Source organism: Physeter macrocephalus, chromosome 18 (genome assembly GCF_002837175.3).
Source record: "Physeter macrocephalus isolate SW-GA chromosome 18, ASM283717v5, whole genome shotgun sequence".
Classification (NCBI taxonomy): Eukaryota; Metazoa; Chordata; class Mammalia; order Artiodactyla; family Physeteridae; genus Physeter; species Physeter macrocephalus.
The window spans coordinates 108,457,062-108,527,244 of NC_041231.1; the positions used below are offsets into that span (position 1 = coordinate 108,457,062).

Sequence of the window (70,183 nt, forward strand, 5' to 3'; positions counted from 1 at the left end):
GCAGGTTGCATATTTGTTACATAGAGATTCTTCATGCTCTTTGTGCACTGATGTCATCTCAGTTTCTCTTCACCCACAGTTTTCATTCAGTTTCAGTGTATGTATCACTGGAAAGCCTTTTTGTGCCTGGCCAGGTGATAAATATATAACAAAAATGTTTTCCAAACAGGAGCTGGGTCTGCAGGTGTGCCTGTTGGTGAAAGCCGGGCGTGCCCCTCGACCGGCTGGCCCTGGAGCTGGCCGCACTGTCCTCCTCATCTTGGAACCATGACTGTCCCGGCTTGTGACTGTGGCCACTGTTGACCGCTGTGCTGGTTTTCGTTGTTTCTGTCACATTTTTCTCGAATTTCCCTGCCCGCCCTCCCTGCCTACAAACCTCCAGCTGGGCACAAACAACCCCTGAGCACAGAGACCACTGCCGACTCTGATTGCCCGGGGAGGCCCGGGGACCTGAGTGGGGCCGAGCCACAGCGGTCACGGAGCGACAGCATCGTGGTGAGAGCAGAGGCCGTCGGCAGGCGGGGCGGGGGTCCGGGGATGAGTGGGGAGAGGGGGTGGCTGGGCTTGGCAGTTTCCTGATTTCCTGAGTGACCAGAGAGCGACAGGGAAGGAGTCGGAGGAACTGGAGACTTGGCACCGACTGGCCACCGGCCTCTGGGTCAGCCTGTAGGCCCCTCCTGGGCTCCGGGTGTCCGGTCAGTTCCGTCAGGTCGCTGCTCCTGGGCCCTCAGCCAGGGACGTGCTGAGAGCCTTTCCTGCTGCCCTTGCTGTGTTTTCTACGTAGTCTTCCCTCACCCCAGAGCCCCTCCACCCCAGCTCTGCGGAGGGCCTTGCAGACGTGCTCAGGTTTGCCTGGAGCAGGCTCAGCAGGCCGCCCAGCCTGTCCCCTCAGGTCCCCGCCTCGGCCCGCTGCTGGAGCAGCCACGGCTCCATCCCTCCTTGGTCTGGCAGCTCCCTGAGAAGGGTGGGCGGAGGTGAGTGTCTGAGACCTTGAGTAGCCGCGTGAGGATTCTGGCTTGGAGGCCGCCTTCTCGGCTCTCGAGCCTTTGCACCGTCGACCTCAGTGCCCGGCTCCGTCGCGCTCTGCTTGGGGGATCGTCTCCTTTTCCCAGTTCTCAGTTCCTGACGTTGCTCTGGGTTGTGATGCCTTTTGGTTCCTAGTGCTGAATCGAATGTCTTTAGATCCTGGGAAGTTGTCTTGAATCATTTCTTTGAATCTCCTCTGCCCCTGGTGTGTGTTGTGTTGTTTTGTTTTGTTTTTTTCTCTTTGTTTTTAGTATTAGGATCTCCTATCTTGGACCTTTTAAAATTTTTAAAAATTTTTTCCCCCTTGTTTTCTCTTTGCCTTTATCCTACTTTCTGGGAAACTTTTACATTTATTGTCCAGCCTTCCTGTTGGGTTTTTCATTTCTGCTATGTTGTTTTTAATGTATGAGTTTTTTGTCCCCTGAATATTCTTTTTTATAGAGTCCTGTTTATTTCTTATTTCTCTGGGAATAATAATACGCTTCTAGAAGTTTTTTTTTCTTTTTTCTTTTTTCATAATCCCCAGTTTGCTGTATTCTTCTGTCTTATGCATTAGAATAAACGTCATAAGCTTTCTTCATATTTCTAGTAAGCTTGGATATCTACTTATATTTAGCAGCAGAGCACTGTAAAGCTGAATTGGATTGTAAGCTCCCTGCGGTGGAAAGGGCTTATCAACTATGGGCTTCAATTAGGGTGGTCTGGATGGGCCTTTTCGTTGGGGAATCCCCAAAATTGATATATTTAGGTCACTTCTCTGGGGCTGATCAGATTTCCCAGAGGGGGTTCTTCTGATCTCATGCCAAGTGGGTATGAGGTGCCTTCAGCATCTGGAAGCAAGAGCAGGAAGAAGGCTGGGAGGTCACGTTTTCAGGGCAGTACCCCTGCTCTCACCTGGACCTGGTATTGCACAAGCTCCTGCATTTACCATCGCGGAGAAGGAAGCTCTGGCTCCGCTGAGGGGGGCAGGTGAGGAGCCCTGGGAACATCTGCCTCTTTCTTATCAGCCTTTGAGCTGACCATTCAGTTTTAGCCCAACTTTATCCCCACTTTCGGGAGTTCCCACACCACAAGTTCTTGAGCCTTTGGGGCCCAATGCTGCAGTGTAAACTAGGTTGCATCCCTGTTTTTCATGCTGCCAGTTTAGGATCTGACTTTTTTAGGTCAGCTACATCAGTTTCCACTCACGCATATCCTTGGCAGCTTTTAAACTCCTGTGGCTATTTTGTCTCCTGTTCTCTTTTTTCTTTGCACATATACATACATATTTATTTAATTGTGTTATCAACTATCTATCTCTGTATAACTACATCTGTACTGTTGTATGCAGTAGATGGACTGTGTGCATATACTGGGTATGGATGCTGTATGTACACACACACACACAAATGCACTGTCATTTTCTTAGGGTTTTGGTTAGAGCTAAGGTTAATGTGTGGTTTTAGTCTGCCATCTGTAACTGAAATTTCAGGTTAACTTTTTGGTTTTTTGTTTTGTTTGATCATAACACCAAACTCCTTACATGTGCATGGTCTTCAGGTTTGTTGCTCACAAGATATGATCATTTACTGCAACTTTCAAAAATTGAAAGGAGTGTTAGGGGAGAGGAGCCATGGCCTCCTGTTCTGATGACACCGCTCCCCATCCCCGGGAGCTGACAGTACCAAATCAGATTTAGTGTGCAGAAAACATCTTTTATCCCGTTATTAGAAATAAGTCTCACAATACAACGACGACGAAGTCTTACCAAAAAGTCAAAGTTGAACACCTAGATCTATCTACTTAATCCATAGGAAACACAGGGGATAGAAGAACATATCAATGGACAATCAGCAGAATCACTGCAGGCAGACCTCGGAGATGTTATGGGCTCAGTTTCAGACACTGCAATAAAAGGAAGAGTCATACAGATTGTTTGGTTTCCCATTGCATATAAAAGTTGTGTTTATACTGTAAGTGTGCAATAGCATTATACCTAAAAAAAAATGTACATACCTTAATTAAAAAATACTTTATTGCTAAAAAACACTAGCCATCATCTGAGCCTTCAGCGAGTCATAATCTTGCTGGTGGAGGGTCTTGCCTTGCTTGGTGGTGGCTGCTGGCTGATCAGGGTGGTGGTCTCTGAAGGCTGGGGTGGCTGCGGCCGTTTCTTAAAATAAGACAATCAAGTTTGCCACATGGACTGACTCTTCCTTTCACGGACGATTTCTCTGTAGCCTGCAACATTGTTTGATAGCATTTTACCTGCAGTAGAACTTCTTTCGAAATTGGAGTCAGTCCCCTCAAAATCTGCCACTGTTTTAGCAGCTAACTTTAGGCAGTATTCTAAATTCTTTGTTAGAATTTCAACGATCTTCACAGCATCTTTACCAGGAGTAAATTCTATCTGAAAAAACCACTTTCTTGCTCATCCAAAAGGAGCAACTCCTCATCTGTTCAGATTTTATCCTGAGATTACAGCAGTTCAGTCACATCTTAGACCCCACTTCTAATTCTAGTTCTCTTGCTGTTTCCACCACATCTGCAGTTCCTTCCTCCTCTGAAGTCTTGAGCCCCTCAAGGTCATCCATGAGGGTTGGAATCCACTTCTTCCAAACGCCTGTTAATGTTGACATTTTGACCTCTTCCCATGAATCATGAATCTCCTTAATGGCATCTAGATTGCTGAATCCTTTCCAGAATGTTTTCAGTTTCCTTTGCCCTGATCTATGAGAGGAATCACTATCTACTGCAGCTGTAGCCTTGCGAAATGTATTGCTTAAATGGTAAGACTTGAAAGTCAAGATGGCTCCTTGATCCATGGGCTGCTGGAGGGATGTGTTAGCAGACATGAAAACAACATGAACCTCATTGTCCATCAGAGCTCTTGGGTGATCAGGTACCTTGTCAATGAGCAGTAATATTTGGAAAGGAATCTTACTTTCTTAGTGGTAGGTCTCAACGGTGGGCTTAAAATAGTCAGTAAACTATGCGGTAAACAGATGTGCTGTCATCCAGGCCTTGTTGTTCCATTTATAGAGCACAGGCAGAGTAGATTTAACATAATTCTTAAGGGCCCTAGGATTTTCAGATGGTAAATGATCATTGGTTTCACTTAAAGTCACCAGCTGTAAGAGCCACTAACGAGAGTCAGCCTGTCCTTTGAAGTCAGGCATTGACTTCTCCTCTTAAGGTATGAAAGTCCTGGATGGCATCTTCTTCCAGTAGAAGGCTGTTTCTTCTGCGTTGAATATCTGTTGTTCAGTGGAGCCACCTTCATGAATTATCTTAGCTCGATCTTCTAGATAAATTGCTGCAGCTTCTCCATCAGCACTTGGTGCTTCACCTGGCACTTTTCTGTTATGGAGATGGCTTCTCTCCTTCAGCCTCGGAACCAGCCTCTGCTGGCTTCACGCTTTTCTTCTGCAGCTTCCTCACCTTTCTCGGCCTTCATAGAATTGAGGAGAGTTGGGGCCTTGCTCTGGATTAGACTTGGGCTTAAGGGAATGTTGTGGCCGGTTTGATCTTCTATCCAGACACTAAGACTTTCTCCGTATCAGCAGTAAGGCTGTCTCACTTTCTTATCATTCATGTGTTCACTGGAGGAGCACTTTTCATTTCCTTTAAGAACTTTTCCTTTGCCTTCACAACTTGGCTAACTGGCACAGGGGCCTTATCTCACCTTTCGACATGCCTTCCTCACTAAGCTTAATAATTTAAAGTGAGAGACATATATCATTCTCTTCACTTTGGATATATTTGAAATTTTCCGTAGAAAAAACTTTTAAAGAGGATGGACATAGAAAGATAGCCACTGAATAACCCAGCTCATTTTTTTTTTTTTTTTTTTGCGGTACGCGGGCCTCTCACTGTTATGGCCTCTCCCGTTGTGGAGCACAGGCTCCGGACGTGCAGGTTCAGCGGCCATGGCTCACGGGCCCAGCCGCTCCGTGGCATGTGGGATCTTCCTGGACCGGGGCACGAACCCGCGTCCCCTGCATCAGCAGGCGGACTCTCAACCACTGCGCCACCAGGAAAGCCCCCAGCTCATTTTATACTAAAGTGTAATCGACTGAACAAGTACAGGTAATTGATATCGAACCCTTTCATGATCGGAAAGAGATGACTGGAGAGTGAGTGGGCATCAGACACCTGCGAGGGGCCGAGAGGCGCTGTGAGGACCACTGTGTGCCTGCACGTCCTGCCGAACAAGAAGGCATGGGCGGAGCTCTTTGTTAAGGCAGGCTTTCATGGGTCACGTCATGAGGAATCAGCTGCAGTCTTGTCTTAGCATAAGTAGGGCGGTGATGGCTGCTGCTGTGGCAACAGGCATGGGTTCCAGCATATCGTTGTGGGTATATTTTGAAAGTAAGTCTCAGAAAAAAGATGATCTCTATAAAAGGAGGTAATTTTACGTAGAAAAATGAAAGTATTTCCCTTTCATTATGCACACTAGGAGTATTCGTATTTTAGGGGATAATGATTATAGTCAGAGTAAAGGTTAATGTTTCAAAAGGTACTGAGTTCTAATTCTCCTTGCTGGATAAAATCTATCAGATGATACTCTTGCAGATAACAACCATAAACTACAGCCATAATTCATAAAGCAACAACCTGAAGGCACTAAGGAGTGAACAGAGCACGCCGAATCCACACTCACATTATCAGAGGTACATGGAGTGATTTCCCATTTTTGTGGCTTTTAGCTGGGAACCAGGTGTAGTTGGCACACCCGGTGAGAAGAGGGTGACAAGGGCGCCGGTAGGAAAACTAATGTGTTTCTGCTCTTAGAAGGTTGTATCCAGAAAAGTACAGCTACTGGAGAGAGAGGGAGAATTTTAGAAAAGAAGGAACCGGAGAAGAGACCCCCAAATTCTGTTTGTCTCTCTGGCTGACACCCCTGAACAGCACCTGAATGAAGCAGAACAGTTCAGCTAAAGATGAAGACGCAGCCTGAGATGAAAGCTACCAGTCAAGAAACATGCAAAGACTGAGTTTGCAATTCAAGTCAAATAACTGCATTTTGTTGCTGATCCAGATTATTAGCAGCTTATCTCCTAATGTCTAGAATTAACACCCAAAATTACCTGACACATGAAGAACAAGGAAAATGGAGGACATTTTCAAGAGAACAGGAAAAATCAACTGAGACCAACCTCAGTAGATCAATGGGTGTCATCTAAAATGTAGAATAGAGAGAAGAATGTTTGGGATAAAGTGTTACATGTAACCAGATAGTGTGACATATGTGTAAATCAGAGTTCTAGAAGGAGAACAAATAAGAGAGGCAGAAAAGATAAAGAGCAACTCCGGTAGCGGCAGTAGAAAAACAAGCTGTCACAGGTGGGGCAGGTTTTGAATTCATTCTGACCTCACATCAGAAATTATGGGCCCAGGAGAGAGTGAAATAGCCACGTCTGAAGTGACAGAAGAAAGAAACCGTCAACCAGATTTCTATGTCGAGTGAAAATATTCTTCCAGAATGAAAGCAAAATAAAGACATTTTCAGATAAAACTAAAACGAGAACGTGTTGCCAGCAGATCTGCACCATAAAAAATGATAAAGGAAGTTGTTCAAACTGAGAGGAGGTGACATCTGATGGAGCCTCACATCCTCAAAAATCGACAGAGAGCATCTGAGATGGCAAATACACCTCAGTATTTGTACAGACACCTGTGTGCATTATATAAATACATCTCAGAGCTGAGGAAATACAAAACTTTCTTTGCTTTTTTCTTCTCTAAAGATTTTTATATGTGACATACTCATAATATGTCTGATGTGGGTTTATAGCACCTATAGGTGTAACGTGAGAGAAGGGGGTATGGACATCTGGTTGTAAGATTTCTACATGTTACATGAAATAATAACTGACTGCAAATGGACTGTGCAAAGGGGATAAATTATTATCCCACAACAATCAATAAGACAGTTACATAGAGAAGTATAGCTTAAAAAGCAAAAGGAAAATTGAAACGGAAAAATTCAGTTACAATTTGAAATATTTCATATTCAAGTAATATTTAAAAGGCATGAAAGGAAGAACAGAAAACAGAACAGTAGAAAACACAATAGGATGGTTTACCCAAACGAAACCATAGCAACAGTTTCATCAAACAGTAATGCACTAAACATTTCAATTAAAAGGCAAAGGATGTCAGAATGGATTGTAAACAGCATAAACCAACTATGCTATATACAAGAGATGCACTTTATATTTAAAGGCACAGTTAGGTTGAAAGTAACTGGATGGAAAAAGTACACCATGCACACAGGCATAAAGAAGGCTGGTGTGGCTATATTAATATGAGATAAAGTAGGTGTTTCAAGACGAAAAATGTCATAAGAGATGAAGAATTTTTCATAATTATAAAATGGTCAGAAAGACAATTCTACATGTGTCTGGCCTAATAACAGAGCATTAAAATACATGAAGCAAAAATTGACAGAATTAAAGGGAGAAATGTGCGATTCCGTTATTCTCCTATTTGGAGAGTTTTAAACTCCTAGGCAATTGATAACAGCTAGACAAAAAAAATCAGGCAAGACATAGGTTCTGAGTAATCCTACTAGCTACCTTGATCTGAGCGACGTTTATGAAACACTACACGGCAGCTGTAGGGTCACGCTCTTTCTTAAGTTCCATGGAACATTTGCTGGGATAGACCATACACGGGGCTGTAAGACAAATCTAAAAATAATAGCATATAATCATACAGAGAACTAAATTAAAAGTCAATAAAATATTTAGAAAAACTAAATATTTGGAAGTTAAACAACACACTTCTAATTAACCCGAGTCAAGGAGGAAATCACCAGAGAATTTGGAAAATGTTTTGAACTGAATGGAAAGTAAATGAACGGAATGAAACATAAAACATGAAAATTTGGGGGGTGCAGCTAAAGGAACGCTTACGGGAGAGTTACAGACTTTACGTGCTTGTGTTCGATAAGAAAACAGATGTGAATTGACGATCTAAGATCCCGTGGTAAGAAGGGAAAAGGAAGCCCCACGTGCTGGGATGAAGGACGGTAAGGATGTTAGGTGGTCGGGAGGGTTCTGAGCCGGCCGCTCCATCCAGCCTCCGGCTTCAGCTCTGCAGATGCTAGGAGAGCTCTTCACCTTTCGATGCATGAGTTTACTCCTCTGTGTAGCACGTGGTCGGGCTCAGATGACACAGCGCTCTAGATTTCTAGGTGCTTCCGGGGCTGAAAGGGAACAGAAGTGGGGTTTTAACCATAGGCGCGCGCACGCTGCTCGGTAAAGGGGCTGAACAAACGAAGCCTCAAAACGCGATCGCGTCTCCAAGCTATGAGATTGACTGGTTTGTGTTGACTGGTTTGTGTTCTCTCAGTACTCAGGAATGTATTCCAGGGACATAGGTGGGACACAAACAGTTGGTTCTGCCTCATGCACAAGACCGTTGACTAATCTGCTGGTGACTTTGTTCTCGCAGTCACTGCAAACCAGAGGTTGGAGGTCCATGCTGATTTCTGTTTGACTTGCTCCTGAGGCCCTTGGAAAATCATTGTTTTTGTTCTTTGGGTCTATTTCCCCTTATGAGTTGTCTGCATTATTTTTAAGATTTAATCACTCAGCAAAGTGAAATGTTTTCTGCCTCAAAATAAATTCTGGTAAGACAGAGGCACAAGGAGCATCTCTAATACGCCCCCGGCTCTCTTTAAATAAGGCTCTTTCTTAAAGTTACTGGCTTCCTAAAGCCACAATTTAGAATACGGCTCTGATGTCCAGGAGGAAGCACATCACTGAAATCTCAGACTGTAATAGATCGCCATCCTCCTGAGTAGTACTGGACCGTCTCAAGTTAAGTTCTCCAGACCGGCTCCCAAGAGGCCGCCCCGCCAGACACCCCAGGCAGCTGCGAGGGGCGGTTCTGGACCCGTGGGGTTCAGCAGGCTGCCTGGGCCTGGCTCCTCCTGTTGCCACTCAGGCGCTGTGGCCAAAACAGGACGTGATGAGCAGTGTCTGGAGGAGAACGCACATTGGAACAAAACACCTCCAGTTTGCCGACTGGCAGCATGAACATATTTTTTGGCAAAAATGCCAGAGAAGCAATGCTCATAACTTGAACTTAATCACAAGGAAACACGAAACAAGCACAACTAAGGGACATTCCACAAAATCCCAAACTAATCGTCTCCACAGGGTCGAGTCACAGAAGACGACCAGGCACTGTCCCAGGTTAGAGACCCGACAGTTACCTGTGATGCATGGTCCTGGATGGGATTCTGAACCGGGAAAAGGACATCAGCGGACACTTGGTGACGTTTGAATAAGATCTGCAGATGCATTAATAATTAATCCTATCAGTGTGAATTTCCTGGTTTGGGTCATTGTGCAGTGATTAATATTTGGAGAAGTTGGGTGAAGAGAAGGAATACGCAAATTCTTTATACTATTTTTGAAACTTTTTTGTAAGTCTTAAATTATTTAAAAAGGAAAAGTATTTTAATTTTTTTAAAACAAAAATACAGAAAACTTTCAAATCAGTGTATATTGGTGAGGAATTTTTAAAAAAAAGTAGAAACAATTAATTTGGGGGGAGGCGAAGCACAAAAAAGAGAAAATGGAAAATGTGTGAACACGAAGGTAAGTATATTTTTAAATGAATTGACACAATGTCACAAACTAATGTTTTCAGATAAAATAGAACCTCAGATTAGAACAACAACAACAATTCCGTCTGTATGGTATTTTAAAATGTATTATTTCTGGGTCCTAAATGATAAAGATTCATAAAGGTTGAAAGCAAAATAATGCCTGGCCACAAAAAAATGCCATGAAAATATTGATGAAAAAGAAAGCTAGTAGTGCTAATTTGTTATCAAATGACACTTTAAGGCAAAATGTGCTCAGGAATGAAAATAGCTACTACATAGTGATTAAAGTAATAATTTGCCAGGAAGGTAAAATAGTTCTAAATTTAGGTCCACTTAATAATATAACCTCAAGGTATATAATTTTAAAATGGCTGAAATCCACAATCAGATTGTTAGATTTTTAACACATTTTTTTCAGTATTAATGGATTAAGTAGGCAAAATAATTATAAAATTTAAAGAAAATTTGAAAAGCACAATTAGAAGACAATCTGGCAGAAATTTATAGAAGCTTACATTCATTAATTAGAGAATTGACCACATAGTAGCCACAAGTCTCAAGAAATAACAAAGAATCAGTATCAAGTTCCCTAACCAAAATAAAATTTTATTATTATAGAAATCGGTAATGAGAAGATAACTTTTAAAACCGCATACATGTGTGAGAATTCTAGAACAGATTTCTGAAGAACACATTGGTCAAAGAAGAAGCCATCACAAAAATTAGAAAAAAATCGAGAGCTGAAAACTAATGAAAAATTTTACACCAAAATGTGAGATGCAGCTGAAGAAAAACTTCAAGAGGAAGAGATATCGAACATGAGCTAAGCGTCAAACTCAGAAGGTAAAAGGAAAAAGTTAATGATCCCAAAGAAAATAGAAACAGAGATACAACAGGGACGGCCAGGTCCAAAGGCAGGACAGAGACAGGCCAGGTGGATGGCGTGAGAAGCAGAGACAGAGCCTGGAAAGGAGGGGGAAACAGGAAACAGAAACCGCTTTTTAAAACAAGATGATTCTGTGATCACACTGAGCCCCTGGCCCTGGATTTGATGGTCAGCGGGGAGGGCGGACATCCAAGCCAGCAAGATCCTCACGGCCCCTCCGCCCGGTCCTGTCACTTCACACAGAACCTCCATCCTCGTCAGAAGAGAGATCGTTGTGAGGAGAAGGCGGCTGGGGGGTCTTTGAGGCCCATCACCTCAGCGTCACAGCACCAGGGCACAGCAGGAAACCCTCCCCGGGGGGGAGGGAGTGCGTGGTGTGTTACCTACACTGACCGTGTGAATGACACTTGCAGGCTCCTCATCAGAACCTCTGAAAACTGCCTGTGTGTCTACGGACATATGGAGACACAGGTGAGGTGTGCTTCCCACACTGTCCTCGTCACCGGCTTCTCCAGCTCCCGCTGATTAAAAGGATGTGGGCACCAACGCCCAGCCACTCGCCTACCTTCTGACGTCAGTATGCGCGGCGTCCACGGGCCAGGGGCTCAGGCGCTGGGTGACCCTGGTCACAGGGTCTGAGCATCTGCCCTCCCAGACTCTGCGCCCTGACCTCGGGCACCTTGATCGCCTGGAGCGCTTCCCTTTTGTCAGTCTTGTTCTGAGTTTCCACGTATTAGCATTTATTCTCTTCTTCCTCAACTCCCTGATATTTGTTTGCGTTTGAAGAAATCATATGTACTACTCAGGACCCCCAGGGCTGTGAGCAAGAAAAGCCACGGAGGGATGGGATCACGTCAGACAGGAAGACGGGCAGGTCCAGGACAGGACTCCTGGGTCACGGGTTGGGGCAAGTGCAGGACACAGGGGACCCAGCAGGCGCAGGGGCTCCAGGGCCAAGGCGACAGGAAGGGGTTGCACCAAAGTATACTTTTTAGAAAACGTGTTCAAGCTTGGTCATTTAGCTGCTCCGTGTCCTAGAATTTCTGGGGTCCCTGACCCGACCCGAGCGTTGCTCTGAGCACCTGTGCTGTTTCCACACACTTACCCCCCGAACGGACTCCCCTCTACTTTGCCTCCCTCCCTGCAGGGATCTTGTTTCATTAAATCCACGTCCATGAGCCCCAACGGCTGCAGCCAGGCTTCCGGTGTATATTCCCGGATTCTGAGCCTCTCCTCCAACCTCAACCTGGTCGGGTGGGGCCCGGCCGGCCTTTGAGGCCGCTTCTCACCTGGACACACGATTCTGCCTGCGAGGCTGCGGCGTCCCCAGGAGCAGGGGGCCAAAGCCCTGGAATCAGCCTCGCCAGCCGGGCCCCTCCCCTCGTGTCCACTTGCGCGTTTTACAACAGGGGCTGGGGGAGGGGCTTGGCCGAGAGAAGACCCTGGTTTTCCCCTCCCCGCTTGCAAGGAGACCCTGGCGAAGAGCGGCGTCTGCGTGAGGCGGGGCGGGGGGCAGCCGGCTGAGCCGGGGTGAAGATCGCCCTTCAGCCCAGACCGTCTAACGGCCTCTGGTGTGCGGTTCCCTCCAGCTGAGCCCGAGGCGAGGGCTGAGGCCCCGCTCGTCCACCCGGGCCAGGCGGACCTCATTCCTTCATCTTGGGGAGCCTCGGTGTCACTTCACTTGTGAGAAGATCCCAACGCACCTTCATTCAGAAAAAAAGTTTCTTTACAAAAATAGATGATACGTTTGCTCCTTCACGTACAGGTGAGACTCAAGTGCTTCGGGATAATTTAAAAACATCAAGATGCAGCACTGTCGTTAGGCGGGAAGGTTCCCCTGGAAGTCGGGGGCTTCGGGAACCAGGAGTCAGGGGTCCGCGTCTGGGCCCGGAGCATCCCTGCCCTGGGCCTGGGCGGCAGCGGGTCCCGCACCCGCTCGGTCCTGCATCTCAGATGCCAAGACGCCTGGGAAGACCCGGTCCCATCAGCTCTGTTCTCTTCGATGTGAGTTTTCCCACCTGCGTCGGGAAATATTGAGAAGAACAGAAATGGGCTTGGAAATTTGGAGCGGCTGCCCTCCCTGGGCTGTGACCCCGCAGGAGCCCCGGCCTCCAGCTGCCCTTGCTGCCAGCAGAGGTGAGCCTGCCCCTTCAGTCATTTTTGCGCCTTTGGCCCGTCTCTCCCCAGCCCCGGGCGGGGAGGCGCCGTCCAGGGTGGAGGCCGCCGGCTCCTTCCCGGAGGGCCACATCAAGGGGGCTTGTTCTCGCTCCATCCCCGGGGCTTGTTCACGGGAGATGGGTGTGCGCGAGCTCCTCCGGCTGCCGGACCTGCATAGAAAGCGGTGTTTCTACAGGCCCGGGGCCTCGTTCTGCTCACTGATGACACGTGTGTAAGATCCTGACATCAGGGGAGCCGGGCGCCGGCTGTGGACCCCCCGTACTGTCTTCGCCATCTTCCTGAAGCCTCAAATTATTTCAAAAGAAATAGTTCGGGGGCAGTTTGAGGACCGTGTTCTCAACCTGCCAGAAGTTCAAGTCCCCCACCCACCCACCACCACCACCCACCCACCACCACCACCACCACCTAAAGGGGCTCAGAGGGTGCCCGGAGAGCAAAGGACGGGGTTGGGGAAGGTGGTGGAGCGCTGAGAGCTTCAGGAACAGGACGGCACCTGCCCGGCTCACCGCCCCACTACCCAGCCCCACTGCGGCTCCGGAGGTGGAGGGCGACCTTGCCCTTGGCCTGAGCCACGTTCCTCCAGCCTCGCTGCTGAGTCTGCTCGGGACCCTCCTCCTTCCAGGCTCCCACGGGGTGGGCTTGCTGCGCTCCGCACCCCCAGGAGCCCGCAGCCCTGTCTCCCCGAGGCCTCCGTGGTAGCCGTCACCCTGGAGTGCGCGGCATGTGGGCCCCGCCGGACGCCCAGCTGGTGCCCAGGCCGACCCCGAGTCCTGTCCTGCCCCGGACGCTGCCTCAGCCGTCACCTCGGCCCCAGGCCCCGCGTTCAGCCTTGTCTGTGCCGGGCAACCCTGCCTGCTCTGTGCTGGTCCTCAGGCGCGGCTTCCCCTCACCCTCTAAGCTCTAACTAGAAATGACCGTCATCCTCCCTGCCGGCCTCAGGTCCACCCGAACCTGGGCCCCGACCCCGGCCTCGCCTGCTCCCGGGGGCTTCCCACGGCGGCTGCCCGCTCCTGGCTCTCTGTCCGAGGGCGCTTGTCTCTGCATCCCAGGCCCCGGCCCAGCCCTGAATGCCGTCTCCGGGCGTCGCCCGCGCTGCTTGCCTGTGAAACCCCGTTGGGACTCACGCGTGCAGAGGTGCTCCTCCTAAGAGCGGACTCAGCCCTGAGGGCACAGCCGGGGAGCAGCGCCCTTCTGCTTCTAAACTCGGAAACACCGTCACAGGCGTCTGTCCCCGTGTCGAGGCTGCCCCACTGCCCAGACGTGTGAGCGGCTCTCGCCGCACGAGGGAGACGGCAGCGCCCCGCGATGTGGTCCAGGCCCGCTCCGCCGCCCTCACCCCACACGCGGGCCGTGTCGCAGCGTCCACGCCCAGGGGCCCCCGCCCCCCGCCCAGGCCCAGCGAGCTCCTGCTTCCTTCCCTCCCAGGCGCCTGTTCCTCACACTCTGTCCCTCCAGCTGGGTGTCCTTTCTCTGCGCCCCCCAATTCTCTGTGGAGGTTCACCTACCATGTTGCACTAGTTTTCTGTCTTTTCTAGACCTCGAGGTCCCAGAAAGCAAGAATTCTACTGTTTTCGTCTCTGACTCTAGTTTCTGTTACTCTCGTATCTGGCACATTGGCACTAAGTCTTTAATATACTGATGAATAATGTTTGTCTTCAAGTATGTGAAGGGCTATATCACGTAGAAGATGTATGGAACTTATTTTTAGCCTATACAGGTAGGTTTAATGAGCGGAAACTAGAGGAGGGCTGATTCTGCCAACGACAGTGGATAAACGTCGTTAGTACTGAAGCAAGTTGCCTATCCAGAATTTCGTACCAAATCAAAGTCTCCCTCCAGAATGAGGGGGTAAAATTAAAATATAGGTGTTTTCAGATAAACTGCAGCTGAGGCAATTCATTTTCAGCAAACAGAAGCTGAGAGAACTCACAGCAGACCTACATTACAAGAAATGCTAAAGGAAATTTTTCAATCAAAAGGAAGATGCTAGGTGGAAATTATCTACACACACACACACACACACACACACACACACACTCAAGAACCCTGCACATTTTCAAAATGAGAATATACATCAAAGACATTTTTCTTATTTTTGATTGTTTTAAAAGACTGTCTAAACCAAAAGTAGGAAAAGGTAATACGGGGTTTTGTAACATGTAGAAGAAGATTTATGACAGGAGCACCAGATGGGAAGGAGGAAACTGTAACGTACGTTCTCACACTGAGGGATGGCCGTGTGTCGTGACCCAGAATCCACGTCCGGGTGGGAGGGGCGCAGCGGGCGCTCAGCCCCTGAATCTCGGCCTCCGCTGCGTCCTGGCCACGGCCCGGCCCTGTGGCTCCCCTCGGCTTCGCCCAAGCCCCGGGCCCATCTGGGACCCTGGTGACCTCGTCCAAGCCGAGGACCTCAGGTCTCTGAGCTCCAGCCAAACTCTTGGCCTCGTTCTTGGCTGTTCTTTTCTCTCTTGCACCCACATCTGCTCTATTGGTAAATACCGTTAAGTCTACCTTTAAAATATGTCCAGAACTTGCCCCCGCTGGCACCCTCACTTCTCGCCTGGACCCTGCGGGGGCCTCCTGGCCGCTCCGTACAGTAGGGAGCCTGTCGGTTTGCTCAGTGGTTGTGGGTTCAGTCACCGAGATGTGGGGCCTCCCTCATTTTCCTTGTCTGTAAAGTGAGGGGGCTCGCTGACTTCCAAGCTTCCTTTTTTAAAAAAACAGTCTCTAGGAAGATGGCCTGGGTCTGCTAGGGCCGCTGCAAATAACTAAGTTCCACAGTTGGGGAGGCTTAAACACACAGGAAGTTTGTTTCCACTCAGTCCTGGAGGCTGGACGGCCGGGACCAAGGTGTCGGCCGGGTGGTCCCTCCCGAGGCCTCTCTCCTGGGCCTGTGGATGCCACCTCCTCCCCATGACTGTGGGTGATGTCATCCTGTGTGTGTCCTGTTGTCTGTGTCCTCATCGCCTCTTTGTCTGAGGACACCAGTCCTGTGGGATTAGGGCCTCACCCTAGTGACCCCATCTTCCCTAATCACCTCCTTACAGGGCCCGTCTCCAAACACAGCACCTCCTGAGGTACCGCAGCGTACGAATCTTGGGGGGACAAGTTCAGCCCCTGACGGGTGATATCGGTGCAGCCTGGGGTGCAGCCGTGTGACCGCCGGACCACCAGAGGTGGCCAAGGAGAGGGGCAATTTTGAAAACAACATTTCAACGATGAGAAGGTGGTTTCGAGATTGCTGTGCCGTGCTTCTGACTCTGTTTATTAGAAGATTTTCCAGTAAACCTCCTTGTGAAAATGTGGGGATTTTTTCCTCCCATTGTTTTGCTGCCAGATCACAACCCGAACAGGTGAGTGGAGCGTGGGCGTCGCCCAGATGGCGTGGCTGGCAGGCGTCGCTGTCCCCCGAGGTGGCTGTTTTTAGTGAACTCTTTCATCTGGTTTATTTTCTTTCACTCCGGTTTAAATATAGACACGAACCCGAGATGTCACTTCAAAGGCAGCTTAGTCTTTGGGGCTGCTCGGACTGGGAGATTCCAGTGGAGTCTGCCTTCCAGGGAGAGGAGGCCGGCCTCCAGCCCCCGGTCCCCAGCCCCCCGGCTCCCAGACACCCCCCCACCAGCCCCCGGCCCCCCAGCCCGGGCCTGTGTCTGGGCCTCCGCTGGCACTGCCTTCTGGGAATGTGGCCCGGCTTCCCCAGGGATGCAGAAACCATCCACCCGTCTCTGGGACAGTCACTCTCCTCGCTTCAACCCTTATCAATGCAGTCCTGTCCCCGCAGAGTGGGAACTGTGACCTCTGGACCGTGGATCTGGTTTCTGGGGAAACGGCCGACCTCAGCAAGAGTCCCCAGGACACGGGGGTCACTGCGCCCCACACGCCTGCTGCATGCTGACCCGTCTTCCAAGGCGCCCCTGGCCGCACGCCATCCCCGGGCGCCTGCTGTTTGCACGGCCCAGCCAGAGAAGGCGGCCCAGGTTTCCACCCTGAAATGGGGCCCCTGCCCGCGGGCGCCCTCGGGTTTCCCCAGCGTCTCCCGGGCTGCACAGCCCCCCGCCAGTGTTCCACTAGGGGCTTCTTATTTCTTGTAAAAGACGAGATTAGAGTAACCACGAGGCCTATTCCCACCTCGTCTCATAAACACAACAGGGAAATGCCAGTGACACACAAGCCGTCCTGAAACCACTTGTTTTGAGCTGAGTGGAAACACTACTTCCTTCCCCTGAGTCAGGCCGGGCGCTCGAACCCGCTGCCGAGTGCGGCCAGACGCGGCTCCATCACTGTTTCCACTGAGCCGCTCGCCTTCCCAGGGCCATCAGGAGGCGGGGTTGGTGTGTGTGTGTCTGTCCTGTGCCTTTGTGAAGACCGCGTCAGTCGCAAAGTAGCCTGGAAGAGGGGAGCTCCACCTCTTCACCCCCCCCCGCCCCGTCCACATTCCCAGCGCGGTAGAGCCCCGGCCCCGGCGCCGCCGCCCAGCACAGGCCGGGGGTGACGCCTGTGTCCACGCCAGCACAAGCCACGGAAGGCCAGGGACCCGGGCAGGCGGCCGCCAGGGGCCACAAGTGGAGCCTTCCTCTTGTTGTCACTCAAATCTGCGTGCCCTCACGCCACATTGCTAACTTGTATCTGCTCTAGAATTTTCTAGGTGCCGCAGCTAAAACCACCCCTCCCCTGCCTGTGCCCCTCCCCCAGCCCCACGAGGGCATCCCGCTCTCCGTCCTGCTGAGTGGCGTATGGGGGCTGGGCTGGGGGAGGGGCTGCAGCTCTGGCGGGCAGGCAGGCGCCAGGTCCTGGGAATCAGATGGAGAGGGATCGGAAGCCGGGCCCAGGGCCGGAACGGGCAGGCCCACACGAGCTCGGAACCTGGGGCAGGAGTTAAGGGACAGGTTCCAAGTATTTCCGTCGAAAGTGTGACTTGGCGCTGAGCCCGTGGAGACCTCGGGACGCCCACGTGCCCCCGCTGTCCACGGCCCCCGCCCGCTGTCCCCTCCTTGAGGGCTAGACCTGCTGTGGCCCACCACCCCAGCTTCCTGATGCACGGGACCCCCGTGGGGGCCCGTCTGCTCCCAGAGGATCAGCGCGTCTCCATTCCCGGCTCCCTGAGGGGCCCACGGCCCCTGTGGCTTCCCAGCTGGAATCTCTCATTTTAATACAAGATGCACTTTATCGAGGAAAGGTGCGTTTGTCTTTGCCAATCCACTTTTTGCCATTTTCTCTGATCAGTTCCCATGACGGCTTCCGGAAAGGCCCAGACCTGGGCTCCTGGGTGCAGCTCTCCACCCTCACCCGTGTTTGTTCCAGACTCTGTGTCGTAACAACGGCGCTGAGACCACGGAAACCAGTGGCCGCCAGCAGGTCGTGAAGATGCGCCCAGGCCGTTTATTTACCGTGATTCTTATGAATCCCGTAAGGGATCACTTCAAAGTCTGAAAAAGAAGAAAACAATCACCGCCGTCATCTGAAAAGGAAAAACCAAAGCCTCACACAGTCTGGGCTTCTGAGGCCCCCCCGGCCCCGCCCTACGCCCCACCCTCCAGCCCGGCTTTTCCATCCTTTCTGAGCTGCGTACGCAGCCTCACTCTCTCTAGAACCATCCTCATTTCCTCTCATGGGCTGTGGTTTCGTCTTTGATTTCAAGTTCATTCAACACTCATTCAGCACAGCACTGTCACACGGGTTCCCCACGTACCTGCTTCTGTGCCGCAGCAGGCTGCCGCCTTCCCACGCTGTCCCCCAGGCCGCCCCTCCAGGCTGCCCCCTCCCCGCGCCCTTCTACCCCCAGGCTGTGCCTCCCCAGGCTCCCCGCTGCCGACTGTCCCCCTCAGGATCCTCCCAGCAGGCAGGGCCAAGAGGGCAGGCTGGCGGTGGGCCCAGCTGTGTCCCAGCGAGTGTCTAGTGGTGGGAGAGGCCGGGGTCACGCTGTCAGGCCGATTAGTGGACAGCAGAGCCCCCGCAGGGTCGCCCCAGCGGGCCAGCAGCAGAGCTCGGACGACACAAAGGCACACAGGCCTGACCACGAAGCCGGGGCCACCCCGAAAAGCCAAATAAGTGCCCTGGGGGGATTCCGGTGCAGGAGCAGAACTGGGCCTTGGTTTCTAAGGGAGAAGCATCAGGTCAGCTCAGCTCAGGTTAGACGGGGGGCCGAGTAACTGGGGAGCCTTTCACGGCGGAGGGAGGATCAAGTCCAGCGCGAGGGGCTGACGGTGGAGGGAAAAGACAGCGTCGGCTGAAGGAAGGGAAACCACCTGAGTCAGGACTGTGCGTGGCGGGGTCCCCAGCGGAGGGCGTTCTGAGTTCCGGGAGAGGGTCCGGGCCCCCCCGCCTCTTTCCCCACAGCTCCTGCCCCACAAGGGTCCTGAGCCGGGCCCTCCCACCCACCGGCGCCCGCCGCCCCTCGGCTCGCGCGTCCGTGCTACTGCTCGCGGGCTCGGTTCCTCGTCTGACCCCGTCCTGTCTGTGGGGTGGTTCTTCAACATCTTCTTTGGAAACCATTTAGACCTACACGTGAGTTGCTACCATAGTATAAAGAATTCCCATGTTCCCCCCACCCAGTTTCTGAGTTGGTGTTTTATACTTGCTTCTCGTTACCTCTCCCCACCCATCTCTTTCTCTGCACGTTTTTCCCCGGAACCATTTGGGGGCTCAGACATCATACTCCTTCACCACTAAATTCTTGCGCGTTCCCTAGAATTAAAGACAAAGGCATCCTGCACAGCCCGGCACCGTTCCTTACCCACGTCGAGAACCATCACCTCGGTCCTGCAACCTGCTCTCCAGGCAGTATTCTGACTTCACCAATCATCTCACTGACGTTCTCGATAGAAAAGAAGACCACGGTTGTTTCTGGTCCAGGGTGGGATGAAGGGCCTCTCAGGGCGTCGAGGGGTCGCCTCTTCAGCCCCCAGGAAGCCCTGTCATTTCACGTGCAAACGTTTCTCTCAGTGACTCGTCCTTTTTTCCGTGACCCCCATCTGTGCGCCCTTCCTGACCACGGCTGTGTCCCCCGGGCTCGCTCGCCTCCAGGCCTGGAGACCCCAGGGGTGCCCTCGTGCCCTCCGGCTCCGAGGAGGCCCCGCTGGTCTCCGCTGAGCCTGGGGATGAATCGAAGAGCAGCGTTTCCTGGCCCGTTTCCCACCGTGTCCCACCTTGGGCCCAAGTAGGCCATCAGGGACCCTGCGAGAGCCCGTGGCCGAGGGGAGCAGGGCTGCTGTGTCAGCCCGCCGGGGACAGGGCTGGCCGAGCGTTGCATCCGCATCCTCGGGGCCAGTTCGCCTATGGAGGGAATGTGTGGGCTCTGGGGCCACCACGCAGCTCACGGAGGAGGCCAGGGTCTCTGGGCTCCGCCAGATGCGGGCACGGTTCTGGGTCTCAGAGACGAGCAGCCAGAGCTCCAGCAGCTGTGGCCCCCGGGCAGGAGCGCGGGAACTCGCTTAAAATCCACGCCCTGGGGAAGGACGGCGGGAAACGTGGGCTTCAGGGCGTCGCCAGGAGCTGGTCAGAGAACACGGGGCCGGCGGGGACAAGGCGCGGCCCGCGCGGCCTCCGCCGCAGCCGTGCTGCATCCTTCGGTCTGTACCACGTGTGCCCGTCACCTTGATGATTATTTTTAAAGACCGACCCGCGAACTAAGAATCAGAGGAACCAGACTCTCGGTTCGCCAGTCAGCAGCAGGCGGTATCGCCCGGGCGATGGCTTCCTGGTTGACCAGTCCTGCCTCCCCTCCCTCCCGGGGTCCTTCAGAGGCTCAGAGAGCAGAGCGTGCTTTGGTGCTTTATGAGCTGCGTGTTTCCAGCACCAAGAGCAGGAGGAGGACAAAGGTGAACAACAGTCCCCACATAAAAATACACAAAAAGGAAGACGTCTGAGAGCCATTTAAAAGGCGGGAGAAGGTTGATGAGGGGTGAGGAGACGCCTGCCCTGCAGAGCCCCGGCCTCCTGGGAATCGTTCACGCCACGGCGACACGAGACCGTCTGGGAATAACCGCGGACATACAGGAACGCGGGTGACGCAGGAACCTGCGTGCTAACGGCAGAGAACTAACGCCACACATTACGAGTTCTCTGCAGCGACACGGAAAACGCTGATTGTATTACGAGTCACTTGTACCGCGATTTATTCTACAGTGACCGCCACGCGGACAGACGTGACTATGGAAAAACACTGGAGAGGAATGAGGAAAAGCAAAAGGGTGTGCTGTGCCCCCTTCAACAGTGCCGGGGCCCGACGTTCCAGGTGGGACCGAAGCACCAGCCCCGCCGCGGCCGTCGGGAGGCGTGGCTGGAAGCAGGAAGCGTGCCATGACAGAGGGGCGCTTGTGCGAGGGACGCCTCTGCCGTGGGACGAATGTGTCCCCCCAGAACCGTATGCTGAAGCCTGACCCCAAGGTGTACAGCTAGGAGGGGCCTTTGGGGGTGATCAGGCCACGTGGTGGGGCCCCCGTGAGGGGATTAGTGTCCTATGAGAAGCCATTCTGAGGGGCCCTGTGAGGGCGCAGCGAGAGGATGCCACCTACAAGCAGGACCAGCGACGGCACACCAGCCCGGGCGGCACCCTGCCCGGGCTCAGCCTCCAGAAACGTGGGAGAGAAACGCCTGCCGTTCAAGCCGCCCCGTCCGTGGCGCTCTGCGGCAGCGGCCCGATGGACCGAGCCGGTCTGTGGCCAGGAAACGTGAAGACGCAGAAGGGCGTCCCCTCCAGGAGGGAGCCCGGGGCGGGGCGGCGGACGAAGGGGCGGGGGCCGGGCTGAGGAAGGCGTGCTTCACAGGCCGCTGGGAGCCTCACGGGCCTGGGAGTTGGGCGACACGAGCACACAGACGGGTCCCCAGGGCTCTAACTGCTCGGACCAGTGACGGGCCCCCATGATCACTGCGGCAGGGTCTGTGGGGTCCGAGGGGGAGCGGGCGCCTGCACCGAGCCAGGAGCGGGGGAGGGCGCAGAGCCTGGGGTCCCTGCAGGTGGGCGCGGCCGGGGGCGGGACGGGACGGGACGGGGCGGCGCAGGCGGCGCTTCTCAGCCCCGGGAGCGGCCCGACCTTGGCCGCGAGGCGTCCAGTGGGAGGTGCGCGCCGCAGGCGGGACCCCTGCTCACGGGAGGCGTCCCGCTGCTGGCCCGGCGGGGAACAGAGCCTCCCGGGAGGCTCTGCTACCCGCTTCCGTGCCTTGACCTCCTCGTGAGGTGGGCACCCACCCCCCGTGAGGTGCCAGGCGAGCTCCAGCCGCCCCCGCTCCTCCATCGGTCCCGAACCCACCTGCGCCCCAAACGTCCACAGGCAGGACTGACGACGGGCCGGTCTCGCCACGGGGCCAGCCTGCGTCCCGCGGGCCCCGCGGGCTCGGGCCGGGGGCCGGTTGGTCACCCTGCCCGTTCGTGGGGTGTCCGGTGCGGGCACGGTACAGACCGACGGCGAGAGGGCCCACCCCGCCCCGGCGCAGAGGTGGGACTGGGAGTTTTGAGAAACGTTCCCCCCCACCAAAGGCAGCACTCCCCCGACCGTCCACCCGCGAGAAAGCTCTAGAACAGGGTCATCCGGCCCGGAGCTTCCCTGGTCGCGTGCTGCAGGCAGGCACTTAGCCGCCTTCTTCCCGTTTTCTGGGCACACGGTGTGGGAGCAGGCGGGAGGGGGCGACTTGCAGCCCGCACTGCCCCCCGCTTACCCTCAGGGCCGCTGTGGCCGGGGGACTCCAGGGACCAGGGCCGTCGCGCGCATCCTCGGGCTCCGGGACGCACAGAGGAGTCTGGATCTTCACGGCCGGGGGGTCTCAGCGCCGCGCTTCCTGAGGCACAGGCACCGCGGCTCACCGTGCACGTGGCTCTTCATTCTGAGGAAGAAAACCAAGGAAACGGCATATTGTAGGAGGAGGAAAAGAATATGCCTGGGTTGAAAAGTGTTACCCCTCCCCTCTGAGAGGGTTAACTCTGCCCGGGGGGAGGGGCCGGTGCAGGGAAGGGTCCCCAGACACGTGGCGGTGACCAACTTGTCCGGACGGGCCCAGGACCGTCCCCTTCTTAAGACAGGAATTCCTGGGCCCGGGAACAGCCCCGGTACGCCCGGGGCAGCGGGCGGGCTGTCGCCGCACGTCTGCAGGTGGCCCGGTGGCCGCGTGCCCTGGCGCGGAGGACGCAGCCCCACGGCGCCCCACTGCTAAAGCACCCCTTCAAGCTCGACCTTCGTCCGCAGGTGGCGAAGCGCGTCTGGAGCGGGAGCCCGAGGCCGCTGCAGCCTCCGGCGGAGGAGGCCCCGGCCTGACCGGGACGTGGCGCAGAGCGAGGGCCAGCTCTTCGGGCGGCCACTGCGGGGGACGCGTGGCGCCTCCTCGCACGTCTCACCCGTTGCAAGGACGCGGCCGTGCTTACCTGCGAGGAAGGTGAGGAGCCCTGAAGAGTCCGCGACGGTGACTCGGTTTTGCCTGTGACGCTGGGACAGGCTCGCAGGTGAAGGCGCAGCCTCAACCACAGGCAACGGGGTGTCCGAGGCCCCGACTGGCCGGTGTGGAGGGACCGGAACCTGCCCCCCATCCCCCGGGCGGGCGGGGACACTGCCGGCTGGTCCTCTCCAGGACACGTGGCCGCCGTGCCCCAGCGCCGTCCCCCGAGGTCGGAGGCCTCTTTCTGGCCAGGCTGTCGAGGACAAATGTAGTTCAGCAGAAAGATGTGACCAGAAGGGCCCTTCCCAGCGGAGGGAGAGGCTGTGTCCAGATGCGGAGGTTTACAGGGACAGGCTGTGATCCAAGCTCTCCTGATTCTGAACAAGGTTCCTAGAGGCACAAGTGAAATGACGTGGGAGAGAACGTGCCTTGCTGGCTGAAAAGTGCTGGAGGAACGTTAGCTATTTCATTGTGACCCAGGGCACAGGTCACAGGTCACAGACTGCTGATTCTTAGGGACGATTTTGGTCCGAGCTGCACGCGTGTCAGCCCATCTTTCTCAGAGGAGCGGCTGCAAACATCCTGTCCTTGGGATTCCTCTGGATCGCACACCAGCTCCGGCAGGGGTGGCTTTGTTATACCCCCGCTCGCAGGTCAGCAGGGCTCTCCGGGGAAATCAAACCTTCCTGTATTTTCTAATATTGCGTGATGTTCTCTTTGGCCTTGGCTTTTTTTTTTTGGAAATGAATGTGCCCTGGAATCTGATTTCAGTTCAACTAGATTAGTGAGATGTCTTTGGTGCATTTATATCAGGAAAGAGTGAGCGTTTTTCTGGTAAACTCAGATGAATCTAAAGCAATACAAATTCATGGACATTTAATATAACCCTTAATTGATTTGCTTGATATATTTATGTTAAATAAAAAGTTTTCTAAGGCATATGTGTTTTTAAAACCAATTTATTTCTTGGTGTGATGCCTGGGATTTATTTCACAGTAATCCTGGCGGAGGGGGTAGCAGGAGGGTCACAGATGGAGCAAAAGCCCCCCCACCCCCAGGAACTGTTGGAGCTGTCCTGAGCACATGCCCCAGGCTGTGTGCTTGGCATGTGGTATAGATGGTTTAGAAGTCACTTTATTTACACTTTGGGCCGACAAGGTCATTTAAGGCAACCAGAGCAACTCCTGGTGCTGCTGTAGATAATGGAAATTGTTCAGTGAGGTCGAATACGGTGGAACTAAGAAGCGGGACTGGACCCATGGACTGTGGTTTGCAGACCCTGCTATGGTATCAGGTAGCGACGCGTCTAAGACAAAAATGAAGTACAAGTCCCCTCGGCCCCCGTTCTGGGGGCCCAAGCTCATCAGGCATGAAATGTCAGTTTCCATAAAAACTGACTTGAATTGGAGCCACGGTCACGGGATTCTCGGCTGTGTCGTCTGATGCCGTCTCGACCCAGTGGGTCTCATTGAGTAGCTGCCACGGAGACGGACTGAACACTCTCGGCTTTTCCTTTTGGCCTGTAGAGCCAAAAATATTTACACTTGACAGCCCCCGTGCTATGTATCTTGTTTGTTTGTTCGTTCATTTCTGTCTCCCCACCTGCATCGCCCTCACCTCGAGGGCAGGCGTCTGGGTTTTCAAGGCGCTTTTTTCTGCAGAGAAGACAGAACAGCGCACAGAGGCCTGGGCTCTGGAGCCAGACAGCCCGGAGTTGAATCCGAGCTCCTCCCCGTAAGCCACGTGACCTTGGGTGACCCACTTCACCTCTGTAAAGTGGCGGCTTATAGTTCCTCCTTCATGGAGCTGTGTTAGGGAGTCAGTAAGTTAACACCTGTGAATCATGGCTATTTGCATGTTTACCGTGATCATCACCCTCGAAGCGTCTGAATTCACGTCGGCAGGTCCCTGCAGTTGATTCTCCTAGATCTACCCTCCTTGCCAAAAAAACCCCCAAATCCGAAAACCCAATCTGTCCCCCAGGGCGCTGAGCCCCCAGCTCTCGCCAGGTTCCAGCTGCCGCACTTCACCCCCTGGGCTTTCCCCGCAGTCCACACGGAGGACGTGGCAACGGCCCTGCACCATCGGGGACTCTGAACGGGCGCTGCGCGGCACGTCTGTGTGCCTCCCGGCCTCCCGACAAAGTGCCTTCCTTCCAAACTCCACCGAGGACACACCTTTTGAAGAGGCCCCTGAAAATGCCGGATGGCTGGTGGTGGGCTGATCCGGGGTTCCTGCCGCCCCCCAGTTACCCACCAACTCCATTCGCTCACAACTGCGCCTGTCTCCTTAGAGAAAATTCAGTCCTGGGGTGCTGGGGTCTGAATGCCTGTGTTCCCCTGAGTGCATATGCTGAAATCCTAACCCCAAAGTAATGGAGTTGGGGTCAGGGTTAGGGTCAGGGTCAGGGCTAGGGCTAGGGTTAGGGTTAGGGTTAGGGCTAGGGTCAGGGTCAGGGCTAGGGCTAGGGTTAGGGTTAGGGTCAATGACAGGGTCAGGGCTAGGGCTAGGGTTAGGGTTAGGGTCAATGTCAGGGGCAGGGCTAGGGCTAGGGTCAGGGTCAGGGCTAGGGCTAGGGTTAGGGTCAGGGTCAATGTCAGGGGCAGGGCTAGGGCTAGGGTCAGGGTCAGGGTCAGGGCTAGGGCTAGGGCTAGGGTCAGGGTCAGGGCTAGGGCTAGGGCTAGGGGCAGGGGCAGGATTAGGCTTAGGGAATGAGGGGCTTTAGGAGGTGACCGGGTCTTTGGGAGGTGACCGGGTCCTGAGGCTTCACCTCCTGGGATTAGTGGCCTTGTAAAAGAGACCCCAGGAAGCTCCCTTGCCCTTTCCATCCATCATGTGAGGACACGGCCAGAAGATGACTGTCTATGAACCCGGAAGGGTCCTCCCCAGGCACCAAGCCTGCCCACATCACCCTTTGGTCTTCAGCCTCCAGAACAGTGAGAAGTAAATCCTTCTTGTTTATAAACACCCAGTAGTTGGTTGCAGCAGCCCACACTGACCAAGGCAGGATGGGAGTGAGACACGGGGCAGCCACTGTGGAAAACCAGTATGGAGGCTCCTCAAAAAATCAAACACGGAACTACCACGTGGTCCAGCAATTCCACATCTGGGTGTGTACCCCAAAGACATGAAAGCAGGGTCTCAAAGAGATAGTCGTACCCCCATATTCACAGCAGCATTGTTCACAATAGCTAGGAGGTGGAAGCAACCCCAGTGTTCATCCGCAGAAGGATGATGGATAAACACAATGTGGTCCATCCAAACAATGGAATATTATTCGGCCTTAGAAAGGAAGGAAATCCTGACACCTGGTGCAACATGGATGAAATTTGAGAACGTGATGCCTAGTGGAATAAACCAGTCACAAAAAGACAAGTACCGTGTGATTCTACTCACGTGAGGTCCCTGGAGGAATCAGATTCACCGAGACAGACAGCAGGAGGGTGGGTGCCAGGGGCTGGAGGAGGGGGTGGGGAGTCAGTGTTTAATGGGGACGGAGGTTCAGTTTCAGAGAAGAAGAGAGTTCGGCAGTGATGGGTGCACTACAGTGTGAATGTACTTAAGGCCACTGAGCTCTCCGTTAAAAGTGGTCAAGAGGGTCAATTTTATGTTCTGTGCATAAAAACCTCGCAGTCACAGCCAGTGTCCTCCTTCTGGACCTCTTTCCAGAGCAGAACATAATGCATTCTTCTGAGTATTCACAATAGTTGCCGGTGAGACCGATTTGGGGAAACAGCCAAATATTACTCAGGGTCCCGTCAACGGACAGTGTTGAGCTCTGAGGCCCACGCGTGAGACCATCACAGAGTGTCTCAAGACCTGGAGCCTGGGCCAGGCCACAGGGCCCAGAGGCTGGGAGGCCAAGGGCTCCTCCCTGCCGGGCTGGCAGGTGCCCGTCCCTCGGGGCAACGGCTCCAAGGTTTCTCCTGCAGCCTGTGGAGCAGGAGAGCCTCTAGAGGGCCAGAACTCCTGCCTCTGCAGATCCCAAGCTCAAACTCCGGCCCTAAGACCTCAGAAAGACTTGTTTCTTTTCCCTTTCTAACGCAAAGTTCATCTTAATCAGAAACAAATGAGGCCAGCCTGCAGGCAGACCTCCTCTTGCACTTCAGGCCGTGCCAGCGACTAAGGCCAAGGATTTGGGGAACCACATGGCAATTCTAATAACTGAAGAACTGAGTTTGACCTGGGCGTTTTCCCTGTGAAAGCGAACGTTGATCAGTCCTGCAGAGAGTGAGATGAGTCACTGCTCTGACCGCTCGTCTTGGCCGCCTCTCTTCCTTGCTGCGTCTTTGCTGCCCCGCACGACCAGCGGTCTCATAGGCAAGGCCCCCGGCATAGAGAACAGACAGCACATCACACAGGAGGCCCTGTGTGTTCTAGCTGGGCCGAAGGGAACTGAACGCACTCTCTTTAGAAATCACTTGGCTGGTTCTGCAATTAAGGTAATTCTCATTTCAATTATGAAATATTCATTCTGAGTGTGTGTGGTCTGAGGTGCTCTGCAAATAACCCATCGATGATTAGTTAGCTCTCCGCCAGAAGATCTGCTCTTTTGTCTCAGGAGTTTCCCTGTTCCTGGGAGAGGCAGAGCCAGAGGCAGAAGTCCGAGCCCAGGTGCCCTGCTCTTTCTTTTTTTCTGCACATTTTCACAAATCAGTGATACCCGGAACGATCTGTCGGCCTCCAGGGATGGTGGGATGCGCGAGACACAGCCCACAGCGTTAGCAGCCCCGGGACTCTAGTGAAGGGAGACTGCCGACCGCGCACGGACCCCACCGCGTCTTCCAACCGCGGCTCCCAGAGTCCTGGGGGAGCCAGCAGGAGGGCAGGCCCAGAAAGGAGTGACCACGGGGCTTTGACTTTGCTATGCTCGGGGGACCTGGCTGGGGCTGCTGAAGAGTTCTTGGATCCTGGCATTTTGAAACTTTGTCCAGCAAGAGAGAAATGCCAAGGGAAGGGAACGGGCCATGGGAGTTTGGTGAGAGACACAGGAGCACCAGGTTCACACCTCGGTGCACCTGCCCCGCTGGCCACTCTCCCCGCTCCGTCCTCAGCCCACGCCACCACAGCCCACACTGAGCACACAGGGCCTCAGCTTCCACACCGATGGAGAAACAAACTGCGATCTCAGAAATGCCTTCTGACTTAACCTTCTGTGGCTTTCAGGCGCTCGCCGTGGCCTTCTGGAGGCTGGCCTCTCTTTTCCAACCGATTCTTGACCCTCCGTGTTGGGACCCACAGAAGGGGTCAGTGATGCCAGCTTCTTTCCTTTGTTTTTCTTTCTGAAATTTAAGTCGGCACTTCGAGGAATGTTACCTGTTAGAAAAATAGAATTCTATGACATTCAGAAGGGAAAATGATTTTCCTGAGATCTGAAGCCACGGGGTAAACCTGCTTTAGATGCAGATTTTTTTTTTTCCTTAATGTACACGCAGTAAAATTCACGCTTTTTGATGTGCGGTTCTCGAGTTCTGACAAAAGCACAGAGTTGGGTGACCACCGCCAGTCAGCCTTCCCCGAACTCCCACATCTGCACGCCTGGTGTCCACCGACCTTTTCTCTGTCCTGGTCGTTTCTTGACTTTTCCAGAATGTCATATAAGTGGACTCAGACAGTAGGTAGCTTCTGAGTCTGGCTCCTTTCACTTAAAAAAATGCATTTAAGAAATAATTTATGTGAACATAAGTTTTCATTTTTCTTGGTTAAATACTTGGTAGTGGGATATTTTGGTCATCTGGTAAGTGTATGTTTAACTCTAAGAATCCTTCACACCTGTTTGCACATTTGCCTTTTTACCAACAACCTATGAGAGTTTTGGTTGCCCTGCATCCTTGTCAACCCTTGCTCTTGTCAGGTTTTTTCTTTCCTATTTTAGCCATTCCAAGAGGCATATAGAACTTGTTATAGTTTAAATCTGAATTTCTTTAATGCCTAATGATACTGAACATCTATCTACGTGCTTACTTGCCATCCGTATAGCTTCTTTGGTGGAGGTTTATTTGTTAATGAAATATTTCAAACACGAAGCTACTAATATAACAGACACCCATCTGCCTACCCCCCACTAATGTCTAAAGATTTAGTCGCTGTCCTGAAGTTGATGAGTATAATTTCTATGACTGTTTTTGTTCATTCACTACTTACATGTAAATATCCACAGACAATATAGCTGGAGAGTTAGAGTGAAAATGGAATATTTCTGGAGAGACACAATGGACGTGGAGAGTGCCACCAATTTTAAAGACCTACCTCTTCGAGCCCACGTCTCCCCAGCCTCCGTGGTGAGGACGGCTCGTGTGTTCTGTGCTCCGGCCGCTCTGGCCTTTCTCCTGCAGCCTCTCCCTCGACAGGGCGGCTGGGATGTGAGACCGGCGTGGGTGGATGGGACCCCACCACGCTGCTTCTGCGCAGGGCTCTGCCCGGCCGCGGCTGCCCCGCTCCCACGTGGGCTGGATCCCACGCCGGCTGGCTGCCCTGCAGGACACCATGCGGGGGCTCCAGGGCTGCCTCTGCCCCCGCCGGGCGTGAGCTCACTCGGACACGGACACGGGGCGGCTCTCCGTGGAGCCAGGCTGGTTTAGCGTATTTGTCTTGTGAACGAGGGCAGGAAGGCTCAAGCCACGACCTGGAAACCAGTGGGCGCCAACCGGGGCTCAGCCGTCTCCAAATATGTTTCCGTGGGCATCTGGGCAGAGGCGAGGGCAGGAGCCAGGGCTCCCCCACCGGGAGACAGTTCCGCTCACGCCCTGCGCTGCGGTCACGGCCTCAGCCCTGCGGGGCGGAGTGAGCTTCCAGGCTGCTTTGGGGGCTGTGACACCCGGAGTGAAGAGGACAGCCCCTTCCTGGTGTTAAGTGTCGTCCAGGAGAGGCGTGAGGCCATCGGTGTCTCGTGTTTGCGTGGCCTCGAGGTTCGCGCAGCCCCTCGCCCTTGGAGCCAGGCCGGGAGCCCGTCGGCAGGCCCTCTGCTCGCCCGAACAGGGACCGCAGAGGCGAGGGTTCAGTCCGTTCACCGGCCCCACTTCCTTTCTCGCCGCTGACATGTCTTCCTGGCCGTGCCGTTCTCTTCATCCTCTGTCTTCCCGTGGTTTTGTTTTCCGCTCGTTATTGGACTTGGCTCATCCTGCCTTTCCGCCAAGTAACTAATTTGTGTGTCTGCTTCCCCTGTGGACCGACGGAGAAGCAGGGCCCCCGCGCACTGTCGTGCAGGTCTTACACTGCACGGCCCTCAGTCTTGTGTCCGTATTTATAAACATAGACATATACAACATTTATATATTTACCAGCACAACTCCCTGGTTGCTGGCAATAAAATGCCTTAAGAAAGAGGTGCCCTGTCTAATTTGCACAAAGGTCCCAGCAGGCTAAGCACGGCGCTGACTGTAATCACCTAGACGGCAGTGCTACCGTCTTCTTGTTAATCCACAGGCTTTATCTTTTAGAACAGGTTTAGGTTTTACAGGAAAGGTAGGCAGGGAGTCCAGCATTCCCACCCCATGCCCCCACAGGAACCGCATCTTTGTAAACATCAAGCCCCGCATCCAAGCCCGTCTGGAACAAAACAGAAAGACAACCCACAGAAAGGGAGAATATACTTGCAAACGAAGCAACCGGCAAGGGATTAATCTCCAAAATATACAAACGGCTCATGCAGCTCTATGTCAAAGAAACAAACAACCCAATCAAAAAATGGGCAGAAGATCTAAAGAGACATTTCTCCCAAGAAGACATACAGATGGCCGAGAAGCACACGAAAAGATGCTCAACATCACTAATTATCAGAGAAGTGGAACATGGGAGCTTTCCGATACACATTTTTAACAACTCGAACTACCTGACTGGTCCTCCGAGGAAGGGGCGTCCTTCCCAGAGCCCTGGAGGGAGGTCACCCTGTGAGGACCCGGCCCAGGGAGAGTGTGGCTACGGCAGCAGAGGGGGCCAGGCCGTCCTCGCCCTGCACCTGGGGAGACCTGAGCCCGAGGACGTCAGAAGACTGTCAAGGTTACCCCTGCAGAAGCGGCGCTGGGGCTCGAGACCCCACGTCCAGGGGTCTCCATCTTCACAGCCTCCCCGCCCTGCACCTCCGTCTCCGGGTCCAGAAGAGGGGAAGGACGTCCACCGCGAGTTTGCACGTAAAAGCCAAAGGGACATATTGCTTCTCGGCCCCCTAAACGCACTCACCTGCCCTGGTGGGTCGTGGTCGAGGACTTTCTTGAGACGTAGAGGGTTGTCACAGGTGCTGTTCCTTGAACCACGAAGGGCGCACGGCCATGCGACCTGTTCACTTGGACGACACCTGTGGGCAAAGGGGCCTTCAGATGCAAGAAAGCCAACGAGCTTTGGTTCTCAACGACTCATACACGTTCTTTCTTTCTCGTCGTTTATTTATCTCATCAACAGAGGACCTTGATGTAATCATTTCCCTGTAATTTGGAGATAACATCTCCTTCACTAAAAATAGAACACTGCCTCTGTCAATGCATTTTACAGGCAAGCCCTATCTTGCATGCAAATTAAACAAGAAGTTGGGATTACTAATAATGACATAATGGCGGTATGCGTATGCAGCTGAATTTAAGGTGTCCAAATTAGGAGAATAACATCATTGGAATAAAGATGTAGAAAACAGACCCCAGACGCACACCCTCTGAAAGGGGTCCCTCTGTCTACACGACAGTTCGAACATTGTTTCAGCCACTTGGTAGAAACCTGGCCTGTAGAAACAGCAACGCGATATTCTCCCCTTGTTCCATGGGGCCCTGTTTGCATCTGGAGAATCAGCCTTGACCTTCAGTGTTTCAGGAACAGGATACGGCAGACAGAACAGACCGCAGGTCTCCCATGAGGCGCACACAACCCACTCAAAGGTGTGAAGCCTGTCTCGGGGTCAAGGGCTGGGGTCTGAGGCAGTCCTTACCCCAGAAAGCCACGCCGCTCACCTGGGCGCCTCATCGCCACGTGCCTTCCTGGCCTGGGTGACAAGCATGGGACAGAACCAATGGTGCCGTGGAAACAGCTGGGAGATGGGCTGAGCCTGCCATTTGGGCCACTTCCCCTTGTATATTTTTGCCCTCTTGTATATCTCTCTTCCCACCCCTGCTGAGTTAGACTGTTAGGTCTGGGAAGAGCAGGGTATGACCTGCTCTGTCGGGCCCAAGGGACTCCCCTCTAACCAGGCCATCGTGGTGCATCCCTCCTGCTGACTGACCCCACCTGGGGCCCTGGACCTTTCCGAGAGAGTCCACAGGTGGAGGATAGCCTCTCGGGGGGACTGCTGGGCCTGTGTCCTGGAGGGCCCGCCCTGGTGACTCCTCCCACCACAAGGGGCTGCGAAGGCGACAGCCCTCTCACCAGGCCTCCCTGCGGGGGCCCCTCCTCTTAGGTGGCGGGTTTGCTGTGCTGCAGGCAGTGATGAGCCTGGAGGAGTGGGTGGTCCCTGCTGAACCCTCCCCCGCAACACACGCACACAAACGCAAGGGGACAGAGCTCCTCAGCGTGTGTGCCCGCTGGGGCACTGCACAAATGTGGCCATGGCCCTGCCCTTGGAGGTCCCTTTTCTGATGGCAAATACGGCTACGATGAAGGCGCACTCATCGCGTGCCGGCCACGGGCAGAGGCTTCGCGCTCGCTCTCCAGGATGAGCCGCGAGCAAGCCCGCACCGGGCACGCTAGCTGCCCCACCCCACGGAGAAGCGACGCTCAGGGTCCCTGCAAGCCCGTCCTCCCCGGAAGCACACGCGTTTCACCCCATCTCTCCCGAGCTCGCCTCTTACTTGTGGGGCGCCGGGCTGCTGAAGCAGCCAGTGACCAGAAAGAAATCGGGAAGGGATCTGGGGGTTACCCTGCCCAGGTGCCTACCGCCTCTCCTGCCTCATAGAGGGTTAGGGTGAGAGACTGCACGGCAGGCCACGCCTGTGTGTCCCCTGCCCCGGGGCGGGGGGTGTGGGCTGCCTCTCCTGTGCCCTGGCCCAGGGAGGGGCTCGAGGAACACACTGCCGGGGGGACTGGAGAGTCCGCACCGGGGAGAGGTCCGTGGCGCGTTTCCGTGGCCAAGAGAAGGGGACCGGGGACCGCAGAGAGAGGGCCGGCGAGCCACAGTGCGGGGCGGCCGCCGTGGGCGTGGAAGAGCAGGCCCCGCAGAAGTGGCCGGCGGCGTTGAGGAGGGCCAGCCTGAGGTCTGGAAGCAGCACGCGTTCCCCCGTTCTCCCCTCGCCCCTATAAACCTGCCCTGGGCCCGCTCGGGAGGCCCTGGGTCCTCCCCACCTGCACCTTCCTCTCCGCGGGCCCGGCTGGAGGAGGTGCCACGGGCCCCGAGTGCCGTGGGGCGAACGCTCCCACGGTGGTCACGAGGGGCAGTCGGGAGACCCGGGCGGCGGCTCAGGGCCGTGTAGCGTTTCCGCAGCACGGACACGGTTACGCACGTCGAGTCCCCAGAGCAGAGACGACAGTAAAGGGCAGCCAAAGAATTTGGAAATACTGAGGCTTTGGAGGACCTGCTGTCTTTCTTTTAATATGGTGCATTACACGCTTATATAACTTAATTTTCCGCAGTGGCTCTGTGGAGCGGCCACTGGATCCAGCAGGCCCGGCGCCGGGGGGCAGGAGGCAGAGGCTGGGCCAGCGATGCCGGCGCGGCCTCCCCGAGGGGGTCGCCGCGGCCTTCCCCCTGCTGTGCCCTCGCGCCCCCCACCCAGAGCAGCGAGCACACCAGCTTCTGACTCACAGGAAACCCCGCGTGGCACTCATTTTCCCCTCCCGGCGAGGAGGCGGCAGCGACCCCAGGAGACATGCAAAGAGGCACCTGAGAAGGCAGCGGCGGAGTTTCCGGCTTTCTGCCCGGCGCACACGCGCAGCCAGCGCCCTACGCGCGGCTCCCGCGGGCCCGGCCGCCGGCCCGGCCGCCGGCCCCTCTTTCCGGCCTCAGGCTCCGCCCCTCCGCGGCCCCGCCGGCCCCGCCGGCCCTCCCGCGCCGACGCAGCCCCGCTGACGCCCCAGCCCCGCAGCGCGAGGGCGGTCGCTCCCAGCCGAGCCGCACGGGGGGCCTCGCAGCTTGAGGAAGCCTGCGGGCGCCCTGGGCCGAGGGGACCGCGGGGCTGGCGGACACCCTGGAGGAGACCCAGGCGGGAGGCCGCAGGGGAAAGGCAGAACCCGCGCACGGGGGAGGGTGGCTCCGCCCCAGGCCCCCAGGGACGCAGAGCCCCGAGGGGGCCCACGCTGCTGGCACCGGGGTGGGGGGGGCCGAGGCCTGGGCTGTCGGATGAGCAGAGGTCCGTTTTTCCCCCGACCTGAGGTTTTGCTTTCGTTGCTGGTGCTGCTTTCTAATTGCGAAGCAGTCATTCATCGCCCCGGGCTGCAGGGGGCTTTTGCTGGGCTTCCAGGAACAGGCTGGCCGGGGGTTCTCGCTCGCGCTCCGGCCTCGGCAGGCGGGGCTGAGGGAACCTCCAGGAGCCCGGGAAGGGTGAGCGACCGGCGGGCGCCTGGACGCCGACCGCGCCCCGCCCTGTGCTCCCGCGGGTCCCCGGTGGGCGCCCGCGGGGGCGGGGCGGGGGGAGGAGCCTGCCAGGGCCTTAGCCCCACCCTCTCCTACTCCCTGTCAGCGGAAGAGGCCGAAAGTTCCTTGGAGCTCACTGGGCAACGTCCTGGGAAGGACCGGGTTTGCTCCCCCAGCCTCGCCCCCGACGCCCCCCTCTGAACCCCTCTCTCCTCCCCTTTGGCCCGTCCTTCAAGGGGCCATATTCCTCCCCAACGTCCCCAGAAGGAAGCTTTGACCAGGATGCTCGGGGTCCACCCAATTCTCACTCAAATATTCTGGTCCCACAAATCTCGCTATTGTCCAGATAGCTGTGTTAAATAGCTGGGTTTTTTGCGGGCATCTCCAGTGGGACTTCTGAGGGCCCTCCTGCCTTCAGAGTCGTCGGGGCAGAAGAAGGCATATCCGGGACGCGTGGAAGCGGGCAGACCCCTGCCTCCCACCCCTCCCCCACCCCGCCTCCTAGACCCTCCAGTGGGAGAGCGCCCTCCGCAGAACCTTCTCTTCTGTAACCCTTCCCGGTCCCCATGGTGATGCGAGCCCTGGCTCCAGCTGCAAGGCGCACAGAGACCCCCAGGGCCGCCCGCGGTCACAGATGAGGGAGGAGGAAAGTGGCCTGAGGGGCGGGCACTTCTCACGGACGGAGAATTAACTGCCCGTCGCCACCCCTCACACTTGCTTCTAAAGTAGAAGAGGAAAAGATACTTTTATCCAAACTTAAGCGGTTCTCTTTTTTTCCTTCAAAGTTTAATGTCGCACACGGTGACTGGGGCCCTAAGTGTCAGAAGACCTTGAATTTGCTGCAGCTGTTTGTTGCCATGGAGAGCAGCCGCTGAGCTGCATCCCGGGAGCCGTCCAGGCCCCGGGCAGCAGGGATGTGAGACCAGAATCACAGAGAGAGTCCGCGGGTGAGAGTGCGTGCGCGGGGTGAGGTCGCTCCTGGTAGGTGGGGGGGGGGGGTCAGAGGGAGCCTGCCCCTCCCAGCCTGTCCCACGTGAGCGCTGGAGACCCCCCCCAACGGGCCCTCGAGAGGCCAGTGGGCAGACGGTGTGTGGTCCCCGGGGGAGGTGTGTCTTTAGGAGCTGCCATGTCCCATTTCTGCAAACTGAACCCTTGAACCTTCTTTAAAAAAAAGAAACAAGTGTATTACAGCATTTTCATTAAGAGGAGATGTCACTGCTTATAAAGTGACCAGGTTAGGGATGGAATGTATTTCCCATGAAGTCAATAGTCAATCAAGACATTAATTCTTTCTAATTGATTAAATACGCCATTCGTTTGATAAACACTGTGACACAAAGACCATGCTGGGTGCTGTGGGAAGATGGGGGCCTGAGGAGTTTGGTGTCTCCCCGGGAGGGGTGTTTCAGATGGCTCAGGGGTGGACCTTTTTATTTCAGTCGTTATTATTTATTTTAAATGGATATTGGAAAATAGATATATAACAAGCACATCCACTTTGTGTATTTAGAAGTTTTCATTGCTTACGATGATGCTAAAACAGACGTTTAAACTTGAAAAGTGAGTGAACCTAAAGAGTTTTAAAAAATAACAGGACTTTTAAATGTATTTTGAGAAGTCACATTTTACATAGATAATAGCGTATTGAATAAATAATATTTGTCATCATAAATGTTAATTCGATAATATTTACATAATTATAAACAAAATTTTGAAGGCAGAATATATGTGACTAAAATTTAGGAAACACTGAAATAAGATACCTTCCCTCCCCTCAAAGGAGCTCATGATAAATACCAAGCTTAACCTAACAACCGCCAACATCTCCACGTCACTAACTCTCAGCATCTAACGCAGTGATGCTGACAACAACCTCATGAAGTGCAAGCCCCATTTTTTAGAAGAAACTCAAAAAAACCAGGACTTCCCTGGTGGCGCAGTGGTTGAGAATCCGCCTGCCAATGCAGGGGACACGGGTTCGAGCCCTGGTCCGGGAAGATCCCACATGCCGCGGAGTAACTAAGCCTGTGCACCACAACTACTGAGCCCACGTGCTGCAACTACTGAAGCCCGCGTGCCTAGAGCCCGAGCTCCGCAACAAGAGAAGCCACCACCGCAATGAGAAGCCCGCGCACCGTAATGAAGAGCAGCCCCCGCTCGCGGCAACTAGAGAAAGCCTGCGCGCAGCAACGAAGATCCAACGCAGCCAAAAAATAAAAACAAAATTAAATTTAAAAAAAAGAAAGAAACTCAAAAACAGAGCGTTTCACAGCAGGAAGCTGGGGCCCTGGTTCAGGAAGAGCTGGGGTCAGGTCCCTTCCCGGGGACTTGCCACACAACTGTAACAGGGTACCTACTTTCACGGCTCTCAGTTTCCCCAACAACAGGCGAGAAATACAATATTTGTCCGCTAGGATTCCGTCAAGGATCACAGGAGCTTAGCACCCGGGAAACAGTAAAGAGATCCCGAGAGAGGGTTACCGTAGCTCAGCATGTGCTTCCGCATCCTTGGTTCTTCTCCCTTTAGGGACGTCTCTGCTTCTGGTCGCTTTCCCATCTACAGGGATGGGCCCCCACCTGTAGGTCTTGTCTTGGTGAAAAAGGCCAAACGTCTCAGAAAGTCTGGGTTTGATGGCTGAGGATGGGCCCTCTCAGCCTCTCTGCCCCTCGACTACAGCTTGAAGTTAGAAAGATCTACATTAGAGTCCTGGCTTTGCCTCTTAGTAGTTGTTCAACATTGGGTAGTAACTTTAGGATTTCTGAGCCTCAGTTTCTTCAGCTTAAAAATGAAGGATGAAAATGCATCCTTCTTGAAAGCCACGCTGCCGCCCAGCCAGTGGAGACGCCTGCCCACAGCACCTGTTCAGTCCGTGCCCCTCCTTTGACAGCCTGGATGTTGCCCTGTGGAGTCTGTGCAGGCCAGCAGAGGGCCAGGAACACAGTGGATCTTCAGGAGGTGTTTGTTAATGAATAGAGTTTTTTAAAAAAATGTTCCTCAGAAAATAACAAGTGTTGGCAGGGATGTGGAAAAACTGGAACACTCGTGCAGTGGTGGTGGGAGTGTGAACTGGTGCAGCTGCCGTGGAAAACGGTATGGAGGATCCTGAAATTAAAAATGAATTACCAGACAATCTGGCAATTCCACATACATCCCAAAGAATTAGAAGAAGGGTCCCGAACAGATATTGTACCCCCACATTGACAGCAGCATTAGTCACAGTAGCTAAAAGGTGAAGGAAACCCAAATGTCCATCCGTAGAAGGATGAATGGATAATCGACATGTGGTCCATGCACACAATGGAACATTATTCAGCCTCAAAAAGGAAGGAAATCCTGGCACAGGCTACAACACGGACGGGCCTTGAGGACATATGTTCATGAAATCAACCAGTCACAAAGAACAAGTACTGAATGACTTTACTTACATGAGGCCCCTAGAGTCTGATTCATAGACAGAAAGTAGATGGTGGTTTCCAGGGGCTGAGGGAGAGGGAGGGGGAGTTAGTGTCACTGGGGACAGAGTTTCAGTTTGAGAGATGAAAAGAGTTCTGGGGGTGATGGTGGTGAAGGTTGCACAGCATTAAGTGAACGTACATAACGCCACTGAGCTGTGGGCTTAAAGATCATACATTTTACCACAATTAAAAATACACATCAAGGCTTTTTTCTTTCCTGTTTTCAAGCAACCCTACCTTTTGCCATTCACACGAAGTAAATAGTGGGGCCCGAGACAAAAAGTGAGTCTGCAGGAGCAAATGGGGTTGGTGGGGGAGGGAGGGAGGGAGGGAGGTCCCCCAGGGATCGTGGAGGTGATGGAGGATTAGGGAGGGCCTCAGACACGGAGGGGCCAGAGAGGGCCTCAAGCATAATATGGAGCGTCCATGGTGGAGAACAGATGGTTCTGAGGAGCTGGTCTTCCCAGGGGAAATAGCAGGAAGAGAAGGGCCCAAGGAGGGTGGGAGACTGGGAGCCCCTGGGGCCAGGGCGGGCCGAGCACCAAGGTCCCTTGCTTCCTGGCAGGAAGGCCACCCTGTGCTCTGTGTCGCCTGGAAACGGGACCACTGGGGACCCCATATAGCAACTTAAGAAAGAAACTCCCCCCCCACACACACACATTGAAAAGGATATACCAACCTAGAAGGACTACACTTTGTGCTTTTTTTCCCCCTTCTGGTACTAAATATATGGTCATAGGAGAAACTTTGGAAAATACAGAAAAGTGGACAAGAAAAATAAAAATCTCCATCACTCCAACACTCAGAGTTACAATTTACACTTTTGACTATTTTAAAAAATTTCACACATGGATTTCATAAAAATTTTCAACATTTATCACATTGTTTTAAAACCTGCTTTCTTTTCACCTAACCACGTAACAAACATTTCTCCACTGCACATGTTGAAATGGGACATGGTGTCCCATTCTATACGTGGCCTTCGTTTAGCTCACAAGCCCTGGACACTGCTGGATGTAGTGGACAGATCCTTCCGAGTCACGTGTGTGGTGCCCTGCAGGTACCAGGTACAGTAAGTCCCCTATATATGAACGAGTTCCATTCCAAGAGCGCGTTTGTAAGTCTAATTTGTTTGTAGGTCCAACAAAGTCAGCCTAGGTACCCAACTAACACAATTGGCTATATAGTACTGTACTGTAATAGGTTTATAATACTTTTCACACAGATAATACATAAAAAAATTTGCTTACAAATACAAACACAAAAATAAAGAAGACATTTTTAATCTTACAGTACAGGACTTTGGAAAGTATAGTAGTACCAGCTACAGCTTTTACACTTGCTTCTGGACATCCTGGGCTTGAAATAAAGATATTGTGCTACTGTACTCTGTACAGTAAAGTACACAAAAGTACAACCACTTGTAGAGGATGCAGGCACGTGACAATGTATGCCAGACACGTGAACTAACTTACGTGATTGGGCATGTGAACGCACGTTCACATCTTTGAAAGTTTGCAACTTGAAGGTTCGTATGTAGGGGATTTACCGTACATGGTGAGGCCCAACGCCCGTCTTCAAGCAGTTTACTTAGGGAAGAAAATTAATGGATAGACGACTACAACAAAGAATGGCCAGTGTCATACTACAGACGCAGCAGGTACAAATCGAAGCCTTGGCTAATGTTGTCAAGCAATATAATTCATGTTTTCTTTAATAGTGTAATTTTCATTTTAGCTCTTACTCCCCCAGGGAAATTCCATCTCAGTTCACTTTGGATCACTCCCCTTTCCTTGAGTTGGCACTAAATTTGGTGCTGCCTCTGTGGTGCCAGGTGGTTGGGCAGGGGAGAAAGTGTGGGGCTCTGGTCCTCAGCTTGATCTCCACTCAGACACACCCAAGTGTCCACCGCTCAGCCCGCACAGGGTGCGTGGAGCTCTCCTCCCGTCCAGCCCCCCACCCTCTGAACCTGCATGAACTGCTCCTCCAACAAGCTATTTTCAGGTTCACCCCCTGGAGTCTCCTTCCAGGAGACAGAGGACAGCTCTCCTTCACCTGGGATGGTGAGAAATGAAGACAGAGGTGTTGGATGACCTGCCGATTCTCCTCCAGAGGAAGGTTGCTGAGGAAACCTGACCCAGAAGGAGAGGACAAAAGAGGCAAAGATGTTTTGTTTGCTGGGATGATTCTCTAGGAAGCCACGGTCATGCCCGCCAGATGGGAAAGGGGGGAAACTGAGAATGGTAATTTCTAAAGAAGCAAAGTAACAGCTTTCAAGGATCATAAAGTGGCCACAGATTCCAAACTTCTGACCATTCGCTCAAGGACTGGGATAAAATGAACTTTATGATATATTGTGCCAGATGCCTGCTGACAGCACCAAGGCCTCTGCCCTCCAGGAAGTCTCCAAGGACAGCCATGGGACACACACTGTCCCCTGGGGGACAGGGGTCACTGAAAGAGCTCCCAGTTCTCCAGGTGCCTGTAACAGTCTTGAATTCATAACGCTCCTCTCATTCAGAAGATGTTGATCCATCTGCCAGGGTTAATGTAGGTACAGCTTCTCCTAGAAGAAAATGACCTAGTATGACCCCTGGAGCTTCTTTCCAGAGAGATGATGTGAAAGGTGTTGATTTTTTCTGGCAGAGGCATGCTTTGCTCATGCACTTCACATAAAAGGGTTTACTTGTCAAGGAAACTGAATCCAATGCAGCCAAACGTGCCCTGTGTGTGAAAAAAAGCTTACAAATGTGGTACTTGACAGAGGTGTGGAATTACTTGAGAACAAGTTCAAGGGCACAGAATGCCTTTAAACCCTCTTTCAGATGTAATGAGTTGATAGATCATGTGAATAAAGCTTTGCTATGACACTGACTCACATCCTTCCACACTTTCTGAGCAGACAGAGCCCCCCAAAGCAGTGTCATAGTTTATTTTCCCATTATTTCTGTTTGGTTACCACTTAGCACATCCAAAACTATTCTTATCTAACATTCTGGGCTCCTGGATGCAAAGTACAGTCACTGCTGACACCTCCACAGGGTCTTCGGCTGCAAGGATTTTAACACCGCGACGGCGAACAGGAGCTGGCGGGCTGCAGGGCGGGTCACAGCGGCAGGAGCCGGGGAAGGAGGGCGCACGGCCTCACCTGTGCTCCCCACGCACGGGTTTATGTCATTTTCCACGTTCAGGATGCTGGTGAAGCTACAGCCCCTGCCCTTTAGCAACAGCGACAGAATCGAAGGAAATGCTGACACAGTGCCCTCGGCTCTGCGCGAACTTGTGAGACGCAGCCGGGGCGGGGCTGGGGGTGGGGGCGAGGGTCGTTCCTGCCCCGCTTAGCGGGCGTCGGAGGGTGGGCACGTGGGGCAGGTGTTTTTGAACAAGCTGCGCGCTCTGAGATCTGATTTTAAGGAGGCTCACAGGAACCAGGAAGGAAACAGGCTGCCGGACGCAGCAGCAGGGGGAAGTATTAAAAAGCTCTCCAGATAAGGGCTGAATAACACGCGCACACGGGCCCGTAACAGATCACTTTTTAAAAAGTCTTTATTTATCAAGTATCTAAAACACCACATTATCACAAATACCAGTGTGCTTTGAAAAGCGATTTACAGCGGAATTCATGCCACGATGCTGGACGCTTGTCCAAGGAACGTCCAGCCAGGCGCCCGGGAGGCTGCACCGCACGGCTCGGGGTGGGGGAGCCACCCGGCCCCTCCGCCTGCAGAGCGGGACACAGGGAGCACCCACGACCCGTCAGGCCCCTCCCGTCTCCAAGGGCTCAGGCAAGATGCGAGCTGAGCCTGGAGGAGGTTGGCCGTCTCTCCTGCCCTTCAGCCACGCTCCACACGCGTGCCCTCCTGAAAGGCGGGAGGAGAAATACCGCGAGAGCCGAGCTTCGCTGCACTCACGTGACGGCTCTCCCACCGCAGTAAGCAGAGGTGGGTGAGACCCCTGCACGCTGACGGGGGTCCAGCTCTGAGACGGGCCGTGGCAAAGGCAAGCTGCACAACGATGCCTGTGGCAGGGCGGCCCGAAAGCGGCACTGAGATCGGCGCCAGCCAGCTGCAAGCCGTTCAGGGGGCCGCGTGTTAAAACACAGAGCTCAGGGAAGCGCGCCACCGTCAGAGAGGCATTCGCCCGCCGAGAAAGGGGAGAAACGTGACGAAAGAGGAATGGAAGGGGCTTTGAACTGTGTCTGGATTTTTACTAAAAAAAATGACTCACGCAAAAAAAAAAAAAAAAAAAAAAAAACCACCTTCCCTGGTGCAGCCTTCCCTGTGGATGCAACCGCATGGCCAGCCTCGCGGACACCGGCCCACGGCAGACCTGCAGGGCTTGCACGCAGCGACACAGGAAGAAGATCTTGTTCACACCTGAGCCCCAAGGATGCCGCTCTGCTCCCGGCCAGCGTAGGTGATTCCCACACTGTGGTGGGCTCTCTCCCAGGGGAGCAGCCTCAAACAGGGCCGTCTTTCTGGGTGCTCTGTTCGGTGACCGGGGGGCTTCCAAAGCCTGGGTTTCAACGAGCTCTCCGTAGCGTTCCGGAAGACACCGGTTACTGCCCATGGCGTTCCTAAATCTCAAGAACAAGAAATAAGGCAGGAACGTCCCTGCGGCCTACACTTTCTCCTCCTGCGAACCTAAAAGCTCCTTCGAATAACAAGTGCCTAAACTCTGCAGTATCTTCCACCGCGAACAAACTAAACTCTGGTTTGCCGAGGCCACTGTCAGGGAAGGAGGCCCCTTCTCAAGGTCCTGAGACAGCTGTCAGGATCCTTCATCGGGACCGTTTCATAGTTAGTCCATATTTACCCCTCACGCTCTGGATCCCTCAGAACTAAAGAACGCCAACGCACCTGAGTGTGGAGGCGGGAAGGGGGCCTGGCCCAGGCCAACAGCGTTTTCCAGAAAATGTAACTCCAGAGTCAAAGCAGCTTAATGTTTGAAAAGGGAGAAACAGGAAAGGGTCCACAACAGCAACTGAAACTGAGCGTCTCCTTGAAGAGGCGGGAGGGCGGACAGCCGGGACACACCGACCGCTCTGGGCGCTAGCGGCTCATCTGTCTCCCCCTTGGGGTAATATACCCCCAATACTCGCATCTACAAGATGCATAAGGCACTGCAGACCACAGAATACAATCTACTGTCCAAATGTGTTTGTTCCGAGTGGCTAATGCACCACCTTAAACTGTGCTGACAACCACGAGGTGGATACGCTGAAGCTCCACCTCTGACAAGAAAGAGGTGACGCTGTGTCGTGGGATTAACAGAATGCTGCATTCAAGTGAGTGCACGGACGGCCCCCGAGGTCTTTTAAGTTTATGGGTATTCATAGAAAAGTAAAACGTGTTGGAAGAATCAGACTCTTCTTGTGGGCAGCTCTAGGGAGGAGGATTTGGGCTGGAAAACAGGAAGGTTCACTTAGTTTTTGCCCTTTTATACAGTTTATATTTTCTGTGCTTGATATGTATTATTTTATCCCTAAAAACTTCTTCAAAAGAAAAAAGAGGAAGAAACGACATTCTCAGGCTTCATGGCTTACTAAGCTGGATAAAAGCTACAATCTGTCTAATGCAAGTTTGTTGAATGAATTAAAAATATAGACTAGAATAAGAGAACTACCAAGTGCTGTGCTGAGCCCCAAAGTGACAAAAATACAGCTGCTACATCACAGTCTAAACATCTCGACTTTTCCAGAAGGAACAACAAATAAGTGATCAGCTTTAAGTAAGCAAGTGGAGATCTGAGTAATTCTATGAAAAGCTGTATTTGGAAAAAGCCCAGCATTTTTAAGGCCGTGTCAAACCGTCACTGGCATGAGGAAGCATATAATATACCAAATAAGCAAAAACAGCTCACTGAGCCTGCAGTTACTCAATCTGTGAAGCCCTGTCCTCCCTTCCCTACAGGACTCACCACCGGGACTAGTAGGGGCTCCTCCCCTTAGTGTTGCCATGGTAACCGGTCGCCTAACAAACAAGCAGGACAAGAGAGGAAATGTCGACCAAGTTTCAAAAATACATCTTTAGTACTTGGATTGTTGATCTGTCTTTTTCTGTTGTTGTCTTTAAGAAAAAAAAGTTTTAGCAATAATTTCTATAGGATGAGAGACAAAAAGACAGACAACTATCTTAACCAGTCATTAGTACACAAAATGCTCTATTCAGGGCGGCCCTAATGCTTTTTGGCTCAAGAAAACATAGCGGAGTCTCGCCTACTGGCCTCTGGGGCCATAGGGAGCGTGGATGGCAGGTGGGCGGGGGCCACCCTGGGGAGGGGCCCCCAGGGCTGAGGCTGTGTCCTTCTATCAGCAAGCGTTTCCTACAGAGCTGCCGTCCACAGGTGTCGGTGCATTTCTCCTGTGGGCAGAGCAGACTCAAACTTAGGTTTTTCTTCCCTGAGAAACAGAATGGCACTTGGGCGCCTTCATGCCGTCCTTAGTGGCCAGCACTGAAACACAGGTTTCTCTGTCTTCACGCAAGAAAGAGTCCACATCAAACCGGACATGGCATTTCAGAAAATGTAAACACACTTTAGTGAGTTTTCACATTATCGTCAGGGTCTACAGAAGACCCTGAACCATTCTTCCTTTTGGAAAAAGCTCATCTGTCAATTAAATGGAGCTCATTTTCTACAAATGTTTTCCTCACGTGTGGGACTGAAGCCCCAATTTCCACATTCCTCAAAAGAAAAAGTAGGGGCTCAGTCAGCTGTTCTCTTCATTTACAATGAAGCAACGTCTCTGGTCTTGGCGTTCTCACTCTTGGATGGAGGAGTGGCGGATGGGCCTGTGGAAATCCTCGGGGCTGCTGACGTGCTCGGGTAAGTCGTAGCCTCTCAGGAAATGTCCACTGTTTTGCTGAGCAAAATAATACAGCTGTCTGGCTAGCAGAGGTTCGACCTTTAGTGAAAGATTGAAAAAAGATGTTACTGATCTCTCTTTTCTAACATCCTGCAGTAACCCTCCATATCTAAGTATACAGTCAAGTCTAAAGTTAGGTGCTATGACTCATCAAAACATGTCATACTGGGAGCCTCCTGGAGAACGGATTTTTGGTGAGTCCCTACATACACCAACCGATAAACGGAATATACTTAATTCTTCTGGGTTTCAGCTGAAGGGAAAGGTAAAGATGGTACTTGTAAACCAACTGCCGCTTGAAATTTACGTTAAACTAGGACTGAATGAAGCAAATCGGATAAAACGACCAAGGTAAAGGTAAATTTAAGGTAATCGGGTAATTTAGGCCAATGGATTTATTTTTCCACACCTGCAGTTTGACAGGGATGAGGGGCTCAGTGATTTACAATTCACGGATGGCCTGGTAATCTGTGTATTTCTAAACCAAAGATAAAAGAAAGAAAAAAGAAGCAAAACCAAACAACAGCAGAACTGCTACTGTGGAAAAAGAGAAGTTAACTGACCCAAGATTCCTCTAGTTTGGTTATCAGTGTGGACCACATTCACCAGAAAGTATCCAACATTCAGCTCTTCCTGAATTTGCAGCATCTAAGAGATCCGAATGCTTTCAGCCAATCGACTGTGCTCTTAACGTGAGCCTTTATGTTATTTGACATAAAATGACTCAAGCGTAACTCATTTGAGATAACTGAAGTAAATTAAATCCATAATAAAAGGAGCAGGACTCCGGCGTGCACACGCGTCCGTCCTCCATCAGCTCGGGCACATGGTCCCAGCTGGGGCTACGTCCTCACCGACCCAGGCCGGTGCGTCCAAGCCCTGAGACTCAGGCGCAGGGGCTCACCACTGCCTTCAGAGATGTTACTCACCAGGACGGAGACTACTTAGTCCTTTGACAGTTGTTAACAAGAATCAGTTATTATATCAATAAATCTATCGATTACTGGAGAGAACCCATGAGAAAACTCTAAAGTTCATGGGCACTATATTTCTGTTTATTGGTTGGTTGTTTTTTGATTTTATAATCAAGAAGCGGGGGGGGGGTGTGTTTAAGATTAGATAGTGTTTTATTTCAGATTTCAATAAGGAACATTATTAGATGTACCACAATGTTCACTGCAGCTCCATTTACAATAGCCAGGACATGGAAGCAACCTAAGGGTCCATCACCAGATGAATGGATAAGGAAGATGTGGCACATATATACAATGGAATATTAGCCATAAAAAGAAATGAAATTGAGTTATTTGTAGTGAGGTGGATGGACCTAGAGTCTGTCATACAGAGGGAAGTATGTCAGAAAGAGAAAAACAAATACCGTATGCTAACACATACATATGGAATCGAAAATAAAAATGGCGCTGATGCACCTAGGGGCAGGACAGGAATAAAGTTACAGACGTAGAGAATGGGCTTGAGGACACGGGGAGGGGGCAGGGTAAGCTGGGACGAAGTGAGAGAGCGGCATGGACGTATATACACTACCGAACGTAAAACAGACAGCTAGTGGGAAGCAGCCGCGTAGCACAGGGAGATCAGCTGCGTGCTCTGCGACCACCTAGAGGGGTGCGATAGGGAGGGTGGGAGGGAGGGAGACGCAAGAGGGAAATGATATGGGAACATATGTATGTGTATAGCTGATTCACTTTGTTATACAGCAGAAGCTAACACACCACTGTAAAGCAATTATACTCCAATAAAGGTGTTTTAAAAAAATAACAATAAAATGTGACTTGAATTCTGTTATTATTTGATGTTAACTTTTTACCTGTTCCTGCTCATTACCTGGGCCCGTTAATAACCCTTGCAGGTAGGTAGCAATACAGAGTCTTCAAATTTCAAATTCAAAAATCTTAAGTATTCAAAACTCTGTTTTCTGTGGCAAATTAATGCTATATGTTATCTATCTAACCCTTTTTTCTTTCTTTTTCTGTGAAAGATGTTTACTGCGCGCAGGCGAATGCATCTTAAGCTCTGCTGGAGAACAGGACCGTGGCCTGGGCTACTTGAAGTCCTTGAGAGATTTCACGCCTCCAAATAGCACGTGGCCCTTGGTTTCCCCAAATTAAATAGTTTCTAAAAATCCAGAGATAAACGAGGATTTGGGGGACATCTGGAGGGAGCCTACGAAATACTCAAGTCAGTGGACAGCCTCCCACTTGGGAAAAGCTTCCGCTTCAAGTGAAGATCAGCTGGCTGGCATTTTAAAAGCAATACTAAACGTGAAGAATTTTAAAGGGCAACTTTTAGCATCATCCTTTCAAAACCCTATAAAATGGGACTATGACAATGTCCTTGAAAAAGAAAAAAGATGGGACGGGTGCTGCCCAGGGCTGGAGGTCACCCCAGCGACGACGAGCAGATGTCCAGGGCTGGGAGGCGCGTGGTCCTTGCGCTGCACCCCTGCACCACTCGCTGGACACCTTCCCTCCCTCCTTCCCCTCTGCCCAGGTCCCTGGACACTTACTTCTCATCTGAACTTCTCTAAATGGGGCCCCGACCCTGACGAAGGTCAGGGAAACTCAAAACACCCGAAGGTGACCGGACACTCACGTGAGCAGTAATGAGCTTCCGTTGCCTCTGGGGATCTGGAAACTCTTCCCCGAAGCACAGCGTCACCTGGAACCTTGGCAGAGGCCGGCCGTGGTGAGCAAAGGCTTGCAGCTCTGCAGAGACCGCGAGAGAAACCGCTCAGAAAGCCGAGCGCCGGACGCAGGCTGGGGAGGGAGCCCACGCTGACGTGGAGGCCAGAGCAGGGCTGCGCACGCGTGTTCACGCGGCTCTCTCCCGAGGCCCCGCCTTCACTGCACGGGGGCCGCGCCCTAAGGGGGGGACCTGGCTCCGCAGCCGTGGGCCCAGAGGAGGCGAAGGCAGCAGGAAGGGGTGAAGGAGGAAGAAAAGGAAATGGAGCCCAAAGAATCACTCACACACGGAGAAATCTGCTTTTAAAATCAGACTTCCCTGACTCGATCCAGGATGACTTACAAACCTCATCTCAGAGCTGCTGAGCCCTCAAGCCCGCGGTCCACGTGACTCGGGCACCGCAGAATCTGGGAGACTGAGCCCATCAGGGGCAGCCGTGGGTTTGAGACGGGAGGGGGGCGCTGGGTGGAGCGCCGGGCCCACCTCTGTGGATGCGTGTCCCGAAGGCGCCTGCGTTCACCCTGACGGATGCTGTCCCCGCCCACCCTCAGGCCTCCGGCTGTCCTGCTCGTCCTCTGGGGTCAGACGTCAGGTCCCCAGAAGCAGCGTGCTCGCGCAGGCGCCAGCCCGTCTGCAGAGCTGCGGCTGCCGCTTTATCAGACGAGAGCCGCTGCACGGCGGGGCTGTCCCCAGCAGTGCGGGTCCTGAATGGGTGGATGTCAAAAGATTTCCACTGTTCTCTTCAACCGAAGAAAAGTTTCTAGCTCACTCACTGGACCACTTGACTTCCTGCTTTTTTTTCTTCCAGAATTCAAATCAAACCTAACCGACTTCGGCAGAACGTGTGCAAAGCTTCCACAGTGCGAGGTGGGAGGTGACACCCACGCCTGCCGCGTTGGCACAGTTCTCTGAAAAAGTCGGCCGAGATGCCTGGTAGCTCGAGAATGTTCGCGGGAATCCGCGACTGTGGGGCTGGTCTGCACAGCTGCAGCTTTTTAGTTCACAGTTTCCTCCTTGAACCTCAGTAAACACTTCAAGATAAGAGGTTGCCCTGGGCACACAGCACAGCCCTGGGCCACAGAGGAAGGAGGCAAACCAAAGCGGCTCTTGGTCGCAGACAAACAGGAGCGAGCGCACCGCCCCAGGAGGCCGACCGCTGGCGGGCCCCTGCCCTGGATGAAGGCCCCGGCCCAGCATGTCTTCTGCTTCCAAGACCCACGGCCTCGGAGGAGATCCAAAGCCAGGGCTCTTTCAGACCCCAGAGGGGCGGCCCTCGGCCCCTCCTCGGAGCCCCCCTCGGTCCACGCGCTGGGGCCCAGGATGGACAGGACGGCCCGCAGGGAGGCAGCTCGCAGCCTGGGTCGGGAGGGGCTGCCTGGAGACCAGAGCCTCAGCTGTCCCTCTTCCTCCCGTTTTGCCTCTGGGGGAGGGTGAGTCATCCAGGGGCACGTTTGTTTGAGGCAGCAAAAGAGAGTTTGGAGGAGCCTAAGCAAATGTGGGCCACTTGAGCCCCAAAGGCAGAGCGAGTGTCTTTGGTGGTGGAGCACACAGGCGCTTTGTGCTTCATGTGAACTGAATCACGAAGCAGCTTCAGGGAAGGGAGAGGCCCGTGACAGCCCAAAGACACGGGGCGTTTCGGAGGACGCGCCTGTCCGAGAAGAGTTAAGAAAGAGGTCGAGGAAGGACGGGGCAGTAGCCAGCAGGGAGAGCCGCTTCTCCGTCCAGAAGCAGCACTGGGAATGGGGCAGCTAAGTGGCCACTCGGGACCACCTTCCACCAGAAGGTGGCTGAGGGCCTCGCAGGAGCCGGCCCAGGGCTGATTGAATTGTCATGAAATCCAAACTAGGAAAACAAAACCTACTGGTTCTGGAAAATGTGATTTGAAACCTAGAAACAACTCAAAGCCGTCTCATAATTTCCCCTCTGCAAAATCAGTTCAACACACTCGCCCGTGGTCCCAGCTGCTGGAAAGCATCTGCTCAGGGTTGATACATCTCAGAACCACGGACACTCACAATATACTTCTAACCTTACGATTTTTCTAGGAACCTTAAAAGAGCTGAAACACCGACAGATATGCTTGCTGAGAACACACTTGCCAGTAAAATATGAACCTTATTAGGTGGTGAGTATTGGATGAATCCCAGCATTTCAAGGCCTCAGCCTGAACCACAGCCCCCGACAACCTCCCCTTCTCCACAACCCTCTGCTGATGGGGTGGCAGGTGGACCAACAGGAGACCCACTCTGGGATCGTGCCCAGTGGGCTCAGGGGTTCGCAGAAGGAAGACCTGCTGGGAGTGGCCTGCGGCCTTTGCCCCCCGTGGCAGGCGCGCCGTCACCAGCTCCATCCTCCCCAAGCCTCACAGGTAGGGCCCATTCCGGCAGACACGCGCCACCTCACCTGATAAGAACTGCTGCGTGTCAAAGAGCTTGCAGGCCTGGTCTCTCTCCAGCTTGTTTGGCCGGTCGCTGCACAGTGCCAGGGGCCCGTCCCAGTACACCCTGCTCTGGCACAGCCTCTTGGCGTAAAGCCCGTCGGGGGCCATCCAGAGGACCACGCCCCTTTCCAGGTGGCTCAGCAGCTTCTCGATGTTCTTCCTCTGGCCGTTGTCCTCCGGGTAGGGAAAGAGGACCTGGTCCAGGCTGCTGGCGTCATAGGTGTGGGCGTGGGAGAGCCGGCAGCCTTCGGGGCTGGATGTGGTCAGCTCTTTCACCAGGACTTCCCGGTAGTACAGGCAGATGTGGAGCCGGCAGTCTGCAAACACAGACCCGTCGGGGTCAGTGCTAAGGAGCCAAGGTGCTGGTGCCCACCAGGATGCCAAATGACTGCCCAGAGCAAAGTGTCCTTGGTGGGACGCTCGTAAGAAGGGGCCTGGGGGACAGACGTTGCAAGGCCTTATGTCCCTCCTGGAGACTCACCCCACGGTGGAGAAGTTCTGTACGAGTCTGTGTAATGTCCTCTAGCCCAGCATTTTCCAAATGTATGGGACATGGATTTTGCGGGGGCGGGGGAGAGCACAGGGGTGGTGATGACAACACTTAGGTCTGATACAGTGAGTCATGTGCCACCGGACAAAAGTTCATTTTAAGCACAGCCATCAGTTTTGATTTTGGAAGAAGTAAACCCTAAGTTTAAACAATCTCTACTAGCAAAAAGAGTACAATGGCGTTGCAGAAAAAAAAGCAAATATGTCCACATATCCAAAACTACCCTAAAATATCAATATGATACCAGTTACGTAAAAAAAGTTATACACATCCAAGTACGCATTGAAGTTTTGGGAAGGATAAGCCCGGACAGGGTGACCTCTGGGTGGCGGGACTATGAGGTTTCTATTTTCCATTTTCTGATTTGTAAATTGTTTTTCCACTGGGTACGCACTACTTGTATAATAAAATTACCTCGTGAGGGAAACGGCCCAAGCGTAAAGTCCGCCGAGACCCACTTCGCTTTGTGTCTGAGTTTGAGGCTGGCTCTGGAACTGTGCTTCTCAAACACTGAACGAGAGGAACTCATTTTTGCAACTTTGCTGATTTTAGAACCTTCTTTAAAATGCGACCCGTGGGCTGAAAGGACCAAGCCAGGTTTGCCAAGGGCCACTGACCTGAAGTGCCAGAGGGCTTCCCGAGAGGCGACGGCTCCCATGGTAACTGCGGGGTTCAAACCTGAGCGGGTGTCAGTCCTCTGATAAACGGGCCAGGCTGGTAATTAGTCTGCACTGCGCACACCCAGAGAAACCCACAAAAGCCTCTCATCCCTCAAGGGCAGGTTTTGCGACTCAGACAACCCACATCACTGCCTCAAGCCTCCTCTGTGACTTCTGCCGCTGTGAACCCCGAGGAGTGGGTGTCGGCCACTCGAGGTTTCGTGTCACTGAACGTCATCAGAAATCACGAGGTCACGGGGATATAAATAGCTGTTTATTTCCTACTCTTCCGGCACCCACACAAGTCTTATGTGCTCAAGAAAAGGGTTTGAAAGTTCCTAAAAACAAGCAGGCCTTTCTGCTCAGAAACCTCTCCTCCCTCCACCGTCCAGGAGCATCTAAGAAGAAAGGCAGCAAGCTTCCTCCAGAATCTCAGAACCAAAAGGAGCCCGCCAGTGGGCCAGCTCCCCTGGGTGCAAGGAGGGGCCCCCAGCTCTCCTCTCCTGAGACCTTGAGAGTTCAGCTTATGGTTTCTGTCGCTGATTTTCAGAGGCCAGGGGCCAAGGCGAGAATTCTGAAGCTTAAGCTATCCATTTTTAATATATGCAAATCTCATTTTAAAACAATCAAAACATTATCTAAAAACTAAATATACATATACTACATGTGCTCAGTAAACCTCGAGGTATCCTCCTCAAAACGGGCGAGACCGCTGAGGTATGGGGATTCCTTTAGAGAAGAGACTCTAAAAGCCAGATCTGATCTGTATCTGTTTGCAAGACACATATCATGTTCAGAGGAAGAGGAAGAGCAAGACACTCCTCACTTAGGCACCGAACGTGATGAGAAGAACCCAAACTCGTGTCCCGGGAAACCGATGGGGCCGACTGTCTGCGGCTAAGCCTGCAAGGATGATGAGCTTCCAAAACGAGCAGCCCCTGCGCTGTTGCAAGCAGCTGCACTGCGTCATGGGGGTGCTGGCTGAAGAGGGGCCCTCGGTAAACGGAACTGGAGTGCCTGCACATTCCTGGACACTCAGACGCCAGCGCGGAGCTTAGGATGGCTCAGTTCAGACCAGCCCGCGGAAGTGGATCGGGGTCGGAAGCCGGCCTCTCGGTGCCAACTTTGCTAACCTCGTTCGTTCTCCCAGCTGGGAGTCAGAGGTGTCCAGCCGCTCCCAGGCCCCAGCTGTGCTCACCAACCCCACGAATCCACCCAAAGCGGAGGGGACCCTCACAGACGCCGCCTCCGGGGAGCCCCACTCACCTGAGAGGGCCAAGGCTTCGGCAGACCTTATGCTTGGCTCTATGGGGATCCCGGGAGCCTGGGACTCGGGCGGGGCACAAGCATAAAAGGTTCCCGTCACCTGGCAACCTGCATTTGCAAATGAAAATCAGAGGCGTCTGAACAGAGTCCCCGGGGGAGAGGAGGGGGCTCCCTGGGGGTCCCGCCGCCCCGGGGCGCAGCAGCCCGGTGCGGGGCGGGCCTGGGCCCTGGAGAGCGCGCGCGCGCTGAGAACACGTCCGACCTACTTTCCTAGCAGCTTTCCGCGCGGCCGAGCCTTGCTAACTGTGCTCGCCAGCCTGAAGCCCCAGAACCGATTCATCTCCTAACTGCCAAGTTTGTGCCCTTTGCCCAACACTCCTGCGTCACCGCTACGCAGGGTAACTGAGGCCCAGAGAGACGGCATGCTTCAGCCCTGTTCACACAGCGAGTTCGCGGCAGAGCCGTGGGCCAGGTCTCGCTCCGGGAGCTCTGCCGCCCAAGAGCCGGATCGAAACCCTGCACGTGGCTTTGTCCCCGTTCCCTTTGTCGCTGCTTCTGGAATCAGGAGGGGCTGAGCCATGTCCCCTGCCGGCACAGCTGCCGTGTGTTGTGTTAAACGTCAGCAGAGAAAGAGTAGGTGGCAGAACCTCGTTGTGCCGGCGCGTCGTTTAATGTCACTTAGGCTTCAAGATATGTCCACCAGTCTATCCTCTCACAGCTCTAGGCGTTGCCTCTTCACCAGGGTCACTAGTTCAGCAGAGCTCATGCCCCGGACCCGGGTCTGAATTCCAGAAACCCGTCCAACGCCAGCTGATTCCCCCACTACAGTACGGAAGACAAACCTTCACTGCAAATCACTCCCGAGGAGCTAATAAAACCAAATTCTCAGCATTTTTGTAAACACGCCACTCAATACGAATCTTAAATCATGGCATACGTCTTCAATCCCACAAGCCCGGAGTGCCCCGGACCTGGCTGGAAAAAGGAGAAAATACTCCTAGAACACACGAAAGCATCTGCGTGTTGACTGGTCTCAGGATTTCTATTTAAATAACGGCTCAAAAGTCCGGAAAGCCTGTGCTTTGCTGCACGAGCGTACTGTGTGAAATTGTCTCTGCGCTTAGCAAATTAGTGCTTTCGCTGAGAGATCTCATCCTGATGTCTGGGGAAGGCCTCCGGGGGACACATCTAATCTAGTCCAGCACCAACACCAACCGGGCACCCTTTGGTGGAGACCTTTTAGGTTTTCTCCATAGTATTTAATTCATATCCCCTTCTCACTGTCTCCTCTAATCCCAGGAACGACTGCCGCGGGCACACCGCTGCTTGAGAGAAATCCACCAGCGCAATAACCTCCTGGGGTCCCTGTGGAGGGGTGCCTGGGCTCAGCCGCAGGACGCTGGCTTCACGGAAGTGTAGGCAGAGCCAGTGAGCATGAAGGGGCAGTCTGGTCTTCTCTGGGAAGACTGACAAAACCGACTACTTCGTGCCCAAGGTTAAAAAAATAAACTTTAAGATTATTCAGGAAGGAAGAAACACGTTAAGTTATTAAGTAGCTAATTTAAAACATATAGCCACGCAGTCTGAAATCTGACATCCCCGTCCTACGTGGCCGGGCTCCGGAGCTAGGGGGTCTGGAGTTGAACCCAGCGCCTCACTCTCACCGATAGCTTCGGGCACGTTGCTTACATTCTGTGAGCGGATCCCTCTACAAAACAGGGCAGTTTTCAGGGGGCCTGGCAAGATCCCTGCAATGCTTAAAGAAGGTTCCGCGGGGCAGCCCCGAGCCTGGGCCCTGGCACGCAGCAGACCAGGCGTCAGTGCCCCTCGGTGTCCTCCTCCGGGGGCCTTTTCCCTCCTTCGCCGCGTGCGGGGCCTTTCCTAGCGGCCCGGAGGAGGCGAGAGCCGTGGGACGTGCAGAGGACAGACCAGGCGGGGCCAGGCCCTCTGGCCCCAGGGACCGCCGCAGCGCCCTCCTTACCGTTTTCACAGGCTGGGCCTTGCCAGTGGTGGCTGCGAGGCCCGAAGGTCACAGGACACTGATACGGGGTCTCCGGGTGGGGCTGATCAGGGACGAACTCTCTCCAGCCTCGGTCGTGGGGCGGAATCATGTAGGTGTGAGCCTGCTGGGGGGGCCAGAGGGGAGCTGGGGGAGAGCGGCCAGCCCGGGGCCGGCCTCGGGGAGCCCCCGGACTCCTCGGGAGCTCCCTTATCTTCTGAAGAGGCTTGGTGGAAACCCGCCATGAAGAACCAGAAGGCACAATGGAGACAGTGTTGTAAAGTGATGATCTATGTGAGGCTTCATCATAGGGGCAAACCTGGCACCAAAGTACCGCAGGGAAATGTGCCTTCCTTTACCAGCAGAGTGAATGAAACAGAGCTGTGATTCACATCAGAGGCAGGGATCAGCTGCCCTGCGGTTTCACATGATAAAGCCCTGCTCCCAAAATCTTGGACTCTAAGGTCGGTTTCCCAGATTTCAGAGTCTAACCGACGGGCAGACACACCCACCCTCCCCGCCCTAACTTCAAACCAGCAACACCAGGTGGAGACTGAGACGTTCATCCAATGACCCGGGACTTGGTCTGGCAGATTGACCAGCAGCAAAACCGGAGTTCTGCTGCTCTGCTTGCAGGTCTTTCCCGTCGTGCGGGGTCTGGCTCGGGCGGCCTCGCGCAGACCCAGCCTCCCCTCCTCGGAGCCCTGCCCCTCCCGTACCTGGGCTGGGAGCGAGGAGTAAGGAGCTGGCATGCTGTACGGGTGGCTCATGGGCACCTGCGGGTCCTCCAGGGTCAGCTGCTTCGCTCCTGAGTGTTTGGGCAAAAGGGAGATGCACAGCGTTGGAAAAGGGAACTGGAAAGACTTAGAGAAATACCTGAGAGTTTACTTCCTGGAATGCATAACACCGTGCTGACAAGTAAGGCATTTTTCTGCAGTTTCCTCGGGCAATTATTTATGCAGGCCATTAAACTGGTTCCTACAAGGTCCAATGTATGGAGCGCAGTAGAGAAGCAGATGAAGCCCGTGTGCGGCGGGCCTGGTGTCATCGAGGGCTCCCCAGCAAGATGCGCGGCTAGCGAGGTCACCTAGCGGTTTGTTTAAATTGCAGATTCCCGGGCTCTACACTGACACACAGGTCCGAATCTTGGAGAGTGGGAATCGGAATTTTAATAAGCACCCCAGTTGACCACGGCACACTCTGAACGTTGACACTTCTATTCCTCTGAATGGTTACAATCTACGGATGATGAACGCTTCCCTTCTACAACAGGGCTAATCACGAGAGACTGATGGATGAGTAAAGCTTCCAACAGCTTTTCCACTTTGGGCTTGGAAATCTGGCCCATGTCTTAGTAGAACTACTGGAAAGCACACACACATGCACACACACAGGTAGAGACTTGGAGTCTGAGAAATTATTCTGCACGAAAACCACGAGAATTTCAATTTATGACCCAGAGAACTTGGGTAAATCGTCTGCTGGGCTTGAACGGGAGGCTGGGGCAGGCAGGCTATAAACAGCAGCAAACAGAGAAAGGGACCCTCAGAGCGGACCTGAGGCGTTGCGGCGCCAGGCGGCCCGACCCGGGAAGCCCACCTTTCTTGGCCCCCTCGGGGACGATCCTGTACACCTTGTAGGGCTCAGAGATGTCCAGCTGGCTCCGCTCCACCAGCTCCTCGAAGTCGTTGCTCTTGTTCAGAGCGCATCGCAAACGTGTCTTCCAGGTAGGAGGGTCTGGCTTGTCGATGCCTTCCCGAAACTTTCCTTTAAATAGCGCCCAAGCCTGGTGGGAAAGAAGAGGGAAAAAAGTTAAAATACGGGTCTTTCAAAAAAGAATCTGGGAATTGGATTCGTGAAGGAAAGAATGGTGTCAGGGGCTTCAGATTCACACTGTTGCCCCAAACGTGGGACAGAAAGACAGCAGGTGCTTGTAAAAGGCGGGTGAGATTGGAGGACCCCTGGAAGGGCTCCACCCGCAGGGTCTGGAGCGAGTTGGCTTGGAAGTAGGGACAGAGCTGTGGGGTGAGGCCCCCCCATAGAGTACCTCTGGACGTCAGAGGATCTGAGGTATTCTGCAAGCCAGTTCCCTGAGGAAGTCCCCTTGGCCCGCCTGCTCTGCCCACTGGTGGTAGGGCTGGGCCCTAGGGCGCAGGTCGCTGGGGAAGCAGTCAGGACAGGGACGCACACACAAAGGGCAAGAGAGAAACCCACAGAGAGACCCTGAGAGGGACAGAGAGGAGAAAGAGGAAGGGAGAGAAACACAAGGGGGATGGGGATGGGAGAGAGACCCCGAGAACACTTTCCAGAGAGCCTTGGAAGGAGGGAGTCACACAGAGACGAGACGACACACAGATGGAAGGACCAGAGAGGAGAGAGAGCTGGGAGAGAGAGTGCAGGCCGGGGAGGGAGAGTGAAAAGAGGAAAAAATATTCAGCGAGAGGCGGGAGAGAACAGGCGCAGAGGAACGGAGACCAGACGGGCGAGGGGCTCAGTCCAGCACACCCAGCGGCCTTCACAGAAGGGGACCCGGAGACACAGACGCCTGCTGATCAAGGGGGGGGGGGCGCGAAGAGGGATCCAGAGGCTCCCGCGGAAACAGAGGTGCGGCCTTGGACCGCCCCTCTCCCTGGTGGGCGAGCCTCGGGCGTCTGACCCTCGGGACGGCGCGCCCCACACGCTCAGGCCTGGGACCCGGTCCTCCCTCTGCGGAGTTACGGGAGAGATTGAACCCTCTCCCTCTCCCCGGGCTTGGGACGCGGGCCAGCCGGCGCTCCAGGGCCCCGCGCGCCCCTCCGCGCTGAGGACGGCCGGCCTGCCGGCTGCGGACTGGGCCCCGCCGAGCCCGGGTCAGGCCGGGCCCCCCGCCCCGCGCCGCCCCCAGGCACCTTGAAGAGCGCGGCGTCCTCCTCGCGGTTGTAGTCCTGCTTGCCCGCGTGCTTCCAGGGGATGCGGAAGATGCTCTTCTCCTCGTTCTCCCACACCAGCCCCGGGTACTTGCCGCTGTCGATCTGGTCGATCAGCCACTGGCGGAGCTTCCCGTTGCCGCAGCTCACGGAGCTCATGCCGAACTCGCCGCCCCGGCTGCTGCCCTCCAGGTTCATGTCCAGCGCGCCGGCGCGGTCCCCTCGCACGCGCAAGATCCGCTCCTGCACCCGCTCTGCGCTGCGGGGGAGAGGAGGGCCGCCCTCCGGCAATGACCACGAGGCCCCGGGCTCTCCGAGGCGGCGAGGCGCGCGCTAGCGAGTCGGGGGCGCCTAAGGCCCCAGAGGAGGCGCCTCTCAGCCGGCCCGGCTGGTGCCCTGGGCGCGCGCCGTCCTGCCGCCTCCCCGGAGGCCGTCCTCCCGCCCCACCTTCCGGACTCTCCGTTCTGCCACACGCCCCGCAGCCCGCGCGCTGCCCAGACTCGCGGCTCTGGCCTTCGCGCCCCCAGCGCCCCCCAGATCCCGCCGCCACGGAGCGTGACACTCTGCGCACTCGTACTTCCTGCTCCCCTGCCCAGCCCCGAGCCGAGGCCAGGCCATTTCCCGCGCCACTGTCAGCTTCCACTCGTGCCCTCCCCCGAGTTCCCACTCCCTGGTGGCCCGGCGTGTCTCGCACGCGGGCTCCCCTTCGGGCCGGCGTCCCAGGCGCGCGGCGCCCGCGGCTCCCCCCGCGGCCCTCTCCGGGACCCGCACTCTTTGCCCCTGGGCCCCGGCAGCTGGCGGCGATTAGGTGGCCCCGCGAGCCCCAAGAGGCAGAGAGCGAGCCAGCCTTAGCGAGCAGCGCAGCCTCGTAGCGGGGGATCCCCGCGCGCCCAGCTTCTGCTGGAGCCGGGGGCCGGCAGGGAGAGCGGAGGCGGGGACGGTGCCCGGTGAGGCGAGGGGTCGCGGAGCGCGGGGACGGAGTGGCCGAACGCCGGAGCGCCTCCTCTTCCACCGCCAGCCGGGAAGCCGAGCGCCGGAGGCCGAGGAGAGTTTGAGCCCCTCAAGAAGGAGGAGCCCGAGGGGCAGCCCCGGGGGTAAGGAACCGTCCCCGCGGTTAAGCCTGCCGCCCGGTGTGGGTCCCTTCGACGGCCCCACCTCGGCCACTCCTGGGCCCCCACGAGCTCGTTATCCGACCCGGTCCGGAGCGTGGCCTCCCCGGGCCCGGGCTGGGCCGACCCACGGGCGCTGGGGCCGCGGGAGTGCCCGGCCAAGAGCGGACGGAACGGGCGTCGGGGCGCCCTCGAGGGGCGTGCTCCCTGCTGGCGCCACGCTGGGCTCCCCTGCGCTGCCCTCGAGATGGACCCCGAGACCGCTGGTCTCCGCCAGGTTCGCTGTGGGGCCCGCCTCGCAGCCGTGCTCCTTCCCGACCCAAGTCTTACCTTGCCCCCCGGCGCGGAGCTGACGGCAGCGGTGAGTCCCAAGTTCAAGCAGTGAAACTAAGCCTCCGAAGTGCGAAAGAGGAACTTTATAAAGCTTAAAAGCCCCGCTGGGGGCGGGGCCTGGGGCGGGGCGGGGCGAACCGGGGGCGCCTCCTGGCGGGACTCGGGGGCTGCGGGCGCAAAGCTGGGCGCGCGGGGCCGCGCTGGGGACGCACCTCGAGTCGGGCGCACGGGAACCTCAGCCGGGCGGTTTCCTGCCAAGGGCAAGGCGCGAAAGGGGACTTGGCCTGCGCGACCAAAGACAGAGGGCTGTCCACGTGGAAGACCTGCGGGTAGGTGGGGGCCACCCTTGGCTCGGCCGCTGTCACCGAGAGCCCCGCCCCTCCGCGGTGTTTAGAGAACATCACACTCATTGAAAAGAAAAAAGGAAATGTCCCAGATCCCTTGAGCTATGAACTGCGGCTCACCCACTGCCCGCATGTTTGAAACGCTCACATACTCGTGTGTCTATTAAGCTGGTGAATTGCAGTGACTCAGGCAGTGCACAGCCCCCGACGTTTCAATCATGGCAACAGGAAAGAACGGGAAGGAGCCCCAGGCATCCAAGTGCTTAACTGCTTCTGGGCTTCAGTTCACCTCAAAGCGACGTAGTTTTAAGCTGAACCTGCTAAGAAACGATTTACAAGTGCGGTTTTAAATGTCCAGAATAGGAACAATATTTAAGCGGAGTGAGTTTACTTAATTTCCCAGGATCTCCTTAACATCAAAATAAACTCCCTGAGCACCTGTCCACTAAACTCCCCCAGAGCATCTTGGATGCTTCAGCATGTTTGTGTAGTCAACAATTTCAGGTAAACCATCAGATCACTGGTTTCTATAAGATTTTAGAGCACCACCATCCCAGGTCAACTCGCAACTTTTGAGAAGCTTTTGATTTCACTGACTTCTCAGTCTTCCTTTTAATCTTACATATTGGGCCACTGTCTCCTACCCAAAGAACAAACTAAGTTCAGGCTAGAGCAAAACAGGCATGAGGTGCAGAGTGGAGGTGCTTTTCCTCAAACCAATGACTTTCTCAGAAATTAACAGGATGCCATGCCTTTATTCACCTAAGTAAGTTTTCCATTATCAGAATCTATGTAATAAACAACAGGTTTTTTTTTTTTTTCAAAGAAAATTCTGGTCACGGCGGTTTTTCTTCTTCTTTCATGGATTCATTCATTCAACAAATATTTTTCGAGCACCTCTGCTTATTAGGAACCGTTCTTGGCACCTGGGATGCCTCAGTGAACAAAGGGAACATCTTTACACTTTAATCAGCTCTCACCAGCAACAGACGGAAGATTGCTAAGAACAGAAATGGCGCACTCGAGCTTTTGCACTTTCGCACACGTGTCCTCTGCCCAGACTTATAGCTGTTTCAACGTTCTCCTCACTCATCCTCTTTCAGACGTTGAAAACCACGTTACCTTGTTTTAAAATGTGATCACAAACCTTCAACGCCATCTTCTGGTTTACTCATTTGTCAGACTGATCTTCCAGAAGTGGTATTTTCTCTTTTATGATGAGGCGGATACACAGAATAGTGTATTTTAATCACTGCGACTCTTGGTGTCCTCACTGGCCCTGGGAAGTGGTGGGTGACAGGCAGGCCCCGCCACCTGCTCTCAGAAGACTTTTCCATCGTGGTCACAGTTGAAACAGAAATGACAGAAGTTTTAAAGTTGGCCCTCCCCCCCCCACACTTGAGGAAATCAAAGTGCCCCTCAGTGAAAGACTAGACATTATCTTCAAACGTCACAGCTTGTAAAAAAGTGAAAACAAGTAAGAACTCAGCTGACTGAACGTCTCTCCAAAACGGGGCTGATCATCGTATTCTGTGAGGAGGCGATTTACTTCGGTGAATTGTCCAGATGTGGAAGTGCTGCTGTGGATGCAGCCCAGTCCGAGTGCCGGAGCTCACTTTTCATTTCATATTCATTGTACAGAAACTGTAAGAGAAGTTGAATTTACATAAATTCAGTATTTTAAAAATCAATCTTTTAAAATTATACATTCGTACGCAAGAAAAGTATTTTAGAAAAACCCACACTGGACACAAAAAATAAATGATTGAAACCCTTGTTGTGGATATAAACCTATTTTCTCACTAATTATTCTTTCAGAAGGAGGGAACTAAATGTATTCAAAACAGTGCAATGATATCATTGAAAACATTTAAAGGGCAGCGACTTTTAGTTATTTGTAAAAAAACAGGAAAATACTAAAAATGTTTTTTTGTTATGGTGCAGTTCGTATTAGATAAAGAGCTCCTCTAATGCTCTTTGGCTGTATGTGTATGCAATGCTAATTAGTGCCTTTGACCGTGGCATCCTATATGGCAGTACTATTATATTATTATTGTATTATTATGTCTTCATAGAAATAGTAATATATACTATGTAATAGTACAGTAATACACAGTAATAATACAGTAATATAGTAATATGCTATAGTATATACCATACAATATACTCTGACACTACAGCGATATGGTGCTCGCGTATCACAGTACTAGTGTAGTACAGCAGTATTGCTGTATGCTAGGGTATCATAGCATTATATCGTGACATAATGTTGTAGTGTGTAATATGGTATTCTTACTGTATGATGTTATTAATAATTAAATGCTCCGGTGTGGGAGAGCTGGTTCAAGTTCCTGAGGTCTTGATGGACTATTTCATGGAAGTCTTACCTTCCCGTGTACAGTGGAGGTGACAGCTTTCTTGCCTCCCAGCGTTCTGTGATAACGAGATGGTGCTGAGCCCATGCCTGGCACATCGCGTGTTCAACGAGTCAAGACTATTATCACTAACCTTGTGCTTCAGCATTTAGGGAAGTTTCATAGACTTTATCTCACTTGCCCTCCAACCAAGACTGCCCCAGGGGGCAGGGCAGGCAGTGCTCAGGCCCGGGTACAGATAAGAAAAGAGATTCAAAGGGGGTCCGCTGAGGTCCCGACCCGGGTCTACAGGTCCTTGGCTGCCTGTCACGGTAATCTTTCAAAAGCAGCCTCTGAGCGCAGGCCTGTCAGCCTGGTGGCACTTGCACGGCAGCCCGGCCCCCTCCCGTGAGTGGGCGAGACGCGGTCTTCCCCACCTCTTCTCCAGCCTCCGTTGAGGCTGGAAGCAGCAACCCCCGAAACTTCTTCCAACCCTAAACAATTGTTTTCTTCTTTCGGCTCTTAGAACCAGTGGCCTTGCTGGTTACGGTAAGTTCAGAGTGAGAAAGACTGCCTTTTTTAAAAAAGAGCCACTGACCTGACTTCTGGTCTTCACTTCATTCTTCTCCACGAAGCTATATTCACTCTGAGGAAACAGGTCCTGCTTTCAAATATTTAATCCTCTGGGAAAATCTAACCTTATAAGCTACTTATACAGGACAGCAGTTGGGGTGGAATGCTCTGGGAAAGAAATTGTACGTTAAATGCTGTCACAGCGCACCCAGTTTAAAGGAATTGAGTTGAACTTGGTAATGGGATGAACTCCTTGGCAATACCAACAGGGCACCTAAACCTGGATCTTTTTTCATGCAGAGCTGTATACACTTTCCTAATTTAATTTGCTCAGCGCCCTGCATTTCTTCAATGAATGAGCTCTGCAGAACAGCCTCGAGCATTGGCTCTGGGACCCTGTTGCCCACTGGCACAGAGGACAACCCACTGCCGGGCATATGGGAAACTGGACTTGTGATTTTAATCAATTATGTAGTAAAAAGTCACAGAGTCAGGGCTTCCCTGGTGGCGCAGTGGTTGAGAGTCCGCCTGCCGATGCGGGGCACGCGGGTTCGTGCCCCGGTCCGGGAAGATCCCACGTGCCGCCGAGCGGCCGGGCCCGTGAGCCACGGCCGCCGGGCCTGCGCGTCCGGAGCCTGTGCTCCGCGACGGGGGAGGCCACGGCGGTGAGAGGCCCGCGTACCGCAAAAAAAAAAAAAAAAAACTCACAGAGTCAAATACACCGTGTAAGCAGCTGTTCCCTTTTGTCTCTTCTTCTAGCCAGCGTTCTGAGAAGTCTCCTATGACGCCTCCTTTCTATGACTCTACATAAGCAGTGACGTGGCTTTAACAAGGGACCTTATGATTCTGCCAGCTCCCTTCACCAAGCCAACAAAAGGGCAATGGTTTGCAAAGACTTTGGGCAATTTTCTGAAAATTGAAGCAATAGGTGAAAAGCCAGTTCCTCCCATTTGCAGCAGTTCACAGGCTGGGTTGTTCTCCAGCTCGACCCTCCTTCCAGCTGGACGCTGTGGGGCACACTGTCACTTGTCGCATAAGAAGTGTCACCTCTGAGACCTGAGGGTCCTGTCGGTGGCAGCTTGTGACAGCTGGTTATGTCCCGGTACCCAGTCCCCCCAACCTCAGGGGCCTGGAACCACGCAGGGCCGCTTCTTGTTCACGCGAGTCATTTGCCCTGCTCGTCACCACTCTGAGAACTCAGGCCAACAAAGCCGCGTGCATCCAGAACCTTCCTGGCCACAGGCCACAGAGACGGGGTCAGGAAGAGCCAGTGCTGTTCTCTGAGCTTCCTCTCCCCGTGAGTCCTGCACCCCTGGCGGAAGGAAGGATGGCCTGGCGTGGCCTGGCCGAGGCAGGAGCCCCGGGGGAGCCCAGGGAGAGCGAGGGCCTCTCGGACCGGGGTGCGTGGAGGGTGGTCAGAGGAGGGCGGCAGCGTGCAGGGGGGCCCGGGTGCACGTGCCACGAGCTCCAGCGAAAGTGACTGGAGTCTCCAGGCTCAAAGATGGGGGGTGAGGAGCAGGTTGCAGGGGGACCAGACGGGACGCTGGGGGCATCCCTCCCTGACAGGTCTCTGGGAGTGACGACACCGCTGCCCCTACCCGCCCCCCTCCAGGCTCCCGGAGCCACGTGTGCTGCCGCAGAGACTTCTCCCACCACCCTCCCTGCCCGAGGCGTTCCTACCCTCCTTGGTGCGGCCGTCGCTCTCTCCTCCTTCCTGCGTGTGTCCAGCATCTCCTTGCTGGGTGTTCAGTCCTGTCTGTCTTCCCTGAAGGTCCCCCGCGCCGGTGGCCAGGGGACCAGCCCAGGGCCAGGAGCACCACCCCGCATGCTGCGGGTCCCTCCCCGCACACCCCCCAGCCAGGCTGTCTAGCAGCCTGACCCCAGCGGCCAGCCGAGCCCGAGTGGGCACGTGTCGTCTGGCAGAAGAGGGGCCTCGGCATCGTTTCCAAATAAGGGGAGCGGTAGCCTTCGGAGGAGGGGGCGCTCCTGCCGGCTCAGAGAGTCCAGGGCAGTCAGGCGGGCCAGGACCCTGCCGCGGGGCGCGGGGCGCGTCTCCTCTGGCCCCCGGTCCTTATCTGTGCAGTCTGCCGACAGGATGCACCAGGCCCGTTCCCCTCGGTCTGCTGGAGGGCACGGCACCTCTCCCTGAGGTGGGAGCAGAGAAGCCCGCACTGATCCCGGCTTCCAGCAGGGGAATCGAGGCCTGGTGTGGGAACCGAGGGGCGGCTGGCACGGGTAGGGAAGGGGAGACGCTGGCCAGGAAGGGGCGTCGTCCCCCTGCTGCTTGGGGAGATTCACGGATGGTATTTTCGGCTGGAAATCACTGGTTCCTCCTTTGCTCTGTGCTTTATATGTTAGACAGCCTCTGACACGCAGCTGTTTAAGTGCTTTATACACATTAACTGATTTTAGCAAGAGTCGCTAACTTTACTTTAACCTGGATGTTAAGCAACTCAGAAAATTCTCTTTCAACTACTCTCCACATATGGTTAGCCTAAAAAATCTGAACGTATTTCCTTTTTAATGTTCTAAGGCCTTCATTTATGAATGCAGATGATTAGCCCTGTTGGAGAAGTGTGAGAGGGCTACCAGGCCAAGTCAGACGCGACCCGATTGAGGGGCTCGGCCACACGCTCCCCACCGATGCTGCCAAGCCACCCGCAGCTGTGGAAGCGGACACCCCGGGAAATGTGACGTGGAATTCCGAGCTTCCGAGCTCTGAATGGAACAAAGCCTGGCGCTGCGAAAGCGGGGTCTCCCCCGGGAGGGTGCACGGCACCTGACACTCTTCCTGGGACACTGAGGGCGAAGTGAGGCCTGCCCCGAGGGGCAAAGCCCACCTGCCCTCGGCCACCTCCTTCACGTGGCGCCGAGGTGCTTCCTCTATCAGAGGGGTGCCTGCCCCACTTGCACTTGTCCACAGGCCACAGGAGGGCATGGAGGGGTGGCTGGAGGTGCCCGCCACGCAGAGTCAGGCCCTGGTGACTCGACTGGCCGATTCGCCTCCGATCTTCAGAGTACTGAAAGGTCCGTGTGGCCAAGGTACTCGTGGCCCCGGGGAGTGACGGGGACAGTCTGGACAGTGACAGACGTTCGGCTTTGTCGAAAGGCGTACGTCGTGGTAGGTTGATTTTCATGAGGCTCATCGGACCGCACCAGTAACAGGCCTGACGTGGGCGGCGGGGGACGGTGCTGCCGGGACATGGCTGAGGTCTCCGGCGGGCGGCGAGCTCGCCTCCCTGCTGACCTTGTGGGGGCCGTCCTCCCCTTCTGCCCCCTCTGGCCCTTTGTGCGTGGCCTCGCAGTGCCCCGGAAACTGTCTGACCCCTGCAGCTCCTCCCGGGCCCCCAGCACCCCGGAGGCTCTCAGTGGTTACTGAATGAGCCTGTGTCCTTCGTCTCATTTAAACTGAAATTTCTGTTTTGAAACTCCCTTCAGAAATTCCCTTTCTCTTCTAAACGTTGTGCTTTTTCTTTCAACTCTTTGCAGAATCATCATTCAAAGCCAGTAGGCAGTGCATTTTGAATAAACCCACGAACTTGAGTGTTCCTTTCTGCTTACTGAATTCGGTTCTCTGTTTTTGTTTGGTATCGTCTGTCAAATGTAAAAGGGAACCAACTTACGCAGAAGATAAGGCCTCAGGGGAGCTGCGCTGTGAACACCCTCACTCAGATTCTTTGGTGGATGCACTTTGCTTTTGTCTTGAACAAAGTGTCACCAGCGTCCCTGATGGTCACAGGTTGTAAATGGATTCTTACAGGTTGTACTTGGGGGTGTTTCGTCCTGGGTGACCTACACAGAACTTTTGGGAGCCTTAAAATTTTGCATTTTGGCAATTTGTGACTTACATAAACTTTTTATGTTATAAATTAACATGCCATCTTTTGGGGGGGGGTACATTTGTGCTATTTCTTGACTTCTTTTTGTAGCATCTATAACAAAAGTCCTCCTAATCCATTCTTCTCTGCCTCCATCTTTATAAATTAAAAATCAATATTCCTTTTTAAAAGTTCATTGAACCTTCCCAATTCCTTCAAAATTTCTTCCTTTTGAAAATCAAGTTCAGGGTCCATCAGCAAAGTCCCTGTTTATTTTGTTTATTTTGATTCTCAAGTTAAAGCAACCAGGTGACGATCATATATTTAGTGGGTGCTGTTTTTCTGCATTAGCTTACTGAATAACGTTCAGGGAAAAAGCTTATTCTTGAGACACTGAAAATCACGCACAGGTCTCAGTAACGTGGGCGCTTCAGTGCTTTGTGAGGAGACTCCATGAGCTCGCCGGTGTCCGTCCATCAGTGCGTCCCCAGCTTTCCGTTCTGTCGTCCAGGTGTCTCAACCTGCAGCAGCAGAGCCTCAGGGCCCCAGCTTTGCCCCAGGCTGCGACCCCCCCTTTGCGGCCAGGTCTCAGTAGGAGCAGGTGCCCCGCCCGTGATCTGGCCCCCGTGCCCGCCCTGCGGGTCCCAGGTGGGGTCAGGGGCTGGCCTCCCCGCGTGGTAATGAACACTCCTGTGACCTCCCGAGACCCCTCTCCAGCCTGGCGCAGACGCTCCCGCAGTAAGATTCTGCTGCAGGGCCCCCTCTTCCAGGAGGGCGGGGCTTTGGAAAGCAGAGCCCCGAAACTGGAACCAAGGACCCTGATTTCCCTCGCACCCGCTTCGGGCTGGAATTACACCCTGAATCTCAGCCAAGGTTTTCTTCCGAGATTCTGGGAGGCGTGGCACCAGGCACACCTAGGAAGCCAGGAGGATGGCCTGCCTGGAGCCCCCCGCCGCGCCCTCCCCTGCCCCCTCCCGCTGCGCACACGTCCCGCCCTCCCCCCCAGAAGAAAATCTGATCAGACAGAAAGGGGGCGGGCCTGAGGGAACGCAGAGCGTCGTGAAGGTGGTGTTTGACCTGAACCTTGAAGGCTTCAGCGTCTCAGAAGGGGCGAAGGACGTCAGAGGCGAGGCCGCCATGGGGGAAGGTGCTCCGGGGGGAGGGGACTCGGGGGAAAGGGCCAGGGAGGGGGCTCAGTGCCCCCCAGGAGGACCACGGGAGCCTCACGGACAGCCGAGGGACCTGCGCTGTACGGGCCGAGCCGGCCTTTGCATCAGAGGGTGGGAGCGGGACTCCAGGGCCCCAGCACCGCTCACTCTGAACACAGCTGGGAGAAAGGGGGCCACGGGGGGCACACCGACCGCTTCAGGGCGGAGAGGACGCAGCCCAGCTCGAGCTTCAGGGAGACCGCTGTGCGGCGGGGTGGGGTGGGCCGGGGTGCGCCGAGGACCAGCACAGAGGGTGAGCACGTCTAGGCCGGAGGGTGGCGAGCCTGACTTGGAGCCGGCCGCGGGCGTCGGAGGGGCGCTTGGGCGCTGGGCCTGCGCAGAGGGGTGGAGTCGGCTGCGGGGGCGGGTCCGCAGCGCACAGGCCCTGGCGCGAGGGAGGGGAGGGTCCTGCGGCTGGTGGCCGAGAGCTTCTCGGTTCGCCGTCCAGGACGCTCAGGCTGGGGGCAGGGCGAGGTCAGGAGGGACGCGGCTTCCCCTGACCTCGGTGCCACACTTCCCTCCCAGGAGGTTCCACCGGCACGGCTTTGGGGTGTCCCTGGTGGGAGCCGCCCGACGTGGCTTCCCGAAGGCTCCCCGGCCCCGGAAGGAGACGCGCTGGGAGGGCCAGCGGGGGAGGGGAAGGGTCAGGAGAGAAGAGGAGAAACTCGGCGGGGCGCCCTGTGAGCACAGCTGCTCTCAGCCAGGAGGCCGCTCAGCCCCCCCGGGAGTGGGCGCGCGGCGGGCCGTGTGCGGGCAGGGGCTGGTTCCCACGGCCACGGCGTTCCCACGACTGCGGGGAGGTCGGAGTCTCCTCCAGGCTTCCCTTTGGGTCAGGGCTCGGGGCCAGTGCAGAGGCCCAACCTTGTGGCTGCCATGCGGGGCTCCCTTCTCTGCCCCCTTGTAGCCCACGGAGAGCTGGCGGGGAAGGGGCAGGTGTTGTGATTACACTTAGGGATGAGCCCCTGAGATCAGACGAGCTGGGCACGGAGGCCCCTCGGCCATCCGCCTCCTCTGAGCTGGGCCCAGAGTGACCCACGCTGAAAACTGCGGCTCCGGAGCAGCCCTGGAGCGGACAGTCGTTCAGGTCCCACGCAGGGCGGTCTCTGCCGCCCTTCACCGTCCACGCCTGTCACCTCCGCGCTCCAGAGTGTGGCCCCGTGCGGGCAGGGCCGTGTCCGCACACATCAGCTGCCCCGTGAACGAATACACGAGTGAGTGATCATTGCAAAGGGACAGCAAGTTCACACCCCTTTAAACGAGACCACGTGAGACAAGTGTGGCTGGACATCTTTGTTCAAAATGCTCACCTCGGCTTTGTTACTGTAACACTTGGAATGAAGTTAAGTATCTAATCCCTGGGAACAATTAAGTACACGTTAGTACATCCACACAGTTGGGAAATTACCGTTCCGAAAATTTTTGTTAATTTTGGGAAAATGCTGATGATATGAAGTTAGAGGAGAAGAGCGGGATGCAAATCACACGCACAGCGTGGTCTTAACTGAGAAAACACGCGAGAAAACACGCGAGAGTTAGGGACGCGTGGCGGGAGCTCTCGCGTTGCTCGCGTGAATTGGCCTTTCCTCCATGTTCTTTCTGAAGTTTACACTTTTTTAGCGATAAAATATGGTATAACCAAAACCATAAAAACGTGTTCTCAGGACAGACAATCCACACACACTGAGACTGATTTGCCCACGTTGGTTTATGTCAAACGCTATGATACCACCTCTTGACCTGCACGTTTCTGCAGCCCTCAGTCTGTGCCGGGCTTGCATTCTCTTCTTTCTTGCTGTACAATTCCTTCCTCAAACGTCTTTGGTTCAAATGACTCCTATTTTCACGCTGGTGGCTTTTTGTAGATTGCCTGAAGTCTGGCTTGGTTAGAAGCTCTTGGCAGGGAAACGCAGCACGCCACTGTCAAAATTCAAAGATGGTCTTCTGGGCAAGCGAGGTGCTTTGGGAAAATACAAAGATATATTAGAGTATGCTTCCCGCCCTCAATACATTTTCAGCTGACTACCTCTGGTTCTCTGGTCTTTACCTTGGAGGAGCTACTTTTATTACAAGCCACCAATGACATACTTCTGGCAAAAATCCAACGGCCTCATCCCTTTTCCGAGCTCTCGGCTCCTCTGCAGAGGCCGAACAGCCCCTTGTCCACGATGTGCCCGGGCCTGGTCTTCAGGGACCTCCTGCTCTGTAATCATCTCTCTCATATTCTGTTGGTGTCTAACTGAATTCCTTTCCTGCTTTTTCAGCATCTCCAGGCCTCACGGTGCTCTTGAACCAACGCTGATTATCTGACCAAATACTTCAGAGATGTTTATCTTCCTGATACCAGTTACCCTCATCACCTTGGGCCCAGTGGCCTATTCTGCCCTCTTCAACCAGAAAAGCCCCTCACCTCTACCAGCTCCTCGTGATTCAGTGCTGTGTCTTCAGCAGAAAAAGGTAGGTCTCTCTCCATCCCAGAATATTCCCCTCGCAGCCTGAATTCAAGCATTCAACCACAGCTTCGACTTCCTCTTCCTGGGCTGGTCCCATCTGTCCCATTCACCTTTAATGGGCCGTCCCTTTGCTTAGCAGAAGTTCTACATCAGAGTATGTGTAATAGCTATGGGCATGGCTTTTAAAAATTAATCAATTATGTATTTAAATGTTAAACTGCTTTATTGAGGTATGTTTGACATGGAAAAAGCTGTACATACTTAATGTATATAACTTGAGCTTGGGGATAAGTATAATCTGTGAAACCATCACCACCATCAAGGCCAGAAACATATCCATCGCCTCCCAAAGTCTCCTCCCATCCCCTTTTATTATTACTGTTACTACTACTATTGCTGTTGTTATTCTGTGGTAAGAACACTTAACATAAGGTCAGCGCTCTCAGCCAAGTGTAAGTGCTTCACAGCGCTCTCGGCAGCAGGCACCAGGCTGTACACAGACTTCCCGAACTTGTCCCGCACAAGTGCAACTGTGCCGTTTGACCATCACCTACCTCTCCCCTCCTCCTCCAGCCCCTGGCAACCACGCTTCTCCCCTC

At 54.1% G+C, this 70,183-nt stretch overlaps 1 protein-coding gene across 3 annotated transcripts; it reads right to left on the reverse strand.

The window, feature by feature from the left end:
* Positions 1-41,589: 41,589 nt before the first annotated feature.
* IRF4 (interferon regulatory factor 4) lies at positions 41,590-59,616 on the reverse strand. Of its 3 annotated transcripts, none has more exons than XM_007101138.4 (9): positions 59,334-59,616; positions 57,378-57,654; positions 56,089-56,275; positions 55,209-55,297; positions 54,472-54,613; positions 52,491-52,598; positions 49,979-50,332; positions 47,486-47,598; positions 41,590-44,911 (listed from the first exon to the last, which is right to left on the reverse strand). In XM_007101138.4, the coding sequence occupies exons 2-9, from the start codon at positions 57,591-57,593 to the stop codon at positions 44,768-44,770; spliced, it is 1,353 nt and encodes a 450-aa protein (XP_007101200.1). In that variant the 5' UTR covers positions 57,594-57,654; positions 59,334-59,616; the 3' UTR covers positions 41,590-44,767. The 3 variants fall into 3 exon arrangements, with proteins under 3 accessions (XP_007101200.1, XP_007101199.1, XP_028335439.1); XM_007101137.4 differs by having other exon boundaries at positions 54,472-54,616; XM_028479638.2 differs by lacking the exon at positions 52,491-52,598 and having other exon boundaries at positions 54,472-54,616.
* Positions 59,617-70,183: the final 10,567 nt, after the last annotated feature.

Coding starts and splice junctions, on each gene's coding strand:
- IRF4 (XM_007101137.4), bottom strand. CDS start 57,593: ATGAACCTGGAGGGCAGCAGCCGGGGCGGCGAGTTCGGCATGAGCTCC. Junction 50,333..52,490: donor CGAAGCCTTGGCCCTCTCAG/GTGAGTGGGGCT, acceptor CTGTGTTTGCAG/ACTGCCGGCTCCACATCTGC. Junction 47,599..49,978: donor CACGCAGCAGTTCTTATCAG/GTGAGGTGGCGC, acceptor CGGTCTCTGCAG/AGCTGCAAGCCTTTGCTCAC.